This window comes from Panthera uncia, chromosome B4 (assembly GCF_023721935.1).
Source record: "Panthera uncia isolate 11264 chromosome B4, Puncia_PCG_1.0, whole genome shotgun sequence".
Lineage (NCBI taxonomy): Eukaryota > Metazoa > Chordata > Mammalia > Carnivora > Felidae > Panthera > Panthera uncia.
The window spans coordinates 80334478-80402816 of NC_064809.1; the positions used below are offsets into that span (position 1 = coordinate 80334478).

The window sequence follows — 68339 nt, forward strand, 5'->3', positions numbered from 1 at the left end:
ATGGGTGGGTAGGTGACTGAGGTACCCACAATGTACAACTTCATTTCCCAACACCCTCTCCCACCTCATACTGGGAAAACTGAAATACCCCAAATCTTCCTGCCCCCAAGGAAACTCTCTAAATGGGACATTTGAACGTGATGGGAACAAGCAAAGGGGATGCCAATCATCATGCAAACAGGTAGCTGTTTTTCAAGTTTACAACTGAGATGCTGTGCCTTAGGACTCCTCCGTGACCCACCAGTGAAAGGCCCCAACGTCATCCCAGAGGTGGCAGCTGCCAGGGTGGGGACTGGTGGAGGACAGCCAGAGAGGCCCTTCCCCCTGTATTCTAATTTACCAGAGTGTTCAAAAAGGATTGTGGAGTTCTCGTGCCTAAGCCCTTCCCCCTACCTGCCCCCCATCCCTCCATGTAACCCCTCTCCCTCACCCTTCTCCCCTCCAGGACCCTTCTCACCTGGCAGTGGGCTGGCACTGGGCAGGAGGTTGCCCTGAACAGCTGCCACAATGGCAGGGCTCTGGGCTGCGGCGGATCCGAGCCCCGGCCCGAGAGGCAAGGAAGATGGCATGGTGGTGGTCGCCGGCAGGTTAGGATGTAGAGGGTTCGCCATGGACACAGGCAGGTTAGGTGGGGGAAGAGTGCCCGGGGCAAACGGGAGATGGTGGTGATGCCCATGCAGGTTAGGAGGAGGGGGCAGGTTAATACTGATGGAGTCAGCTAGACTACCAAATGGGATGATGGATGGAGCGGGAGGAGGAGGAGGAGGCGGCATGCCAAAAGGCAAACCCAAAGGAGCATTACCCGCCACGCCTGGGTGCCCGCTGCCTGGCACTGCCCCTGGCATCATTGAGGGAGGAGTTTGTTGGTTGGGGAACGGTGAGGGGCCTGGAAACACAGAGGAGAGACCAAGGAGGTTAGAGGCATAAAACCTCCCTTACTAACTCACTGTCCCAGCAAGGATAACCTAGCCACTCCTCAGCACCACTTTTCCTGATACGAGAATAAGTGATACATCCCTGGAATAAAATTCCAAAGCTCTGGGTCTGGGGCAGGATTGCTGTTGTCTCAAGGATATAACAGAGGTGAGAGAGAACCCATCTGCAGAAATTTCCAGTCCTGTCACAGATCCCTTTTGAGGGAGCCCTCTAGTCAGCAAGGGTTCCAGAACCCAGAACTTACCATGGGGTCCAGGGGGGGGTACCCCTGGCGGAACCGCCCCAGGCTGGGGGGCTCCAGCTGGCTGCTGCTGCTGCGGCCCTGCCGTTGACCCTGCGGGCCCAATCTGTTCAGAGGGGCCCATGCTTCCAGGAGGGGCCCCGCTGCCAGCAGGAGCAGGGGCCACAGAGGCCGGAGCCATGGCCAAGCTGTGAACTGCGGGTGGCCCAGCAGTGCCCGCAGGTGGGATAGGCTGGGAGCCTGGGGGCAGGGCTGGTGGTGGCTGCTGCTGCTGTTGGTGCATTTGTTGGAAGTGCTGCTGCCGGGCCCTCATCTCTGCGTACTTCAGCTGCTCCATGTGGAAGGCTTGTCTGTCGGCCAGGAGCTGCTGCCTCTGATACTCCAGCTGCCAGTGCCAATTGAGTACCGTTACCCACGTTCACAAGATCACAAAGGCAAACACCTTGCCCCCTGCTTTGTCTTCTGACAAATCCAGCCTCTCATTCTGGCAGTTCCCCACATCACATGTAAATCTTGTGCTTGGGCTTGCCCTGCCCTCCCCTGTCCTCCCCTTAAGAATTCCCATGACCATGTCTTCTGGCTGCCCACATGGCTTCTCACTGCAGTGGAGTTAATCTAGTGGGGACCCTTACTCATTTCAGCTTTGAAGCTTTGAATCTGACACTATGTTCATTTGGAAAACGCTTCCAGTTCCTCTTGTCAACTTGCGTTTTCTTCCCCCAAAATTGGCTAAAACACTCACCATTTTTAGGAAGCCATCCCAGATCAACTCATTAGCCTCTGCTTTGCCTTTATTTTGTTATATCTCAGGATTTATATATGTGATTTAGAATCTTTTAATTTGAATTTGTCAGATACTTTAAGCATTCACTTTTTGATGCCTCTGTATTGAATACTGGATATCTCCAATTAAACTGCAGGTTCTCTGAGGTTAGGATCCCTGTTTTCTATTTCTTTTTATATGGTCTCAAAAACAAAATGGTTTGGGGTGCCTGACTGGCACAGTTGGTTAAGCATCCGACTCTTGATCTCAGCTCAGGTCATGATCTCACATTTGTGAGTTCAAACCCCACATCAGGCTCTGCGCTGATGGTGCAGAGCCTGCTTGGGATTCTGTCTCTGCTTCTCTCTGCCCTTCCCCTGCCTGTATGCGCACGCTCTCTCTCTCTCAAAATAAATAAAATTTTTTAAAAAATGGTTTAATACATTGTCTATCCCATCCCCCTTCCAAGTTTACCTCCTGGATCTGAAGCCCCCTCCCCCTCATCATCCCTTAAACCTGCTCACTCACTCAACGATATTCACACTCTACAATGGGTAAAACACTGGTCGAGGACCTGGAAATGAGGCGATCAAAAAAATAACTAGGTGGTTAAGTGTCCAACTCTTGATTTTGGCTCAGGTCATGAGCTCTGCAATGGGGTTAGAGCTGGGCATGGAGCCTGCTTAAAATTCTCTCTCCCTTTCCCTCTGTCCCTTCCCTGCTTGTGTCTTGCTCTCTCTTTCTTGCTCCCAATAAATAAATAACTAAATTTAAAAAACAAAAAAACCAGGGGGTGCCTGGGCTGGGTGGCTCAGTTGGCTGGGTGTCCCCCTCTTAATTTCAGCTCAGGTCATGATCCCAGTGCCCAGGGAACAAGCCCTGAGTCAGGCTCCATGCTTAAGCCTGCTTAAGACTCTCTCTCTCTCTCTCTCTCTCTCTCTCTCCATCTGCCCCTCTCCCTTGTTCATGCTCTCTAAAATTAAAAAAATTAAAAAAAACAAAAACAAAAAACAAAAACAACTAGGATCTCTGCCCCATGATGCTAACATTCTATGAGACCTCAGGCTCCAAGCTTCACCTGTGGGTCACTTGTCCTTAACTGCCTGGAGTTAACTCCTCCTGCTCCTCTGCTGTGAAGCCCTGTTACTCTCAGGCTTTCTGCACTGTTGCTCACCCCCATCCTAAACCAAGGTATAGCTCAGAGGCAAGGTGTGGCCCTGGGTTCCACTGGCCAGCAGGGGATGCTACTCACTGCCTCTCGCTCCCGGTCCATGATCGTCTCCAACTCTTCAAAGTGCCGGAGTTTGATCTCCAACTTTTTCATCTGGGTCTCCACCAGCAGGGCCACCAGCGATTTGATCTTCCTCTCCTCCACGGCGGCCAGGTGCTAGGGAAGGCGGGGAGGGCAGCACATGAGTGGGAGGGCCCCGCAGGAGACATGCCAGGGAGAGGGTGGCAAGGTGGAGGCTGGCAAGTTTTAAGAAAGAACTTGCTGTGGTCACAACCCACAGAGTAGCAAAGCATTCATATTCTTAAAAGAATATGAAAGAAAAAAAAAAGAGAGTGAGTGGCAAAGGATAAGACAAAATCAAATAATTAGAGGGTAAAAACAGGCCTAATGCTAAAAAGCTTCAAGAAGCTTAGAAAAGAGATGACCAACTCTCCCTCTCAGGATCAAAATGAGAAGAAAACAGACCAGGATCATGGAAGTGAGGAGCACACAAAGATTTCCTCCAGATGAAGGGAGATCAGAGAAGGGGGCAGCTCCGTCCCTGGGGGTCTTCTGGGTCTCTGGCCCTCACCTTGGCCTTCACAGCGGCAGCAGCCAGGGCAGCAGCAGCAGCGGTGGAGAGATTGCCCTCGCCGATGTCCCGCTCCACTTTCGTCTTCCTCTCCCCCTCTGACTCCACCACTTCCTTCAGCACCTCCTCCTGCCCCTCCTTTGGTTCCTTCTCCTTGTCGGGGTCGACTGCGTCAGAAAAAAGGTGGGGTCAGCCCTACAGCCCCACTTTTCCTTCCTGGACCCCCAACCACCATGCTGGGAAGCTCACCTATTGGGTCCCCATCGCTCTTCTCTGACTCCTTCTCGCTGTCACCTTGTTTCCCTTTCTCTTCATCCTTCTTGGGAACCTCGCTGGTTTTCTCTTTCGCTTCTTCCTCGACAGCCCCAACTCCTTCCCGGGGCTCCTGAAGTCCCAGTGAAAGAAAAGTAGACAATATCAGGGTAGCTGCTACTCACACAAAGGGCCCAGACTGGTAAATGAATTTTTACCCCGCACTTTGGAGGTACCTGGACTCCAGACAACAGCCCCACCTAAGCCCAGCACCCCCTTCCCCACCGTGCCACCCCAGCACCTCCACCCTCCCAGCCCAGCTCATTGACACTATACCTTGGGCTCCTTCTTCTCCTCTGTGGCCTGGCCCTCCGCCCGTGCCTCATCAGTCCCGCTCTCCTCTAGGCCCATGGGAAGAGGAAACGGGAAATGTCTGATACAGAGACCGTCTCTGGGACACTTTTCCAAAAGCCCCCTCTCCTACCCAAAATCTTAGTGACAGGACTGGCAGGGAGCCACAGTCCCTAAGATGGAGTCCTGGGGAAAATAAAAACCCTGCCAATTGTCCCCATTCAACAACTCGAAGCAGGGACGGCACAAGGATATGAGGTGGCTCTGGGTCTTCGTGACAGGGGAGAACTCTGGGAACTTTCCAGGTCTTACCGATCCGCTCAGGCTCATCAGAGGTGGTTCCGGCGATACCACTGCTTTCCAGACCGAAGGCTGGGTCCGCCTTGCCTGTCACTTTGGCGGCTTCCTCCACTTTCCGAACGTGGGCCTCCACCAAGGCTGTGGGTACTTCTTCCTTCATTTTGGAGAACTCTTCTGCAAGATCCAGAGAGGACAAGGCTGGGACGGGGGCAGGCAGGCAGTTCTAACTGTCCCTATGAAAGCGGCCTCACAAACCCATCTCTTCATCTAGACCAGCACGGAGCTAGACAGGTGCCTGAGCTGACGCCAGCAGCAGACAACGCCAGCAAGGCAGCCAAACTGGAGGGGCTTTCAAGGTCTGAGTAACCAGCCCTTCAAACCAAAGAGGCCAGGACCCCTCCACATTACCTAGGGCCGACTTCGCAGCAGCAGAGGCGACTCGAGGATCGACGACAGAGGCCAGGAAGGCAACAGTGCTCATAACAGGGTTGCCTGACTGACTGAAGGGGATAGGCTGGTAGGCCAGGGGGCCCAGGGAGGCCTCTGAGTCCTCCAGGTACGGGTCTTCAATGGGAAGACGAAGAAAATGCAAGATGCACTCATCCTGCGTGCGGCTTCCCACGTGTTCTGACACTTTGTTCCAGTCATCTTTGTACATTTCCAGTGCCTGGTGGTAGTGGTGGAGACACAACTTCCTTACTTAGCCACTTTCCTTGAAGGTCAACTCCCCCCATCCTACTAAGGGTAGCGGGCTTCAAAGATCTCTGTGTTGTGGTGTTTGTGGAGTCTGCTGGGTCCCAGGGGAATCTCCAAGTAGCACTAAGAAAGGATATGGAGTTAATGAAATGGCCCAAATGCCTGGCCTGGAGCTGTTCCCTGGGGCAGGTGCAGCAGGCAGCGGGGAGGAGACACACTGGGGACAAGATCACGCTCTCTGCACTCACAGGTGCAGCTGGCACCCTGGCCACTTCTGTTTTCATAGAACTCTCCTTTCCTTGCCCAAATTACCTCTAAGAGTAGCAGGGTCTCCTGTTCCGTCCACTCTCGAGTGGCACTGGCTGCAGCTTTACTCTGCAGGAGAAACACGCAGGTCAGAGAGAGGAGGCCATGACTTCCAGAGAGTGAAGGTGCTCCACCCCTGAAGTCGGCCCACACCCCCGTACCTTGGAGGGGACGTTCTTCTTTGTGTACATGTCTGTGCGCAGCCCAAAGTTCTGCATGTCTGTTGGTTTCTCTTTGCCTTTGTCAGGGAAGTTGAGCATTTGCTGGGAAGCAGAGGTCTGCTATTTGTGGAGGGGAAAGAAAGAGGTGAGTACAAGTGACCGCAGGAGCTAGGGGCAGACAGAGAGAGAAAACAGACAGAAGGAGTTTCCTTCCCAAAGCCAGGGACACCCCTGAGTGGGACTTCCTCCCTCACTGCTGTAGCTCCTCTGCTCTCATGTCTCTTCTTCCCCGAGCAGGGGCCCCCCAATAAAGGGGCAAATAAGAAGCCCAGCGGGGTCTACACCCCACCTACCAGCTCTGGCTTGCCCTTAGCCGTCTCTGGCACCAGGTCATCCAGCTCTTTGCCCTTTCGCCCAGCCTTGGTATCAGCATCAACCTGGCGGCCCTGGGAGACAGAGCTTGGCGTCATGGAAGCTGGGCAGGAAATGACCAGGCCAAGGCCCTGGAGGCCTCAAGACCAAATGCTGGGCAGCCCGCAAGCTCTGGGGGCACTCATGCCACTGTTCCATGTTCCCTTAATGATTAATTAGATCTGTAGTTGGCATGATACCCATTTGTATTCACAAATATCTTTACAGGTTCCCTTAGGAGCTGGACAATTTAGGTTCTAATCCTAGATTTGGTACTCTGTGATCTTGGGCAAGCCACATATTCTGTCTTTTCTTAATTTTTGTAATGTATGAAATGGAAGTGGAAAAAAATGGAAGTGATCATAATTATGAGGCAAAAACGGAAAAAAAAATGTTGGAAACATGACAAAGTTAAAAAATTTCATGCAACTTCATTTTCAGCCATCTTTCTCTATCTCTTCCGTGCCCTACCCTGGCCTGTCTGCTCCTCGAGAACAAGGAGCATCTCTTCTCCCTCAGCAAGTCCTCACAGTCTTAGGTACAGAGGCTGAGAGAGGGTGTTAAACACACGGGCTGATTCCTGTGGCCCTTTGCATCCCATGGAAAAGGAAGAAGCCTCAAAACACTCCTGAACCATTACCCTAAAAAACCAGAAAAAGAAAAGTCCAAAGAAGCCCAGTTTTTCCCAACCCGACCCTGCCCCACAGCCCCTCACCCTACCTGCGGTGTCTTGGGCTGCAGAGGCACCAGCCCTGACGGCGTGTCTGCCAAGACATGGAAGTGAGAGGTGGGCGGAGGCCCCATCGGGGTTGGTCGACTCTCAGCATCCACCTGGTAGTTAATAAGACCCCACTGCTCTAGGAAGGCATGGACCCTGGGAGGAGAGAGGTGGAGACAGGGTCACATGGGACAGCCAGAAAGGGGCAGAAGTGGGGCATAACACTCCCTCTCCTCAGCCCTCTTCTCTGCTCATTCTGCTCCCTGGGAGATCCCATCTCCTCCCACACCCTAAATGCCAGTGACCCCCAGGTCTACCTACATATCCAGCGGGGACCTCTCTCCATATCCACTCACCTACTAGACCTCTTCTCCTGGATAGCCAGTATAATCGAAGCAGGATCCTTCAACTACAGACGTACTCCTTCTCCTTTTTCCCACATGCCAGAGAATGCCACTGCCATTCCCTCAAGTCACACGTGCCCTGAATATGAACTCTGCCTTTCTCTAGAGGTGTTTTTTTTTTTTTCCTTCTTATTCCCCTACGCTCCTTGCTGGCAGCCCCCCTTCTGCCAAGAGACATCTGTGGGCAGACATCCTTATGTACCCCCTTCCCCTCAGCTGCAGACCCACCTCATGATGGCACAGACGTCACCCGCCAGGTTCCTGCGGCAGGCAGTGGAGGTAAGATACTCTTGGGGGTTCAGCCGGTAAGTGTCAATCATGAAGTTTCGATAAGCCAGGTAGCTTCGGAGAGAGACAGAAAGATGAACAAGAGGAAGAAAAAATAAGTCCATTGAGGACTGAAGGGTAGGAAAAGTGATAAAAGGGCTGACGATCCCTCCTGTGCGACAAAGAGGAAAGAGCAGATCATTTGCCTCGGTAAACACTGAGGGTTTACTAGATGCGAGGGCTTCAAACACTGCTACATTTTCCTTGATGGGGGGTTTTTAGCGAAATGAATTATCTCCTTGGCTGTAGTTAGGGGAGTTTTATCCAGCCTTTGAACAAGTAATAAAAACAGAAGAAAGGTGTCTTTATTTCCAAAAAGACAGGTGTTAAGGGGAGGTCTATCCATGCCTCCAACTAGTCAACATGATGTGGTATAAAGAATGTATGTTTTTGGGGCGCCTGGGTGGCGCAGTCGGTTAAGCGTCCGACTTCAGCCAGGTCACGATCTCGCGGTCCGTGAGTTTGAGCCCCGCGTCAGGCTCTGGGCTGATGGCTCGGAGCCTGGAGCCTGTTTCCGATTCTGTGTCTCCCTCTCTCTCTGCCCCTCCCCCATTCATGCTCTGTCTCTCTCTGTCCCAAAAATAAATAAAAAACGTTGAAAAAAAAAATTAAAAAAAAAAAAAAAAAAAGAATGTATGTTTTTGTTTTTTAATTAAGCTCTACACTCAATTGAACTCACAATCCAGGGATCAAGAGTCACAGGCTCTATCTGGCTGTTGATAGAGCCTGTGACTCTTGATCTCGGGGTCATGAGCTCAAGCCCCACATTGGGTGTAGAGCTCACTAAAAAAAAAAAAAAAAGAAAAAAGAAAAGAAAAAAAAGAATATATGTTTTGAAGGTGGAAAGATCTAAGTTCAAATCCCAGTTCTACCTGGCCTTGGGCAAGTTACTTAAGGTTTTTGAACCTCAGTCTCCTAATCTGTAAAGTGGAGTATCTGCTTAAGAATAGAAACGTCTACAGACATCTAGTACAGTGCCTGGCACATTTCAAGAGTTCAGTAAATGGTAGCTATTATGTGGTGTGCCATAAAGTTTGAGAACATGAGCCAGTATAAAGGATTCAGATCCTGGTTTTTCTACTTACTGGCTGTGTGATCTTAATCAAGTGACTTAACCTCTTTGTACCTCAGTTTCCTAATCAGTTAACTGGAGAGGATAATAGGACCTACCTCTAAAGGTAATGTGAAGATTAGTCAATGCATGTAAGACACATAGGATAGTGTGTGGGAGATAAACCTTCAATAGATACAGGCAATTATCACTATTTACTATCTTACATCAAGACCGCAAAGTGTAGAACAGTTCTAAATCCAACCCTGCCTACAGACCATGTTGAACTCATGTGACTGGGTCACCACCGCCTTTTCCTTTGGAGAAAGCAAGGCTTCGTCCTATACTGCTTTCCCCGGGAAGAGGAGAGAACCACACCAGGCTACAGGGAAAGAAACACAGTGGGAAGGCAAGATGGCCCCAAAGAGGGGAAGCTAAGGAACATCTGAGAAGCAGGCTCGTTCAGTTCTTAGGGGAATCAAAGCTTTCTCACCCTTCTCATCGTGGTATTTCTCCTGGAGCACCTCTAACCATAGAAGATTGTCAAGACTCATCCAAAGCCAAACAGGTTTAGCCTGAGGCAACACCTTGAAGAAGATAGAGACTTCCAAGCCCCAAGCCTGCACTTTACATAACACTTCTCTCCAGAGAGCCCTCTCCATCCCTTAATTCAAAGGCTTGGAACTTCAGAGCTCTTCCTCTTGTTTTTCTGTTAAAACCTACTCTCCGAGACCAGCCTGGTAATAGTCACTTACATTTTAGTCAAAGCTATTATTTATGCTAGGAGTATTTGCATTTTATTATTTATTTATTTATTTTTTAAATTTTATTGAAATGTTTTATTTATTTTTGAGAGAGAGAGAGACAGAGTGTGAGCTGGGCAGGGGCAGAGAGAGAGGGAGGCAGAATCCACAAAGCAGACTCCAGGCTCTGAGCTGTCAGCACAGAGCCCGATGTGGGGCCTGAACCCGTGAACCACGAGATCATGACCTGAGCCGAAGTCAGACGCCCAACCGACTGAGCCACCCAGGCGCCCCAGTATTTGCATTTTAGACATCTTAGTAACTATGGATTGGAAGGCTCTGTATTCTGTTGAAAGAAATGGAGGCATCAGAGCAGGTACCCATTTTGTACAGAAAACCATGCTTAATACTGCCCCCAGGCAAATCCCAGAGAGCATGCTACTGAGGCCCCAGTGCTGGGCTAGGGCTTCCTGTGGGCGGAGATCGTGTCTTTGTAAAAGTAGCATAGTGCCTGGCTCATAGAAGAAGCTCAAGAAATATTTGCCAAACTGGATGGTGCTAGATCAGGAAAGGTGATCAGGGACAGGAGGGAGAAAGAGAATCATGAGCTGAGATGCCCTTACATTTCTGGAGTCTTGGACTTGTTCTTGCCGTTAAAGAACTCAGGGAGAGCCCTCCGCTCAATGGCATGAACACTGTAAGAGAAAACGGAATCGATTAAGAAGACACTGGTGGAGATGAGAGCCCAAAAGAGAGGTAAAAGCTAGAAGGGAGGGAGGGAGAACACAGTTCTTTGTTCCTTGAGGAGAACTTCCCACAGGGCTGTAAGACTCAAAGACACCAGGAGCTCCCCTAAAACTGAAATATACCCCAGTCTGTCTGGCTAATGAAGAAATAACTTATTTGGAGACAGGAAGAGAAGGCAAGGAAATGGGGAGGCATGAGAAGATGGAGAAAAAATACCTATTATAGTCAAACCAGGCAGCATAGCTGGGGATAATGATGTGGTGGGTCTGTTCAGTCACATTGTCCTCATGCAGGTCCGGGTTCTTCGTCTGCTCTCCCTTGTTCCCTGTACTGTTTTCATCCTCATCCTACAAGTATAGAGGCTGCTAGCCACACAGCATTCCCATTTTGCCCCTGGCGACCCTCTGCTTCTCCCACACCCCAGGAACGTGGGCACTAAGGATGGGTATGCGAATGAAGAATATAGGCCCAGAACTTGGAAAGGGTCAGAGTTTTGAGTTTTGAACAATAGCTAGAACTAGTCTAAGGTGGGAAAACTTGGGGCGATGGAAAGTTCTGAGTATCAGGAACTTTATAAGCACAAATCAGAATCCCATAGAGAGGTAGAGAAGGCTTCTCTAAACTGGCTGCACCTTGCCCGTGGTCTCCATGCTTTCATCCTCCTGTTCATCTGAAAGAGAGAGGCAGTAAAATAGAAGGTTGGAGTCTCCTGTGGGGCAGGAGAATCCTACTTTCTGAAGCCGCGGCAGGCTACGGGAAGGTGACAGCTGCGCCCCCTCTCCTTCTTACCCAGGTCAGTCATGGTGCCTCCTTTGACTGGGGCTGACTCGGAATCCTTCTTAGTGTTTACTGCCAGGAAAGAGAGTCATTTTACCAGACAGGTTCTGCCCAAATCAAGCCTTTACCTCTCCACCTTTAACAAGTCTTAGAGATCTCGCTTTCTCCAAATACTTCTGTCCATCTAATCCCAAAAAGCAGTAACTGCCTCCAGGCACAGTCATTGTAGGGCTTGAATCTCACCCGCCACTTTCCCTCCTTCCCCCACCCAAAATTCACTTAACTGTTTACCTATAAGGAAGCATCTTTTACTCTATGGACGTGCATAAATCATTTCTGTCTTTGACAGGTCTCCTTATCTCCATCTATGTGTCTGTAAATTCTTTAATGGACAGAGTCTGACCAAATCACTCTGTAGAGGAATGGTATGATCTTCAACATTTTTTAAAGCAGAGGACTTGCTTTAACTGAATCCATACCCGATAGCTCAGGAAAAAACATGAATACAGAAGAGAGCTGCTGTGATTGATGAGGGGGTGGAAGCCAGAACTCCTCTCTCTCAGTACCCCCACTCCCACCCCCACCCCTGAAATACACTCCTGGATATTATTTGAGCTTGTCTATGGAATACAGGTCATATTCCACATTTACAACTGTACAACTCTTTAGCACCACAGAGCAATGATCTCCAAGGTGGGGTTCTCACATAGGATACAAAACATGGTCCACTGGAATACAGGCAAAGAATAGTAGAACTTCTCTTTACATTTGTTTTTTAATCTTATCTTTTACATTTTCCCATTTTTAGGTAATGTTTGCATGTATTTAATAGTGTTTCTAAAGTAATGGAATAACAGTAGATATGTACAATTTATACTTGAATACTTTACTGGTGGGGGTACATGATCAAAAACAGTTTGGAGACAACTACTGTCAGGCGTAAAGCACAGTCCACAACTCAGATATGGATATGATGTCAGAGGACTGTCCGTGGTGATGAAAATAATTTTAATAACCAGCTAAACTGAAGGGAGAGTTCCTTAAGACCTGGAGCTGGGCCTGGGAAATCAGCCCTCTCCAAAGGTGGGTCCCAGGGGTTTGTTGTGGTCCATACCTGTTTTAGGCAATGTCACCTCCTCTACATTGGGGACTGGTGAAGGCTCATCCATGTCCTTTGTTAGGTCTTCTTGCTCCTCCTCTCTGTGGCCACGCTTTGACTTGGTGTAAGGTGTTGAGGGACTGGGAAGGGAAGGGAGTGAAAGAGAATCCAGTCATCTTTGGACAAAGAGTCCCTGGAAGTTGAGGTTCAAGGGGAGCAAAGCAAGAGAGAATCCCAAAGATGGAACTGAGCATACCCAGAAACCCATCACTATAGAGTACTGGGAAGTACAAAGGCTTTGCACTTGAAGATTTAGCTCTCTTTGAGTCTACTAGTGGCTGCAACCAGAATAACAACCAGGCAGCTAAAGAAGACCTCATTGTCCCTCTCAGGACATGGACAGGAATATGGCCTACCCAGGTCAGGGCCAGGTGGTTATGGGAAGCAATCTGTCCTCCCTTCCTTCAACATGGTGTGGAGAGAATGGTGAAGGTGGGGGCAGGGTAGGGGCTGCCATACCCTTTCTTAGCATTTTTCTTCTTAGCTTCTGGGGTTGGTGAAGGAGAGGGAGAGCGCTTCCTCTTCTTATAGTTCCCCCCTTTCTTGTCCCGTCGGTCTGAATCTGGGCTGTTCACCTGCAGGTTGCAGAATTGGAGCAAATGTCAGCCAACAAGCCCCACCGAAGACTTATTCCAAGATTAAGGGATCAAGGAAAAAAGAAGAGGAATTTTAACCTCATCTGTCAGTGTCTTGGCTGAAATCTTCTTTCGGCGGGAGACAGGGCTTTTGTCATCATTCACCTCGTAGTCTTCCTCATTCATCCATTCATTGAAAGTGTCTGTGTCCAGAATCCACTTCGCATGAACCTGAAGTACAAAGGCAGACTGTGCTGGAAAGAAGCCTGAAAGCCACAGCTCTGTCTGGGGACCCCGAACAGAAAAGCTGAAAGGTACAGGAGCCTGTGCTTCATCTCCAAATGGTGGTCTGGTCCTGGTATGAACCACTTTTTTTTTTTTTTTTTTTTTTTAAGAATTTATTTTTGGGGCGCCTGGGTAGCTCAGTCGGTTAAGCATCCGACTTCGGCTCAGGTCATGACCCTGTGGTCCGTGGGTTCGCGCCCCGCGTCGGGCTCTGTGCTGACAGCTCAGAGCCTAGAGCCTGTTTCGGATTCTGTGTCTCCCTCTTTCTCTGACCCTCCCTTGTTCATGCTCTTTCTCTGTCTCAAAAATAAATAAATGTTAAAAAAATTTTTTTTTTTAATTAAAAAAAAAAAAAAAATTTATTTTTAAGTAGTCTCTACACCTAACATGGGGCTTGAACTTAGAATCCTGAGATCAAGAGTCACACAGTCTACCAACTGAGCCAGCCAAGCACTCCCTGGGATACTTTTTGGGGTACTTTAGGGGACAAGAAATGCTCACCTTCCTAGGTTTCTCAGGAGTTGGAGCATCTTCCACAGATGCTTCAATTTCACTGGCTGGGATCCAAGTGTCGTAACTGCCATAGGAAATTGGTGAAGTCAGATCAATGGGATGGAGTTGTGGAAAAGTAAAGTGCAAATCTTTTACCTTTCTCATTTGCAAAAAAAGTATTGGATTGTTAGGTTATTTTTTGGTATGATTATTTTTCCAATTGATATTGGGATTCTTTTCATTATAAAATAATAAAAACAATTTCAGAAATAAAAAAAGAAAGAAAAGAGTCCCTTCAACACAACTGTTCAGTATATATTTTTCCCAGTGAATTTTTTCTGTACCATTTTGTTTTTACGTAACTGCAATGTCACTAGTGTTATTTTACAATCCTACTTTTTAGCATTTAATATTTATCTACAAATTATCCATGTTATTTCTATCAGTTCAATGGCTGCATAATAGTCCACTGAGTAGATAAACAAATTGCTGAAACATTTTCCCATTGTTAGACATTTAGATTGTTTCTAACATTTACTTATCATAAATTATACTGGAAGAGCCATTTCACACATAAAGCCCCAATCTTTTTAGCCTAAGCCTCATTTAATAAGTCCAAACCTCTCCCAAGACAAAATTCTCATAATAGATAGAAGAACAAATTAACAGACCTAAAAATAACCCCAAAAGAGAGCCTGCTTGCTTTGCTAGATGTTCTAGGGCTTCTCAGTCTGGCTCTCATACTTAAACCTGCCCTAAGACCCTGTCCTCACCTGTCAGGATAGTAGCCCCAGTGCAGAAGAACCTGCTTATCCCTCTTCATGACTGGTCGTACCCATTCCTCTGGGGGTAAAAACAGAACAAGGAGAGATGTAAGCTAAAGGGGTATACAGAAAATAACAGTACACAATTTGTGTTGCAGCCAGGGACCTGGAAATAGGGATATAAGGCAGTAGGAGGGCTCAGAGTTGAAAGGAAAGAGGAGGTGCCAAGGCACTGTGCGGGGGCTGAGCAGTGTCCCCACTGCTAGTCTAAGCCATTCACTGCAGTGGCCAAGAAAACCCAGGTCTCACCTTCTTCCAGGTTCCCTGGGACGGGATACACAACATGGGAGGCATTGCTCTTATCCTCAGTGACTGTTCCCTGCATGGCACAAGGAAAAGTAGGTAAATATGGTGCCCTCCGAATTACTCATGGGTATAAATAAACCAAAATAAGATTTAACCACAGACCTGCCTTCCTAATCATATTCTGCTCAAAATGGTATTAAAGTTGGCTTGCCTTTTTTAAGCACACAACAGCTGAGAGGCAGAGGGAAATGGCTGGGATTGTGCTAATAACAAAGAAAAGCAAAGAACTAAACGTTCCTGCGGATAATCCTCTGAACAGATAATCTACACATGGGAAATGTAAAGTTGACTATATGTCCCCAGCAGTGATATCTGCTTGTTATTATAGAGTTCCAGAGTAAAGGTTTCATTCCTCTGAAATCAGGCAATCTCTGGCTTTCCGTACCCCCAGGCCAATGCAGCCGCTAGGAACAGTGATCTAAACCTGTCAAGACTGGGAGGTGGGAGAAGCAGAGAAAAAGCAGCTCAAGGCTTTAAGCCTAGTCTTTTCCCAAGTAGGCAGAGGCACCTCTGCAGTAGAAGGGCTGCTTATTGTATTGAAACGATCAGGAAGACAGTCATGGAGTTTCCAAAGCTCTCCTGACCCACCCACTCACCTGGTGTCTCTTGATAATGTCCTTTAATTTCCCTAGCAGTTTGGGTTCGATTTCTGGGCACAGAAAAATGTTAGGTCGAGATAGGCAGTTATTCTGTGGGGAGAAGAAAGAGATAGGATGGGATCATGGGAAAGGCACGATTTGGATTTTCACTGAGGGAAAGGAGATGGACAAGGGAGGTTCTTGACTATTACCTGCACCAAGGATTTCTCAATGGTCATGAACATTTCCACATTGCGGTCCATGCGTGATGGATTCTGGAAATCGTAACGCCGCCTTGAAAAGAGGCAATAACTTATAGTGAGTGTTATAGATCAGGTCTGAGGATGAGGTTAGGGTATATAACTTCTCAGTATGGGAAATCAGAAAGCAGTTTTGCTCACAATAGTTGCCAAAATGGCCTGGGATCTGGGGTTCACTAAGCTCGACTCCATGAATCATTTGTACTTAGTCCAAAAGGACAAAGAAAAGCTTGAGATGCCAACCTAAGAATCCCCTTTCCTCTACAACACACACATTGATGCACACACACATACACACATACATACTCACTTGCTCTTAGACTATTTTGGCTCTGATTCTCAGCCATTTTTCTGACCTAGCAAGTCACACCTACTGACCTAGCAAAGTAAGAGACTTGCAAGAAGGTCTACCTACGTTCTCCCATCCCAGAAAGACCCCAGGAAATCATAAAGGGGGAGTCCCTCTAAATGTAAGAAGCACAGAGAAGAAGGCATCTCACCATCCCTGGTCACTCTTAAATTTGTAGGCAGCTGCAAGTATGTGGCACAGGGAGCCTCCTGCTTTGAAATCTAGGAAACATTTGATCTACAAAATTGAAATAGGAAAAAAGTATGTGAGAGTTACATCCTAGATTCTCTTATTAACAATCCTTTCACAAAATCCCATGCAAAACTAATCTCTCTCTCCAAGCTGGACTTCTAACCCTTATGCCACCGTATCTTGTGGCCTGGAAGAAGGGGGAGAAAGAAACCAGTATTCACAAAGCCCCACCTTGTGCCACGTACTTACTGGTTACCTCATCACCCATTACAGAACCCCTACAAGGTAGAGATATTAATCCCATCTAGAGATGAAGGGCTAGATACTCAAAATGTTTAAATGACTTGCCCAAGATCACAGAGCACCAAGTGGCAGAGCCAGGATTTGAACACAAGCCTGTGCAAATCCAAATCTCATCCAAATCCCTTTTAACCATGCCATAAGAGGGGGCACCTGGGTGGCTCAGTCGGTTAAGCGTCCGACATCAGCTCAGGTCAGGATCTCACAGTTTGTGAGTTTCAGCCCTGACGTCGGGCTCTGTGCTGACAGCTCGGAGCCTGGAGCCTGCTTCGGATTCTGTGTCTCCCTCTCTCTGTCTCTCTGCCCCTCCTCAGCTTGCGCTCTCTCTCTCAAAAATAAATCAACATTAACCATGCCACGAGAGTTTCACGTATGAGCTCAGACACGCTGAGATAACCTACTGTACAAAGTATTTGTTTTTTAAGATTTTATTTTTAGGGGTGCCTGTGTGGCTCAGTCGGTGAAGTGTCCGACTCCTGATCTCAGCTCAGGTCTTGATCTCAGGGTCATGAGTTCAACCCCTGTGTTGGGCTCCATGCTAGGCGTGGAGCCTACATACATACATACATAAATATCAAGACTTTATTTTTAAGTAATCTCTACACCCAACGTGGGGCTTAAAGTTACAACCCCCACACGCTCCAACGACTGAGCCACCCAGGCGTGCCTTGTTGCACAAAGTATCACTAAGACAAAGAGAGCGGTAAACTGGGGACTAGGGCAAGCCAGTAATGCCCTGACCAGGGATAGGGATGATAGGAAATTACTCAAATCTCAAAAAGTATAAAACTTACAAAACCCCCACAACTCTCTCTCCAGTTTGGAGGATTCCCCATGCATTTGCACTCACCGGCAGTTTAGTGAGTGGTGCATTGCTGACATGTTTGCCAAAAACTTCTTCCTGAAACTGTAGCAGCTGTACAACCAGGCTAGACAAGGACTTGTTGGTGGGTGGTTCAGCTTGTATATACTAAGGAGACAGAGGGAAAGGTAAGAAAAGGAGACTCCAGATGAATTGTCCATTATCTCCCTTATTTCTTCCCAGGGAGCTCTAGAAACATCTGGGGTAGAAAAAATAGGCTCTTCTTCCTCCACATGTCTACTTTCTATAAAGAAAATGGCAGAAGGGAAGCCCTCTAAGCCCCTCACCAGAAGTTGACATTCTGCTGCCCCCAGCCCAACCTGCCAGCATTGTTGGCCACGGAGACTTCCTATTCTTTCTCAGCTACACCCTGAAATTGGAGTTGAAAGACCCTGATTTCTAGTTAACAACACTGAAGGTGGTAAAATTCTGAAGGTTCCTTAAGTTCAGGCAATGGAAGCAACACCTTTGAGGCTCTAAGCGAGACAACAGTGTACTTCTTGGGGTAACTCTGTGGAAGGCCAAGACTCCCCCATAGAACACAGCTTAATACGAAAGGTGCAAGGAAGTGAGGCAAGGCAAACAGACTGAGAGCTGAGTTTGTGCATTCTGCTTCTACTAGGAACTGGGCACAAAAGTCTTTGTAGGCTCTCCTAGATGGCAAGGACCAGCTACTAAGACCCAGCCTGGTGAGAAAGAGCAAGAAAACATCTATCCTTTCGGGGGAAACTGTATCTGAGACAAGCAACCCTGGGCCTTCTTACACATTTCCATATTATGCTACCTAGTATCCTAGCCTTCTGTTCTAATTTAAATCTGAGCCAACAGGCTAACTTTCTCTTTACCTTCTGACCCCTGTTTCCTCAACCCTAATCACAGAGAAAAGTGCTCTTCTCAGTGGGAGATGTAAAGAGAGCCTTGAAGGAAAAGGTAACTGACAAAGAGCTAAGAACTTGAAAGCTGAATTTGAAAGCTCACAGGCTGTCAATCCCCCCAGGGCCAGAGACTAAGCCCCTAGACTGATCTCCCTTCCAAAAAGGTCAAAGGAAGAGGCTGGGGAACCAGAGCCTCATGCTGGGGTACAGGAAAAGCCACAGATCCAGCAGCTGTTTGTCAGGATTCTGACACTCAGAGAGACCTCTGAGACAGGGCCATAAGCAGGATCAGAGGGGCGTTCTCCTAAACAACCATCACACTTCTGACAGGCTGCAAAGCTGGGCAGGAAGAACTGAGGAGCTGAAGGAAAACCAGAAACAGAACCTCTAACTGGGAATAGTGAAAAGGAAGAGGCAGACTATCTCCACAGAAAAACCCTATGTATAGATGTTCCTTTAAACGAGGCCTAAAGACAAAGACACCACCAGGAAGAGGTTTGACAGAAAAGTCAGGTAAGGCTTTTTGAACCCTTTGTTCACTACCTTATTATCTCCAGTTCCGAGCCGGGGGGCCAGAGATATAAAGCTGTTCTAGCCTCTGAACCCCAAACCAAAGGCAGTGCAAGGCCAGGTGGCCCGGTGACTTCATTGTGAAGCTGAGGAATGGTTTAAGAGGTCGCTGCCCAGGAACTGCTATACCCTGCCTCCCAAGAGGTTTCCTTGCCCCTTGGATGAAAGTGGGGGACAAGCGGTAGAGACAGGTGGGCGGGGGGTGCTTCTTAGGGCTGATGAGCCGCCAAGGGCCTGCTCTGTGGCTGTTTACCGTCCTGCTTTCATCATCTCTCCGAACATACACAAAGCACTAGGGAGGCCTCAGCTTACCGGTACCTGGCTCCGTGGGGAGCTCTGGCGGGCACCGTGGCGGGCACGCTGGGGCGTGTGTGTGTGTAGGAGGGCGGGGGGGGGGGGGGACATCAGACACCCCATCCACCCTCGGCTGCCTCTCCCGGAAAAGCCGGGAAGGCTCTGGCCCAGGAGAGGGTGGGCGGCTGGCACCGGGACCCGCCGGGGCAGTGGAGAAAAACAAGGGGCAGAGGGCGCAGCAGGGAGGGCGGGGGCTGGAATCCCAGGCTGCAGGGCCGGGGGGGGGGGAGGGGGGGCGGCAAAAGAGGCTGGGGGGAGGGGCGCGGGGCGCCGGCGGGCGCGCTGGGGCTGCTCCGGAGGCCGCAGGGGAGGGGCCGCGGGCCGCCCGAGGGTGGGCAGGATCCGGGGGGAGCTGCGGGGCCTCGGTCCCTTTGTCCCGCCCCCGGCCCCCGCGCGGCCCTGCCCGCGTACCTTCTTGTAGTTCTTGCCGAGCCAGAGCCGCACGTTGTCGAACTGGGTCACGGTGTCCGCGGCCTCGTAGTACTTCACGTTGGGCCCGCCGTCCTTCTTCCGCACCGCCATCTTCTCGGGCTCGGGCCCCGCCGCCGCCGCCCGCCCCGCTCAGCTCAGCTCCCGCCTCCTCCGCCTCCTCCTCCGCCCGCCTCCCGCCGCCTCCCGCCGCCGCGGCCGCCGCCTCCCGCCGCCTGGGCCGGCCCCGGCCGGCGCAGCGCCCCCTGCCGGCCGGTCGGGCACGGCGACGGCCAAGCGCCGGGCGCGGGACCCACTCTGGCGGTCTCCCCGGCGGCGGCGGCGGCGGTGGTGGCGGCGGAGGCGACGGGAGCGTTGGGGAGGCAGCCGCTTCCTGGAGGGGGCGCCCACTCCCCTGAGATCGTTCTGTGCCCGACGCGAAGCCTTTCCTCCCCCTTTGCCTCTCAGCCCAGGGAATGGGGAACCTTTCTATTCCTACCCCAAGGGGACGCCCCCAGCTCACAGCACATTCCCAACCCCTCATGGAGTCCTTAATTCCAAGGAACCCCAGACCCCTTTCCCCAAGAACTTCCTCTCTTTCATCCATCCCCAGAAGTTCCCCTTTTCAACTCTTCCTGAGTCTCCCTCAGCACCCCTCTCACTCCTTAACCCGAGGAGTCCTCTAGCCGCTACCCTGGGTCCCAGTCCCTTCCCTCCAACTGCTTCCTTCACAGGCCTCGCCATCGTTTTCTAAATAGCATACGCTCTTTAAGACCCCTCTTCCCTCCCTGAGTCACCCGGTCCACCCGACTGTTCTTTGAGTGGCATAGAAGCGAGGTAAGGGGCGAAGGGCGGGGGTCCCAGGATACACATCCTGTATGTGGTCGGAGTCGGCTTCCCATTGCCACACTCCCTCCCTGGTCGCAGTGCAGACCCCTTCTGTAAGCGCGCGGCAAAACATAGTTTTGGAAGTCACGGTGGCCGAGTGGTTAAGGCGTTGGACTCGAAATCCAATGGGGTTTCCCCGCACAGGTTCGAATCCTGTTCGTGACGGCCGCTTTTTTTCCCTCTCCCTCTCCTTCAGGATACGTAAAAGGAACTCCCCTCGCACGTGTCTTTCCAGCATTTACCTTTCTGTGTCAGAAATAGCTGAGAGGTCTCACCCCTGGATTGGGACGGATGGAGGTGATCATGGGAAGCTTAATTTGCACAACTGTATCGGCTGCTAGGATACTGGACACCTTCGCAGTTCTGTAACTTCAGGTTTGTTAGAGCTTTGACACACGTTTCATTCTTGGGGAAGGGAATAGCAAAGGATTTGGCTGAAGAAGGGTTAGGTTTTTGGAAATCTGAATGCCTCCTGTGCTGTAATAGTTAAAATTAGAATTTCCAGGAAGAGAGGGCATCTCTGGATTTCATGACCAGAAGTCTGATTATCACTGAGACCCAGGAAAAAGCATACTCTCATTTGGATTTCTTTGAGGAGGCGCATCTCAGAAATCACTGGGCTAGGAGGGAGTAGCCTGTCAAACATAACAGCTTATGTTATGAAACATAATGGCTGGAGCTGGAGTGTGGGGAGATAACACTTTTTACTGAATGCTCATTATGTGCTAAGTACTGTTCTAAATTTTCTGTGTATTAACCGGGTTAGGGAATTAATTCCTTCTCTGACCTCTAACCCTCCTGTACTCACCTTACTGGGTTCTTCCTCCCCCCCACCCCCACCCCCACCAATTTCTGATCATAGGAAATATCTGGGATACTTGTTGAGGATGTTCTTTTTGTATTTCATTTCTTGCACAGCAGCATCTTCTCCAAGATGAATCTCCCCAAGTGCAGGGAGTTCAGTAGTAATTCATAGAGCTTTCCCCACACTTACACTTTGCAGTTTCCTGCCTTCATACCCTTTTTCATGCTCTTCTCTCCGAGATCACCCTCACCACTGTACCCTTCCCTCCTTCATACCCCATCATTTATCCCTTCCCATCCTGCACATCCTTTCATCTTTCCTCCTTGAAGCTCTTGATTCCTCCAGCTGGAACCCATCATTCTACCACCACCATCCACCTGGTTGCATGCAAGGAATCTCCTTTGACACACTTCTGTAAGAATTCAAAGTTATATTTATTCTGCTTCCTAAATATGTCTTAAGTCTGTCCATTTTTTTCAGGGTGAGGGCAGGCTAGACCCACTACTTGCTGGGGCCTTCATGAGGAAAGTAGGGTTATGAGGACCACATGAGTTAATATATGGAAAGCTGCACTAAAGCATCCAGTCGTAGCCAGAGACCTTAAACCCTTTCATGGCTGCTTTTTGGGTTTCCTGACCTGGTCCCTTTTCACTAACCATTCTTTCACATTCACTACATTCTATCCACTGGCATTCCTGGTATAGTATTTGTCTGTGTTCATTCTGTTCTCCGCCTGAAATAATCTTTCTCATCTTCACCTTCTACTCAACCTCTACTTCAATGTCAGTTGTCCTGAGAAGTCTTCTCTAGTTACTTGTCACCTACAATACCCCAATCTTCCCCAGTAGGACATAAATTCCTGGCACATATAAGCCACTCAATTAAAAAAAAAAAATCTTTGTTGAGTAAATGGATGTGTGGGTGTGTGTGTGTGGGTGTGTGTGTCTATGTCTATGTGTCTGTGTGTCTGTGTTTAATGTCTATTTTGAGAGAGAGAGAGAGAGAGAGGGAGAGCGTGAGTGGGGAAGGGGCAGAGAGGGAGAACCCCAAGTAGGCTCCACATTGTCAGCACAGAGCCCAATGCAGGGCTAGGTCCTACCAACCATAAGATCATGACCTGAGCTGAGTGAGCCAAGATCAAGAGCTGGATACTCAACTGACTGAGCTACCCAGGTGCCCCTCGATGTGTTTTTACAGTAGTTACGTATACATGTTTTAATCTTCATTCAGATTGGACTGTAAGCTTCTTGAGAGTTTGGACTGTGTATTTTGTTTTTTTTTGTATTTCCTTTACTAGGTTTTTATACACAGATGTGAGCAAATATGTAGTGAATGAGTTAATAAACTAACAGGCTCAGTACTCAAGCTTCCTACCAAATGCCATTTTGCGCATGCTCTCAGATTTAAATGTCTGGAGAGTCAAGACCAAAATTGACCAGCAGAGGGCAACCAACAACTATATTGTGAAGGGAAGAAGGCACCATGGCTTACAAAATGGAGGATCTGGACGGAAAAGCTAGCAGAGGTTGTTTGGTGTTTGGAGATCATACCTTTCGCTCTCAAATATTTTCCCTGTAACTGTCATAGGTGAGAGGCCAAGGTTTCAAACCTTCATGTACAATAGATAAATTTCTACCATCCCCACCGCCCACCTGAACTCCTCTCAATTCCTTCACTTTACCCCTTTTATCCCAACAAATCCCCTATCCTTATACCTTTCCTTGACTTATATGATCAGGTCCCCCCAGGCATTCTGTAGTTTCTGGCTTGGTATTTGACTTTGCTCATTTGCCCTAAAGTTACCTTCTCCACGTAGGCTTGTAAAGCCCACCCATTTCAAAGTCCTAAGGAAACTTACATAAACATCCTTCCATAACACATTCAAATTGCACAGGATCAATCCATTAAATCAGAACAAAACTACACCTTTATTTGACAGTTCCAAATCATCACGTTGTTTTCTACTTCCTTCTATTTTTTCTTTAGATTATTTTATTTTATTTAAAAATTAAAAAATTTAACATTTATTCATTTTTGAGAGACAGAGAGCGAGCGGGGGAGGAGCAGAGAGAGAGGGAGACACAGAATCTGAAGCAGGTTCCAGGCTATGAGCTGGCAGCACAGAGCTCAATGCGGGGCTCAAACTCACTGACCACGAGATCATGACCTGAGCCGAAGTCCAACGCCTAACCGACTGAGCCACCCAGGTGCCCCTTATTTAAAATTTTTTAATGGGGCACCTGGGTGGCTCAATTGGTTAAGCATTGGACTTCAACTTAGGTCATGATTTCACGATTCTTGAGTTCAAGACCCGAGTCTAGCTTTGCGCTGATAGCTCAGAGTGTGGAGCCTGCTTCAAATTCTGTGTCTCCCTCTCTCTCTGCCCCTCCCCCACTCACACTCTGTCTCTCCCTCTCTCTCAAAAATAAACACAAAAAAGTGTTTTATTTTTTTTATTTTTATTTAAAAAAAAATTTTTTTTTAACGTTTATTTATTTTTGAGACGAGAGAGACAGAGCATGAATGGGGGAGGGTCAGAGAGAGGGAGACACAGAATCCGAAACAGGCTCTGGGCTGTCAGCACAGAGCCCGACGCGGGGCTCGAACTCACAGACCGCGAGATCATGACCTGAGCCGAAGTCGGCCGCCCAACTGACTGAGCCACCCAGGCGCCCCAAAAGTGTTTTAAATAAAATAAAAATTTTATAATGCTTATTTATCCTTTGAGAGAGACTCAGAGTGTGTGGGGGGGGGGGGGGAGGGGCAGACAGGGAGACAAAGAATCCTAAGCAGTCTCCAGGCTCTGAGCTGTCAGCACAGAGCCCGATGCAGGGCCCGAACCCATGAATGGTGAGATCATGACCTGAGCTGAAGTCAGATGCTTAACCAACTAAGCCACCCATCTCTACACCTCCACCCATCTCTACACCTATCATGGGGCTTGAACTCACAACCCCAAGATCAAGAGTTGCATACTCCACCAACTGAGCCAGCCAGGCATCTCTACTTCTGTTTTTTGAATAAAATGTATACTCTCTGCCTCTAGCTTCTTACTACCTTAATACACTGTTGTGAAAACCTTTGCTAACTTTGAAAACTTCAATTTCTTTTTTTTTTTTTTTAATGTTTATTTTTGAGAAAGACAGAGAGAGTGTGAAAGGAGGAGGGGCAGAGAGAGAGGGAGACACAGAGTCTGAAGCAGGCTCCAGGCTCTGGGCTGTCAGTGCAGAGCCCAACGCTGGGCTCGAACTCATAAACTGAGATCATGACCTGAGCTAAAGTTGGATTCTTTTTTTTTTAATTTTTAAAAAATATTTATTTTTGAGAGAGACAGCATGAGCAGGGGAGGGGTAGAGAGAGAGACACACACAGAATCCGAAGCAGGCAGGCTCCAGGCGCTGAGCTGTCAGCACAGAGCCTGACATGGAGCCTGAACCCACAGACTGTGAGATCATGATCTGAGCTGAAGTTGGATGCTCAACCAACTGAGCCACCCAGGTGCCCCTGAAACCTTCAGTTTCTTAATGTTTATTTTTGAGAGAGTGAGGGGGGGGGGCAGGGGAGAGAGGGGGACAGAGAATCTGTCGCTGACAGCAGCGAGCCAGATGTGGGGCTTGAATTCACGAACCAAGAGATCATGACCTGAGCTGAATTCGGATGCTCAACCGACTGAGCCACCCAGGAGCCCTGAAATCATTTTTCTTTCTTTCTTTTCTTTCTTTCTTTCTCTTTCTTTCTTTCTTTTTCTTTCTTTTCTTTCTTTCTTTCTCTCTCTCTCTTTCTTTCTTCTTTCTTTCCTTTCCTTCCTTTCCTTCCTTTCTTTCTTTTTTTCTCTCTCCCTCCCTCTCTTTTTCTTTCTTTTTTCCTTCCTTTCTTTTTTTTAAACTTTTAAAAATGTTTATTTTTGAGAGAGAGACAGAGTGCGAACAGGGGAGGAGCAGAGAGAGACACAATCTGAAACAGGCTTCAAGCTCTGAGCTGTCAGCACAGAGCTCGATACGGGGCTCAAACTCACGAACCATATTATGACCTGAGCCAAAGTCATATCTTTTTTTTTTTTTTTAAATGTTTTAATGTTTATTTATTTTTGACAGAGAGAGAGAGACGAGCGTGAGCGGGGGAGGGGCAGAGAGAGAGAGAGGGAGACACAGAATTGGAAGCAGGCTCCAGGGTCTGAGATGTCAGCACAGAGCCTGATGCGGGCCTCGAACTCACAGACGGAGAGATCATGACCTGAGCAGAAGTCGGATGCTCAACCAACTGAGCCACCCAGGCGCCCCAGAGCCAAAGTCATATCTTAACTGACTGAGCCAACCCAGGTGCCCCCGAAACTATTGATTTCTTATTGGACTTCAGAGACACTCACTGTACTCTCTTTTCTTAGAACATTGTTTCTCCATCTCATTTGTTTTCTCCCTCCTTCTGTGGAATTCTGCCAAAAGCTCCATTCTTTTTCCTACTCCAAGACAAAAATCCCAAGCCAAACTGTGGTCCTGTACCTTCAGCTACCTATGACTGCATAGTTGACCTAATGTCACCCAAAACACAAACTGCTCCTTTCCCAAGATGACATTCTCGACTTTTCCCATTTCTGTTAATACTATTCTCTCAATTCCATCTAGTTTCCAATCTTAAGAATCTGACATTTTCTTTTCTCCTATGCCCATGATTCATCAATCATTTCTTCCATCACATCATCTGTTACAGTGGCCTTCCAGATGCCCCAGTTTCACTACTATAAGAGTCACATTGATTTTGCCCTGAGGGTTCTCAGTGTTTCCATTGGTCAATTGCCAGAATTGAGAAGGAACTTGAAATGATACTGAAAGAACTGTGGGTATTTAGCATGAAGAAGCCTTAGGAAGGACATGACAGCCAACTTTTCATCTAATTGGAAGGTTGTCACACAGAAACAGAATAACAGAAGATACTATTGGGTTTCAATAGGCTGAAGCATCAGGAAGGTAGATTTTGACTCAATATCTAGTAATAGAAGGTGTCTACCATGGGACTCAGATGATGGTCGACTTTCTTAGAGACAATCAAGCAGAGGAGATATAGAATCTTGTTCATGATTTTGGTTTCATGATGGTAGTTGATCTGGATGATCTACAGTGTTCCAGGCAAATCAAAGACTCTGAGCCTCAGAGCTATTTGGAAATCTAAGGGCTCCTGAAGGGGTTGTTTTAATGTCACTCTTGGTTGTATTTTGATCTGGAGGCTAACCAGACAACTCTTAAGCTTTCTTTTGCTCCATCTCATCTTGCCCTTCTTATTCTGCTCATTGGGGAACCTGAAACGAAAACTTAGTATTTGTGGGGGAAAAAAAAGTATTTGTAGAAGGGGAAGGATTAATATCGGCCCACATGTATAGAATGGAAGTGTTACACATTGAATTTTAAAATTACTGTTTTTACAAAGAAAATGGTAGGGAAGAGTTTTATTGGAAAAATTAAGATATTAGGTTTTATAAATCAGCAGTGTTGCTCAAGAGAGTAAATACTTTTTTCTGCAGTAACCACATTTAAATATCGTGAGATACATTTTTTTTTTTTTTATGTTTATTTAGGGGCACCTGGATGGTTTAGTCGGTTAAGCTTCCAAATTTGGCTCAGGACATAATCTCATAGTTCATGGGTTGGAGCCCTTGTGTTGGGCTCTCTGCTGTCAGCATGGAGCCTGCCTCAGATCCTCTGTCCCCCTCTCTGCCCCTCCCTTGCTCTTCCTCAAAAATAAAATAAACATTGGGGCGCCTGGGTGGCTCAGTCGGTTAAGCGTCCGACTTCGGCTCAGGTCACGATCTCGCGGTCCGTGAGTTCGAGCCCCGCGTCGGGCTGTGTGCTGACCGCTCAGAGCCTGGAGCCTGCTTCCGATTCTGTGTCTCCCTCTCTCTCTGCCCCTCCCCCGTTCATGCTGTGTCTCTCTCTGTCTCAAAAATAAATAAACGTTAAAAAAAAAATTAAAAATAAAATAAAATAAACATTAAAAAAAATACTTTAGGGGAACCTGGGTGACTGTCGGTTAAGCATCCAACTTCTCAGGTCATGATCTCACGGTCCTTGAGTTCCAGCCCCGCATCGGGCTCTGTGCTGACAGCTCAGAGCCTGGAGCCTGTTTCAGATTGTGTCTCTCTCTCTCTGCCCCTCCCCCACTCGTGCTCTCTCTGTCAAAAATAAACATTAAAAAAAAGGTATTTTAAAACAAAAAGAGAAACATGCTTCTGTGATCAACACACCCTGCCTAAATTCAACCATTTTTAAAAAATCCTTAATTCTTCCCAGCGAGATACCCCCAATTTAATCAGGCTGAGCATCTCCATTGACAACTTAATACCTTCTCTCATGAAGTTCTTTCTCTTATAACTGAGTAGCTAATGCCTTCCCCTACTAAACTTTTCAGCGACAAATTAGGAGACCTTATCCAAAATTGCTTTTATGTGACTATGCAGTGCCATCGTTGCACAAAACAGTTCTGGAACTCCTTCACAGCTAGTTTATGAGCCACATTTAAATGATTCATTACTTGTCAACTGTACTCAAGACGCACACACACTATAATCCTATTATCATACAAAAAAATCATTCTAAATCTTTTTTTAAGCTACAGCAGTAGCCAACTTTATCATGCATCTATTTCCAGAATTTATTCCAGATTACTTCTGGAATCCACCCACCCCCGGTCCATTCTTAGCCTTCATCCTGTCCTTTTGGTGTTGGCATTTCATTCCTAGAATTTCTTGACCACCTTTGGGTAGATAACTCCCAAATCCACATGCTTTTAAGCCCCAGATCCACATTTCCATTTACTGGCTAAATACCTTTATGTGATAGTATTTACAACCCAACGTTCCCCACCTGAGCTCATTACTTCACCGTTGAAACCTGCTCATCCTCTCCTCCTGCCTATTCAGGTTAATAATGACCCTATCTTTCATTCTCACAGGAGAAATCTCAGTCTTTTATCTGTGACTCATCTTTGGTTACGTGACCCTGGTTACGTGCACTGGTTAGGAACTCAAGCTCTGAAATGACTTTCTTGGTTCAAATCCCAGTTCTAATCATTAGTTATGCGAATTTTGTTGGCTATTTCCCACATAGAAAATGGAGATGGCAATAGGCACCTTTTGATAAAAACCGTTGGGATGATGAGATGTTTGATACTTACAATAGTGCCCAAATCACGATAAATGTCCAACCTTCTTTCCTCACTGCCAGTATCTGATCTTGTTCAGAACTCCGTTCCAGTGATTCTTCTTTTAAAGGATTTTTTTTAAAGGTCACTTTTTAAAATGTTTGAGAAAGAGTAAGCAGGGGAGAGGCAGAGAGAGAACTTTTTTTTTTTTTAATGTTTATATTTGAGAGAGAGGAGGGAGGGGAAGAGAGAGAGAATCCCAAGCAGGCTCTATGTTGGGTCCAACGCTGGGCTTGAACTCATGAACCATGAGATCATGACCTGAGCCGAAATCAAGATTCAGACACTTAACTGACTGAGCCACCCAGGCGCCCCTAGAGAATCTTAAGCAGGCTCCATGCCCAGGACAGAGCTGGACACAGCACTTGATCTCATGACCATGAGATCATGACCTGGGCCAAAAGTCAAGAGTTAGACACTCAACCGATTCAGCTACCTAGGCATCCCCATCCCTAAGTGATTCTTCTGAGAAGCATCTCACCGTTGGTAGTAGGTAGTTGAACCCTTTCCTCCTCATCATTCCATTGTACTTAGTCCTTATTAGCAATATATTATTTTACATTTCCTTTGTTCAAGTGTCTGTCACCTACTAAACTGCAAATTCCTTTAAGGACTTTTTTTCTCAATTATTTGTGCATCTCAAATACATGTCACGTGTGGCACATGACAGGTATGCCCTAAGTGTTGGCTGAGTGAATCTAGTGAGTTACTAAGGCCTGTCAACTTTATTCCCTGTCTCGTGTCCTCTTTCCTGCTCTTTCAAGCTCTCATCCTATTGCATGATTTACTGCAAAGCTTATTTGGTATTGTCACCAATTTTTCACTGTCTTTCCATTGCCACCAGAATCATGAGTTGGAGGTTACTCCTCGTCAAAAACTTACCTGAAAAATTAAAGACCAAATTCCCTGCCATGTATTCAAAGCCCCCCAAGAATTGGCCCCAAACTATTTCTAGTCTTATCTTCCACCATTTCCTTCAACAAACTCTATGCTCCAGATTGCACTGGTGTCTTCCTTCTTTAATATATCCTTCACCATAACTTGTTTTTATTCACACTACGGTCTCAACCTAAAAGCAGAGGTTGCAAACTGGTGGACCCTGTTTTTTATGGCCCACAAAAAAAATTTTTTTACATTAAGCCAACGTTGAAAACTTGTGGCATTGGGGCGCCTGGGTGGCGCAGTCGGTTAAGCGTCCGACTTCAGCCAGGTCACGATCTCGCGGTCCGTGAGTTCGAGCCCTGCGTCAGGCTCTGGGCTGATGGCTCAGAGCCTGGAGCCTGTTTCCGATTCTGTGTCTCCCTCTCTCTCTGCCCCTCCCCCGTTCATGCTCTGTCTCTCTCTGTCCCAAAAATAAATAAAAAAAAAAAAACGTTGAAAAAAAAAAAGAAAACTTGTGGCATTTAGAATAAACATTAGGATGTCCAATGGTTCTTGAGAAGCAATAAGATTTGACAATATGGGGCCCCTGTTGCTGTATGGCAGCAACCCACCTGAACTACACTGCCAGCTGCCCCCTCCTCAGGGCACCTGAGCAGCTTTTAAAAAAACCTCTCAACCATATAAGTATACCATGAAGAGATCAGACTAATGGTGGGACAATTGGGCCTATCACCTGATGTTACACAACATAGAACAGCTCTCCTGTGATGTCTTCTATCCTCAGAACTACTTAACTTGAATCTCTCAGGCTCTGGATCAAATTCTGTTTAGCAAAAATAGGGTAGAGGAAGTTAAAGGGCACCGCGCAGAAGCAATCAATCAAATCCAAAAAGACCACTCTCCAGGACAACTGGCCCAATCTCTTCAACAAATCAGTGTTACAAAAAAGATTGTTGCAGGAGTGCAAGAGATAGTTAATACATGGTTCCTGGATTGGATCCAGGGCTGGACAAAAATTAGCTCTAAAAGTACTTTCTTAAACCAGTTAGGGAAGTGTGAATATAGATTGTTAATTTTAAGCATGTTATGTTGGCAATGTAGGAAAATGTTCCAATTCTTCAAATTAACACACTGAAGTAAAGAATCAAAACCAACCCTCTATATTTCCCCACCCATTCTCCTGACTTTAAAAGTCTACAATGGGCTGGCAAACTTTCTATAGGGCCAAGTAGCAAATGTTTTAGGTTTTGTGGGTCATAGTGTTGTGGCAACTACTCAGTTCTGCTGTTATAATCTCAAAGCAGCCACAGACAATACATAAACAAATGGGCATGGCTGGGTTCCAGTAAAACATTTTTACAGAATCAGGCAGCGGGATGCAATCTTCAGTTTGCCAACCTCTGATCTAGAATAAATACCACTTCTCCTAAACAAGTATTTCCTGGTACCCATCAGAATCGGTGCCTTTATCTTCCCTCTGCTCACATATTGCTTATAGCTCTACTTACCACATTTATTATTCCTATATACTTATCTCCATTATGGAATACATTCTTTGAAAGTAGGTGCCATTGTGCTACATGACACCCATCCCCACCTGAGTTCCTTGCAGAATATTCAATGAATATTGTTTCCAAAAACCAAAATACCCTAAAAGATTGATTTGGCACCATTTGTGACATTCACAAGAATGAGCAACAGGTTCTGAAAGTAATTTTGAATAAGCTTCAGGGGAAAAAAAAAAGCACTCCTGGTATCACTAGACACTATATATATATATATATATATATATATATATATATATATAGTGTACGTATGTATGTGTTCACCAGTGTTTTAGAATCAGACCTTGTGCACATGAAAGTGTAGCAGATTCAGAGCACAGGAATGTCCTTATGCCCTTTTGTTTTTTAACCACACACCAGAGTATCGAGGGTATTCATGGATTTACAGGAAGTGCATCATAAATGCTCAACAAATTGCAAATATACTACTGGGGGAAAAAGATTTTCTTTTTCTCATGGCAGGGAGAAGGTGGCAGCAGATGCCTGTGAAAGGGTTTATCAAGATTTGACAACCACACCAGGTTCCATCATTCCAGGTTCCTTTCCTCACATTTACTTCCCTGGCTAGGAGACACTGGGTAGTGGAGGCATCCCTGACTGCGATGGAATCCCAGATTCCAAAGCAAAGGTGCTTGTGGGACAATGGAGAAAGGTACATGCATCTCTTCTGTTGAAATTGTCCTAAACCCCAGGAACACTTAGGGAAGACATGGAATTTGGGCAAAGGCAAACCCTGGGAAAAAAAAAAAACACAGTTCAGGTCACTGGAGAGAACATGTTGGCTTCTACAGAACAGGAGGGAAAGTGGGAGGAGAGCACACAGAGCAAAGTGAGGTGCACACTCCCAGACAGACATCCTCCTAAAACAGAGGTTAGTTCTATGACAAACGTAGGTTATAAAGCAAGAAATAAGGGGAATCAAGGTGAGAGAAAGGGCAAAGCAGAGGAGAAAGCATCACAAGAAGGGGAGTGATGTTGAATTAAGAATTGAGAGTTGAGTAAAAGGTTTATTATTAGTGCAGTCAACACCATGGAACAGCACATATAACACAACCAGCAACCCGCAGAGACACTAGTGCAAAGGGGAGGGAAGCCTTAACTGAGCTTCCTGGCTCTGTCTGAAGGTGATGACAGGAGAGTATGGGCCTCAATAAGGCAGGCAGGGTCAGAGGGGAGTGGAAGAAATGTAGTAACCAGACTAAGTATAGCAGCGTTTTCAAATTCCTGAGCACAATGTCCTGGAGCTGGAACACAGGACTGTTCCCTACTCCCTTCAAGCTGTATCCCTCCACCCCATTCCCAGTGGAGCCATGACCCAACTCCCCAGACCTATAGCAGGCAAGCTGGCCCGGAATAAAACTCCAAAGAGAGAAGAAACTGTTATATGGCCATATGTCTTCAACCCCACTCCCACTGGTATATTAGAATAATCACACCCTCTATCCCTCCCCTTCTCTAGCTCTACTAGCCACCCTAGCTAGGGATCAAGGAATGCCTGGGTAGCCTAAAATGGAGCTGAAGTTCTCAGAGGGCATGGGTAAGACAATGCACAGCCTGTACTCAGAGACACAGAGATATCATGTCTCTCCCATCTTGCCTGGTGAAGCTTAGAATCCAACTATGTATCTCCAAGGAAACTGGGGGTTGGGGGGATGGCAAGGTCTTCAAAATTAATACAGAGTTTTACAAGGAGACCCCTGGAAGGACTGGAGCAAAGTTCAGAGGGCACAGGCATTGATGTTGGACTGTCACATCCATCACTGGAATAACAAAAGAAGCGTCTCATCTCAGATGGGGTTATGGAGGGTTGGGGCAGACATAAGTTCAGCCAAGGACTCCCTTGGGCCCTTCTTATATTAAAGCCAAAGATTGTGCTGAAAAGGAAAAATATAAAACAGATCCCATCCCTGTCCCATCCCACCCTATCCAGAACCCCCACAATAGGAATATCAAAAGAAAGTTTTAAGCTTTAATTTTTTTTTCTTTTTCCTTTCTTAAAAAAAAAAAAAAAAAAAAAAAAAAAAGTAAATAAATTAGATTGCCAACAATGTGGCTGGACTGGAAAAGTAGGGTAGCCATAACCAGGCCATTCTAAAAAAAAAAGGTGGGGGGGGGAGGGAGAGAAGGAAATACAAACAATGGCCAAAGGAAATTATCAAAATAACTAGTTACAATCACAGGGCTGGAGAGGGGTCTATGGAACTATTACGGCCCATGCCAGAGGCAGTGCCTACCTGATTTCAGCAAAAGCCAGAGAGCTGCTTCTTGCTGAACACATCCACCTCAACAGACTAATCCCCTACTCCCAACCCTGTCATTCCCTAATTATGAGAAAATGTAGGAAAGAAGAGCTCATCTGGAAATTTTCGGCATCCTAACCTGCACACCTGCAGAACCAGCAGGAGCCTGCACCTGTAAGGTGGGCTGGACAGAGTATTGCTTGGCACAGAGGTCCAGTCTCTCCCTAAGGGCCAGTTACTGGCCTCATTATTTATTTCTAGGGTTTTGATTCCACCCTTACCATTTCTTCAGGATGTCTGCTCCCCAGAGCTGCCCTCTAAGTGCTGTTTAGTGTCAACAGGCCTGCCTGCTCTGATTCCCTGGTTTTGGAGGAGGGGGAACGATTAGATATTCCTCACTCCACCCTGATCCTCTAGAGAAAATTCTTTGTGCTTTCTAAAAATATCTAGAACCAGGGACCCTAGGCAGGAAAACAGATATAGAGGTGAGGACTTTTCCAAACTGACTGAAAATTTACAGACATCTTAGGGGAAGAAATTACGTAAAAGGAAGGAATCTGTGTTTCCCACCTGAAAGGCTGAGCAAAGTGCCCCGGGGCCCTTCAGTGCCAGAAGAGCAGGGAAACATGTGGCCCGTGTGTAAGCCACAGTACTATGGGTAGTAGGGAGGACTCAGGGACCAGCTGCTGGAGCGATGGGCTTTCTGACTGCCATCTCTTCCTGCTAGCCCGTCGAGATCTCCTATATCTCTTCCACACCATGCGCAAATATCATGACAAGCCCCGGCTCCTGCACCATGTCGTCACCCATATGCTGGTTCTCACAGGCCATCACGACAACAGCCTGCTTGCCAGGGATGCGCTTGGCCACGTAGTTCTCATAGTAGCGCCGGTTCATCTGTCTTGTCTCTAGTGTGGCCAGACCCTGGGGCCAGCTACGCTCGTGGGCATTTTCGATCAGCTCGTTGACGATAGAGGCAGGACAGCCACTCTCCACCAGGGAGCGCTTGATTACAGCCTGGAGTACAGCATCTGGGGTCGAGATCATCCCTCCCCAGCGGGTCACTCTTGCTGGCTGCAGGGAGTTCACCCACCTGTGTGGAGGGGGTTGAAGGTGGTCATTCCAGCTCATCCCCCTTTTCTTCATTGGCTTTTTCTCCTAATAGGAATGACCACCCACTTGGTGCTCAGCTTAACCCTAATCTCCCATCTTCCTTTTTCCATCACTAGTTCAGAAACTCTAAATCCTTCCCTAGTTGGTCCCGTGTGAGTCACCACATGTCACTCACCAGATGAAACTCAAAAGTGCAGAGTTTCTGTCATTTTTCTTAAAAATCTCAATACTAAACACACACAGTGCCTAGCACGTACTAAGTGCTCAACAAATGTTTACCGAATGAAGTGATTATTCCTCTATACTGTGTCCCATGCAGCACTGTTTACTCTCTATATATTGATTCACACTTAAGAGTTTAGTCTATGAATTGCATGGGACTCCAGCACTGAAAGGGATCTAGACTTTGCTTGTTTATGCTGCATTTTAGATCCTTCCCCTGGATTTGCACTGACTGTCTTCTCTGGATTGTAAGCTACCTGACAACAGGGACAATGTCTATTTCTTTTTGGCCCTCCTAACACTCCACAGCCTTTAATACAGGGCTCTGTACATGTGGGTACTCACCTAAGTCTCAATGAACTGAATACTTGGGTAAGCTTTCCCTTCCATCCACCCAATAGAATAGGAGATCCTATAGTGGGGCTGGAAGTTATCCTCTTCTCCTTGGTCCCTATCCTTCATCCCAACATCTGAAAAGCGGTGGCCCCAGCCCAGCCCTTTTATTACCCGCCCTTCTGCCATCCCTTGCGCTTCCTCCTTTCAGGGCTAGGTGCCAGGATGTGGAGCAAGTGACTCCATGTCCTGAGTGACACTCACTCTAGGATCTCGTTGTATTCAATTGTTTCCTCCAGGTTCTGAAGGTTGGGGTTGACACTGCGAATTGCACGCATGTATGCCTTTAGCAGCTGGATATCTCGCTTCTGTTGGAGGGAAGGAGAACCAGGGATGATGGTTAGGGCAGACAAGAGATGAAAGACAGAAGTTAGTCTGAGAATGAGGGCAACTGAGAGATCTGAGGAAAAACCAGACCTATACACTTCAGGAAGACAGGGATATGACTATCTCATTCACAGCTGTATCCGTAGTGCTTAGCCGAGTACCTTCTTAGAGAAGGCATTTGATGAATGTTAGGTGAATGAATGACATTGATGGGATGAAAGAAAGGGAGACGAGCTCCAATCTGATTCCCTACCAAGCCAGAGGCAGAGTATCCACTCACCCAGGCACATAAGCACAGGCACCGAGCTGCAGGCTCACACTGGTGCTTCTCACCCATGGCTCTCTGCACATACACACAGACACACGCATGCAGTTACACATAGTCACACATCTGTTATATACACATGTCTGCATATTAAGGACAGGTTCTCCCCTATGTTCTCTGGGCCTTACCTGCTCCGCCAGCTGGTGTTTGTGCTCCGCTGAGGTCTTCTCCAGCTCTGCGATGCGTGTCTGTTGCTGCTGTACCACTGAGCGCAGGTGCTTAATGCAGTTGTGGTTTGGCAGCTCATCTTTGGGCATCTCCAGGCTGCCACCCAGGGTGGGAAACAAACAGAACAGAAACGCTCAATGGGACATGTGGGCAAAGGCACAAAACTGCTGAGTGGGCTTTCTTCTACCCCAGATTTCTAACATTCAGGCCTCCCCTCTTATTTATTCCTTTCACTTCCTTCTCCACAGCTCCCCCCACATCCTTTTGCTATCTACTTTCTCTGGGCCTCTTTCCCTTTCTAAGACAGTGTTTTATCTACCACATGGCTCTCCTTTCCTTCTCACTCATTCCTTCTGAGAAGCCCTAGATTCACAGACCTGGCTATCAGCATGTAATCAACTATTTCACACCCCAAAGAAAGAAAGGAACAGGGCAAGAGGAAATATGAGAAGGCTAGAAATTAGAGCAGTCAATCTGACAAAGAGAAAGTAGTACTGGGCTGAAAAGGAAGAATAAAGGAAATCAATCCTTAGTGTTAGCACACAGATTGGGAACTGCTGCCTCATTTCTTTTATTAAAGCAAGAGCAAAAAGATCATAGTTGAAAAAGCAGCACGAAGTGACATCTTGGGGTAGAGAGCCAGGGAGGCCAAGGACACTCCTTGTGTATGTGCACAGGAAACTGCCTTAGCTGGTTAGCAAGGGATCTGGGAAAAAGGGGTGGGGGGAGAGGGGGAGTTATAAATGGGAAGGTCCTTATCTGTATGGGGCAGGGGAAGGGAAGTAATCTCACCCGCAGCCCTGTTCACAGGTCACAGGCCGTTTGGGGTTGTGCTCACAGTCGCTGAGGTGAGACATGAGGTTGTCAAGCCGGACAACAGCACTACAGCCAAATACAGCGTTGTCGCAGGCAATCTGCAGCTTTGACAACATGTTCCGCATGATCCGAGGTACTGGGCGCAGGTGGGCGACCGTCACAACGCTACGGTCCACCGGACATGTCTGCTGCTGAGAAAACCACTGGGTGATGCAGGCATTGCAGAAAGCATGCTCACAATGAGGTGCCTAGAAGGGAGAGCAGGGCAAAAGGGGCACAAGAGAATTAGCAGGAGCTAAGAGCCTGAATATGATAACTCCGCAAAGCTACTCAAGCCTCTGAGCAGCTTCCAGGGCCAGAGGTCCCTGGGGGTCACAGGGAAGGACAGATGCACTATGGGCAAGACACTGTGTAGGGACAGGCTTCAGATAGGTTTCCTGTGCTCAAGATTCCAAACGAATTGTGACATAAGACAAACAAGTAAAAAGTTATGTAACGATAAGAGGTATAAATAATATTCCAGGACAATAGGAGAGATGACACAAGGCAGTTGATTATTAATTGCCAACTGGATTGCATACACAATAACTGCCAAAGAAATCCAAAGGAGGGTGAGATCTTTCTAGGCTAGGTCAATCAGGGCACGTATTTATTATGGAGGACATAATTTGACATGGGTCTTGAAGGATGAGTAGAGAGGACACAGGGAAGAGATTTACTGGCAAAAATGCAATATAAGAAAGCAAAACAAAACAAGCACCTTGAACTCCTGGTGAGAAGTTAAGAGTCCTCTCTGTGTGGGCCCAGGTTCCTATTTTATGAGGGCTGACCTGAGGCATTGCCTTGAATCCCAATGGTGAGGCCTATCCTCCCAAACAGAGCCATTTTCTCATAGAGTCACATTCTTTTCAATTTCATAAAGATCGTATTTCAGCTTATTTCTTTGATAAATCAGATAACCTCTAAAGTTTAATCCCTCAAAGTGAGAGGATTCCCTGGCCTCTGGCATGGGACAAACACAGTAGGCATTTAGTAGTTGTTGATGAACGAATGGTGTGCTATTTCCCAAACACTCTGCTAGGTGCTTACAATACAAGACAGGTTCTGCCTCCAAGGTGCACACAGGCACCAAAGACCAAAACAAAGAAAGGCTTCGTAACAGAAGGAGTCATTCACAATGTCACTAATGCAACTGTCAATAGATTTTTATTTTTCACTCAAAGATATATTTCTTTCCAAAATCTTTACAGATCCTATCTCCAAAAAACAATCCTAAATTTGTCCACTTTTCCCCATCTGTCCTGCCACTAACCCAGTTCAAACTATCATCTCTCACCTATATTATTAAATATGTCTTCTAACTGGTCTCCCTACTTCTACCTCACCCCTTTATAATTCATTCTACATTCGTCAGCCACAGTGATCACTTAAAAATGCAAACTAGATCATATCACTCCTGCTTAAAAGTTTACAATGGCTTCCCTTTGTACTTAAAATAAGTCCAAACTCCTACTCAGGACCTATACAATTCTGCTTGATCTGGCCCTGTGCCTCTGACCTCTCTTCACCACACACCATGCTCCCAGTGCTGTGTTCAGGCCAGTCTGACCTCCTTTCTGTTTTTGTCTATACCCAGCTCACTCCTGCCTCAGCATCTCCGGTTTTGCAGCTTCTCTTTGCCCGAAATGCTCTTCCTCTAAATCCTAGCATGAACATCCCCTTGTCATTCAGATTTCAGCCCGACTGTCACCTCTTTCGTGACCATTCTATCCAATCTTGCCACCCCTGCAGAAATATACAGAATGCGCTATGTTCCACGTAAGAAAGTTGGGCAAATGAAGTAATAATAAAAAGAGTTAACTGTGAGGAGATTATATGGGCTGGGACAAGGATGGAGTAAGAGTTCTCATGGTATGCCTCTTTCTACTCTTTTGGTTTCTGAACCATATGAACTTATCACCTATTCAAAAATTAAATAAATACGATGTAGGGATATCAGCATTCCTAGCAGATGCCTTCTACCCTTGGATATGTGTCTGGTAACCTGGCATCCTGAGGTCTTCCTGGCCTACTCCCAAAAGGTGGAGGTGGGGGGGCAACTCCTGACTTACAGTTATGAACCAACACTGACTTCTCCACACGTGACTCACCTCAAATGATAGTGCCAGAAAACAGACAAGGCCCTGCCAGGGGAAGGGAAGGAACTGACACACCCCATGACCTCTCGACACCACCAATAGCTTGCTCCACACCCAGCCAATAGTTCTACTGGCAGTAGGCTGCAAAGGCCCAGACAGGGTATAGGTCCAGGGCTAGCTGCCATTGGAATGCAGTCGGATTTTCAGTCAGCTCAGGCACCTTTCAGTCAGCTCAGTGCTCCTTTGACTGGTTGAACACTGGAATAAGAATATACTCAAAGGATCAAGAGGAGCCCCCAGGAGCTGTATAGCAATGAGTTGGGGAAGGGCCGTGAGACCTCACTGACTCGTGTCCTGGTTTGGAAAATGGGATTATGTCTAGCCAGCCAGGACTGCCAGAGGATTCATTGGTATTTACAGAGGGCAGGCAATAAGGACCATGCAGGATGATGTCCCATGAATGCTACTGTTAAGACTTCATCTCACTTATTATACTTGCCTGTTAATCACGAGTTTCTCCTCATTAGTTTTTAACAATTAAAAAATAAAAAAAATTGTTTTTTCCATGGGGCACCTGCATGGCTCAGTCAGTTAAGCGTCTGACTTCAGCTCAGGTCATGATCTCAGGGTTCGTGAGTTCCAGTCCTGCATCAGGATCTGTGCTGATAGCTCGGTGCCTGGAGTCTGCTTGGGATTCTGTGTCTCCTCTCTACTCTCTCCCTGCTCACACTTTGTGTGTGTGTGTGTGTCTCTCAAAAATGAATAAACATTAAAAAAAAAAAAAAATTAAGGGGCACCTGGGTGGCTCAGTCCGTTAAGTGACTCACTGAGGCTCAGGTCATGATCTCGCAGTTCGTGAATTTGAGCACCGCGTCGAACTCTGTGCTGACAGCTGGGAGCCTAAAGTCTCCTTTTATCTCTGCCCCTTCCCCGCTTGCACTTTCTCTCTCTCTCAAAAATAAATAAACATTTCAAGAATTTTTTAAAGTTGTTTTTTAATTGGTTTTTCCAGCAAGTCCCAAGAAGGAAATAGGACAGTACATACAGTTCCCTACTCCCTCTTTGTCAGAGAGTAGGGCAGGATGAAAAGGCTTGCAGGCAGACTCGCTGATTAACTGAAACACTACATCATCAAAATACAGAGAAAACTTAGGAGAGTCCAGAAGTTCAAACATGATAGGAACATGGAACCTAGTCAGAGCCCCTACAAAGGGAAGTTCCTGAGCTACTGTCAGAAGACAGAAAACAGGTGACCATTTTATAGCAGAATAAATCTCAGAGTGACCTCAGAAGAAAATCTGAAGCGCTGGACTTCTGTGGCATCCACCTCTAGACAGACTCTGAAAGGCCCTATTCCTTTTGTAGCTGCCACTGCTCCTCTGCACCAAACCTCTATTCTGTATGTGTGTGTTGCCAAGGGGGTGGGGGAGGGGGAATTGGGGGAGAGAGGCCAGAACACAGTGACTTCCCACTGGTCCCATTACTTATGAACATTTTCATTAGCTCTACTATCATCTAGTGCCCCACCAAACCTGCCACCAGACCGACTCACCTGGACTGGCTCCTCCAAGACACCACTGCAAATAGGACAGATAAGGTCTTCGTCAACATCCCCCTGGAAACGGGTTACATCATACCCCATGTCTCATCACTGAAACCCAGGTCCTGGAAGGAGCAAGAGGAAAAAGAGGCCAATTCAGAAGAAGCCTACAAATATGTGCCAACCTGGAACTCATGGCCAAGATCCATTCATTTGTCCAACAATTATTCATTGAAAGCCTACTATGTGCCAGTCATTTGGGAGAAAGAAATCTGACTCAAGAAACTTAATTCTAATGGTAGAAGATATTACATAACCATACACTTAAAATATGAAGTGACCGGGGTGCCTGGGTGGCTCAGTCAATTAAGTGTCCAACTCTTGGTTTCGGCTCAAGTCATGATATCACGGTCTGTGAGTTTGAGCCCCATGTTGAGCTCTGTGCTGACAGTGTGGAGCCTGCTTAGGATTCTCTCTCTCCCTCTCTCAAAATAAACAAACTTTAAAAATTAAAAAAAAAAAAAAAAAAAAAAAAGAAGTGATAAATGTTTGACAGGGCATTATGAGGGCAAGAGATGTGGATACCTAACCCAGGCTAAAAGGAGAGGGTAGTTTTGAGTTTTACAGGAGTAGGTGTCACCAACAGGACAAACAAGAGTAGCTAGGTATTGGGGATGGGGGCAGGGTGGGGCATTAGCATTAGGGCTTTAGGCACATGAAACAGCACATTCAAAAGCCCAGAAGTAAGAGGGCATATGATTGGTTCAGGGAACTCTACATGGTTCAGAAAAAGGTTGACCTGAAGGATCCAAAGGAGGGAGTGACTAGATACAAGGCTAGAGTGGCAAGCAAGGGCCTTGCCATGAGAAGTCTTATGTAAGGAGTTTGGGCTTCACGAGTTTCGAGCGCCACATCAGGCTTGCTGCTGTCAGCATGGAACCTGCTTCAGATCCTCTGTCCCCCTCTCTTTTTGCCCCTCCTCCGCTCATTCTCTCCCTCACTCTCTCTCAAAAAAAACCAAAAAAAAAACAAAAAAACTTTAAAAAGTTTAGCCAAAAACTTTACTGTAAAACAATCTACACAGTATTCAAATAACAAACACTTACTGAGTGCCATCTATATACCAATAAGCCTAATGAAACCTAGTCCCCCTGAGATAAGTGACGAGGAAGAGAAAAGCACAAGGTACTAGAGGAACACAGAAGAGAGAATTCTAAACCAGACTTGGGATGGTCAGAAAGACTTCTGACAAATGGTTCTCAAAGTATGTTTAGAACAAGTGTTCTCAATCACAGCACTGTAGTCATCTGAGCTAGAAAGTTCCTTGTTGTAGCGGTCTGGCCTGCACTGAAGAGTGTTTAGCAGCATCCCTGGCCTCTACCCACCAAAAGTTAGTAGTAGTCCTCCAGTTGTGACACTGAACATGTCTTTACACTTTGACATATATCCTCTGAGGGACAAAATCACCCCTGGTTCAGAACCACTGGTTTAAAGAATGATGAGTTAGCATTGTGGAGCAGGGGATGGGACTTTTTTTTTTTTTTTTTTTAATTTACATACAAATTAGTTAGCATATAGTACAACAATGATTTCAGGAGTAGATTCCTTAGTGCTCCTTACCCATTTAGCCCATCCCTCTCCCACAACCCTATGGGGCTTCTAAGGTAGATAAAATAGCATGAAGAAGCAAGAAGTCAGCTGAGAGTTTAGGCAGAGATGGGCTGGAAGATGAGTAAAGAGAGGTGGGCAGCAGCCAAGCACTGAAGGCCCTGGGACACTACACTATACTTGAAATTAACCTGAAAGCTATGGAAGTACCTGAAGGATTTCTTTTGTTGACATACATTTATATATTTTTATTCTGACAACTTCAGACTTTCAGAAAAGTTGCACAAATAGTAAAAAGACCCCATTTACCCTTCATCTAGATTCCCTGAATGTTAACACCCTACCATATTTTTTATAATCGCTCTATATAAATGTGAATAGATAAAAATTTTCTGAGCTACTGGAGAATAAATTATAAACTTGTTGCCTTTACCCCTAAATAACTTTACTGTGTATTTCCTAAAAATAAGAACATTCTCTTACATAATGATAGTAAAATTATAGAAATCAGGATACTAACATTGACATAATACTATTATTTACTAACCCCTTTCCAATTTTGCCACTTGTCCCAATAATCTCCTTTAGCAAAACAATATTCAAGACTGTGTTTCACTGAATTGTGAAGCTTCTTTAAACTCTCTTAATCTGAAAAAGTTACTAACACTTTTGGGTCTTTCATTACCTTGGTATTTTAAGAATACAGGCCAGTTAAATGAGAAGGTCTCTCAGTGTGGGTTTGTCTGATGTTTCCTCATGATTAAATTCAGGTTTCATTTTGGACAAAAATGCCATGGAAGTAATACTGTGTTCTTAATACATCACATAGAAGCATATGTTGATTTGTATCATTCCAGGTGACACTAACTCTAATCCTTTGATTAAGAAATTGACATGATCAGGGATTCCTGGGTGGCTCAGTCAATTAAGTGTCTGACTCTTCGTTTTGGCTCAGATCATGATCTCATGGTTCCTGGGTTTGAGCCCTCTATTGGGCTCTATGCTGACAGTGCAGAGGCTGCTTCAGATTCTCCTCTCTCTCTCTCCCTCTGTCCCTCCCCCACTTGTGCTCTATCTCTCCGTCTCAAAATCAATAAATAAACTTAAAAAAAAAAAAGAAATTGACATGATCGGTTTTCTGTTTGTCAGATAATTCTGGCAGCAGTGTAGAAAAAGTAGGCGGTAGGGAAGATAAGAGTAAGAGAAAGACCTTTTTAGGAGGTTACTGTAAAAATTCAGAAAAATATAAAGGCTCAACTGGGTGGCTCAGTTGGTTAAGCATTTGACTTAGGCTCAAGTCATGATCCCATAGCTTGTGGGTTCGAGTTCCGTGTCGGGCTCAGAGCTGACAGCTGGGAGCTTGGAGCCCACTTCGGATTCTCTGTCTCACTCTCTCTCTGACCCTTCCCCACTTGTGTTCTCCTTCTCTCTCAAAAATAGGTAAATAAACATTTAAAAAAATAGTATAAAGGCTCAAATAAAGGCAATTAAGAGAAAGAATCTATATTCTTTCTTCTTTTAAAAGAAGAATGTATATGACTCCTTTGTTTCTGCCTTAGATAGTTAATGGTGAATTCTTACTTACCAAAATAAGAATTTAAATAAAAAGATCAGAATTAGGGAATAAAAACAATGATCCTAGTGTTGGACATGTAGAGTTTGAGATTCCAAGTAGAAATCTTGAAGATGGTAGCTGACACCAGGGGTTTTGAGAGGCCACACAGGGAAAGTACACAGAATAAAAACAGAATATGAGGAAGGGTCTGAAGAATATAGAACCCTGGAGGGCACTGATTCTTTGCTTTATTTCTTACCTTCCTTTTTTCACAAGTAATACATGACTACATTCTCCATTTATTTATTTATTTATTTATTTATTTATTTATAAAAAAAATTTTTTTTTTTGTTTTAATGTTTAATTTTTGAGACAGAGAGAGAGAAACAGAGCACGAGCAGGGGAGGGGCAGAAAGAAAGAGACACAGAATCCAAAACAGGCTTAGCACAAAGCCCGACACGGGGCTTAAATTCACAAACCGTAAGACCATGACCTGAGCCAAAGTCAGACGCTCAACTAACTGAGCCACCCAGGAGCCCCAGTTTTTTTTATTTTATTTTTTTAAAAACTTTTGTTTATTTTTGAGAGAGACACAGAGTGCCAAGTGAGGAAGGGGTAGAGAGAGAGGGAGACACAGAATCTGGAGCAGGCTCCAGGCTCTGAGCTGTCAGCACAGAGCCCGATGTGGAACTTGAACTCATGAACTGCAAACTCATAACCTGAGCTGAAGTTGGACGATCAACCGACTGAGCCACCGAGGCGCCCCTATTTTTTTTTGTTTGTTTGTTTATTTTATTTTTGAGAGAGAGAGAGTGTGAGCAAGGGAGGGGCAGAGAGAGAGGGAGGGAGGAAGACACAGAATCCAAAATAGGCTCCAGGCTCCAAGCTGTCAGGACGAGCCTGATGCAGGTCTCGAACTCACGAACCAGATCATATCCCGAGCCAGAGTCAGCTGACAGCTCAGAGCCTGGAGCCTGCTTCCGTTCTGTGTCTCCCTCTCTCTCTCTGCTCTTCCCCTACTTGCATTCTGTCTCTTTCTAAACAAACATTAAAAAAAAATTTTTTTTTAAATTCCAATCTACTAGTCCAAACATTGGTTACAATGCATTTTGCCATTCCCCTCAGGACTTACATTTGTCTGGTTGCCATTTTTTACCCCTGAAACAAATCATGTTGCAATTAACACTTTGGTAACATGATTTTTTTTGAGCACAAGATCAAATCTCTCTCCTAAAACAGATTCCCAGAGGAAAAACTGCTGGGTTGAATGACAGGACTATGATTTATTTTCCTAGATAATATACTCCCTATCATCTGGAAAGGCCTTTTCAGTTTATACTACCACCAATAGTGCATAAGAATACTTTAATAATGACATTTAAAAGGAAAGGGAAAAAAAAGAAGCCTACAAAAAAAATTTTTTTTTAAAGTCTGAGACTGACCAGAGATAAGAGAAAATTCTGGCAAGAAGAGGCTCATAAAAGTCAAGGGAGTTGGAGGAAGGGGAATTTTGTTTAATGTGTACAGAGTTTCAGTTTTGCAAGATAAAAAAAGTTCTGGAGATGTTTCATAACAATGTGAGCATACTTAACATTCCTGAACCGTATACTCAAAAACAGTTAAGATGGCAAATTTTACGTTATGTGTTTTTTACCACAATAAAAAAAAAAAGTCAAGGAAGTGGAGTGCTTAGAGGAGGAAAGGAAGTGTCAAAAGCTGCAGTCAAGACTGATAACAATAGAAAAATCAGTATTTTCTCAAAGCTGTTCCCCAGGACATGGTGGCCCCTGTTACTCTGGAGGCACCCTTTGAACCATCACAGCCCCTAGTGACCGAGGGCTTTAGCCCCAGTGTCTGCAGCACTTTGGAAAGCTTCAGGGGAAAGTTCCTTTGCAAGACCCTCAAGAACCCAGTGATAACTGTAGGCTGGCTGTGCACGTCCGGCCGCCCTAACCTACAGCCTCTACTGCTTCCATCGGGGTTAGAGCCACCATCCTCAGCTCATTATGTGCACCCAGACTGCTGTGCAGGGCTTCATGGTTGTAGCCATCTTTGCTTGGTCTGGCTCCATCCGCTATGAAGTCTTGATCCTGAGCTCAAGACCTGGCCTTGATCTCCACAGAGATCAGGGCACCTGGGTGGCTCAGTCAGTTAAGCGTCCAACTTCAGCTCACGTCATGATCTTGCGGTTCCCAAGGTGTGAGCCCCATGTTGGGCTCTGCGCGGACAGCTCAGAGCCTGGAGCCTGCTGCAGATTCTGTATCTCCCCCTCTCTCTGCCTGTCCTCTACTCATGCTCTGTCTCTCTCTCAAAAATAAATTTAAAAAATTAAAAAAAAAAAATCCATAGAGATCATTCCCAGCTCCATCCCAGCCCCAGGAAGCAACCACTGATCCTGTCACCTGACTTATTCCCTCATCTCCCCTGATAAGCCCCTGTGTCAACAGGGGAGAAGTGGCCAACTGTGTAACCTAAAGATATTTTTTCAGGAATCTCAGATTTGGTTCAGTTTGGGTGTTACATACTTCTATTTGTGCCCCACTTTCTCCACTTCCTACTTAATAAACTGATCCACTTGTAAAAAAAGAAAGAAAGAAAGAAGGAAAGAAAGAAGGAAAGAAAGAAAGAAAGAAGGAAGGAAGGAAAGAAAGAAAGAAAGAAAGAAAGAAAGAAAGAAAAAGAAAAAGAGAAAGAAAGAAAGAAAGAAAGAAAGAAAGAAAGAAAGAAATGTGAGGATGTGAGGTGAGACCGGACACCAGGGCAGATAGCAGCTGCATGCAGCTGGGAGGCACTGTGAAGAGCCAATGTAGTGCAGCATGAAGTGGGAGCCAGACTGCAGTGGTTCTGAGTGAACAAGAAGGGAGGCAGAGGGGCAGGGGCTGCAGAGAACTCTGTCAAAAGCTTGATTTCAAAAGAACTACCTGGAGGATAACAGGAGGTGGAGGAAGTGGGTTGTGTGGAGGTGTTTTTCCTTCCAGTGAGAAAGGCCCATGGATGTTGATGTACCAAGAGGAAAGTGCTAGCGAAGAAGGGGAAGTAAGACAGGAGAGAATCTGGTCACTGAGGCAGGGGTAGGCAGGAGATCCAGAAACATGTTAAACAGGAAGAGGGACACGTCTGAAGCAGGAAGGAAGAATGGCACAAAAAGCAGTCCAGATCAGTTCTCAAAAATCGTGCCAGCAAACTTTACGTGTACTTATAAATAACCCATACATTAAAAGACCAGAAAGAATCACTAAAACGTTACCAGTGGTTTTACTTGGGTGTGAGGCTAAGGATGTTTTTCTTCCACTTTTAGCACCAAATACTTTAGGAGGCATTCATTTTTTTTAGTCGCAATTCAATTTTAAATAGTCTCCTATATTATAAAAAATATATATACTTTTTAAATTTAGAAATTACTCGAGACTAAAAAATACAGGAATGCTTTTACTTTTGAAGTACAGAAATAAAAGACAGATTTTGAGCATACCCAGAAGTTTCTCCCATGGACCTGGTTAAGAGTCTTATGTTTGCTGAATTAGAATGGACTATAAGAGACCATCTGGTTTAACATCCAGGGCTGGAATCCTCTCCACAGCACCAAACAGTCAATCACCCTGTGCTTAGACACTCCTGGGAAAGGTCAAGATAGGGTGCAGCAAGAGCACAGATGAGAAACATCCAGCCCAGACTCATTTTTGTCACAGCATTCTAGAATACCTGTCCCTCTAGAACAGGGTACCCACAGCTCCGCATGCAGATTGACCAACATGGGCTACAGAAGGGCTATTACCACCTTTCTTCTCTACTTCAATTAACGCAACCTATGACTGGTTAGTCTGTCCTGAATAATAGCTACTGCCACTCTGCTAAGTCCAGACACACACACACAGAGTTGGGAGGAGGAGGAGGGGCAAGAGAAAAAGTCAAGAAGAGGAGGTACCTAAGGTAGCCTCTACAGGATAGGCAAAAATAAAATATCTGTAATTCATCTGTTCAACTGCTGACTTCACAATATCTAATTTAATATTTAATTAAATAAATTATAATTTGGTTTCTCTACAATAGCTATAACATTTATCAGAGGGGGGAGAAAAAGCATTGCTGCCTTTAAAATGCACCAGGTATGGGGGTCTCTGGGTGGCTCAGTCGTTGAGCATCCAGCTCTTGATTTTGGCTCAGGTCATGATCCCAGGATGAGCCCCGAATCGGGCTCCATGCTGAGCACAGGATCTGCTTAAGATTCTCTCTTCTGCCCCCGCTCTGTCTCTCTCTGCTTGTCCCTCAACCCCACTTGCTTGATCACTGTCTCTAAAAAAAATTTAAAAGGGGCACCTGGGTGGCTCAGTCGGTTAAGTGTCTGACTTCGACTCAGGTCATGATCTCACAGCTCATGAGTTCGAGCCCTGCATTGGACTCTGTGCAGACGGCTCAGAGCCTGGAGCTTGCTTCAGATTCTGTGTCTCCCTCTCTCTCTAGGCCCCTTCCCCACTTGCACTCTGTCTCTCTCTCTCTCAAAAATAAACATTAAAAAAACTTTTTAAATAATAAAAAATAAAAAAATAAAAAGCACCAGGTATGAAACAACTGCCAAGATACACCGTTAAGAGAAAAAAAAACAGGGGCGCCTGGGTGGCTCAGTCAGTTGGGCGGCCGACTTCGGCTCAGGTCATGATCTCGCGGTCTGTGAGTTCGAGCCCCGCGTCGGGCTCTGTGCTGACAGCTCAGAGCCTGGAGCCTGTTTCGGATTCTGTGTCTCCCTCTCTCTGTGACCCTCCCCCGTTCATGCTCTGTCTCTCTCTGTCTCAAAAATAAATAAACGTTAAAAAAAAAAAATTATAATAAAAAAAGAGAGAGAAAAAAACCAGAATAGTATATGCAAAGTATGCCATCAAGAACACAAGAAACAGGGGCGCCTGGGTGGCTCGGTGGGTTAAGCGTCCAACCTCGGCTCAGGTCATGATCTCGCGGTTTGTGAGTTCGAGCCCTGTGTCAGGCTCTGTAATGACAGCTCAGAGCCTGGAGCCTGCTTCAGATTCTGTGTCTCCTCCTCTCTCTGCCCCTCCCATGCTTATGCTCTATCTCTCGATAATAAATAAACATTAAAAAAAAAATTGTTTTCTTAAAAAGAGCACAAAAAAACAACATGTATGTGTCATATGCTATGTATGTATGCATGGAACTCTCCAGAAGGATAAACAAGAAATTGCAAACAGTGCTTGCTGCTGAGGAGGGATAACTAAGGAACACGAATAGGAGGAATATACTTTAATTTCCTTAATTATCCCTTTGTACCTTTGAAAAAGATTTTCTTGGGGTACCTGGCTGGCTCTGTTGAAAGAGCGTGTCACTCTTGATCTCGGGGTCATGAGTTTGAGCCCTGTGTTGGGTGTAGAAATTACTTACTTACTTACTTACATACATACATACATAAATAAACCTTAAAAAATAAAAGATTTTCGGGGCGCCTGGGTGGCTCAGTTGGTTAGGCGGCCGACTTCGTCTTAGGTCATGATCTCATGGTCTGTGAGTTCGAGCCCCGCGTTGGGCTCTGTGCTGACAGCTCAGAGCCTGGAGCCTGTTTCAGATTCTGTGTCTCCCTCTCTCTGACCCTCCCCCGTTCATGCTCTGTCACTCTCTGTCTCAAAAATAAATAAACGTTAAAAAAAAAAAAAATTAAAAAAATAAAAGATTTTCTCTCCGTGTGAATCCAATATTCAAATAAAGAAATAAATCTCTAATTAAACTAAATTGTGAAAGAAAAGTGTTAAGGTTAAAACAAATATGTCCAAAACATTCACTAAATTAGTCATATACTATACATGTCTTAATAACATAACATACACACATAACATGTCTATACTATAATAAGGTCTGGAAAAAAGGTACTCTCGCAAGAAAAAGTTGATCAAATTGAATCACAACAAAAGAAGCAGTAAGTGGGGGTGATGGGTAAAACAGGTGAAGGAGATTAAGAGGTACAAACTTCCAATTATAAAACAAGTCATGGGGATAGAAGGATAGCCCAGGGAATATAGTCAACAATATTGTAATAATGTTGCATGGGGACTGCACTTATGGTGGTAAGCAATGAGTGTACAGAACTGTCAAATCACTGTTATATATCTGAAAATAATATAACATTATATGTCAACTATACTTCACTAATAAAAATGTTTTAAAGAGAACAACAACAAAAACACAGTAAATATCCCCAAAAAGTATATACCCTTTATCTAGCAATCCTACTTCTAGGAACTTAGCCTAAGGAAATAATTAGAAGGGTGCAAAAACAATGTACTAGGTTGTTTCAGTGTTGTTCATAACAGCAAAAAAATCAAGAACACCACAAATATCCAGAATTCCTTACATCTATAAAATGCAATACCAGGAGGGGTGCCTGGGTGGCTCAGTCAGTTAAGCGACAGACTTTGGCTCAGGTCATGATCTCACAGTTTGTGGGTTCAAGCCCCATGTCGGGCTCACGCTGACAGCTCAGAGCCTGGAGCCTGCTTCCAATTCTCTATCTCCCCCCTCTCTGCCCCTCCCCTGCTTGCACTCAGTCTCTCTCTCGAAAATAAACAAACATTAAAAAGAAAGAGATTTTAAAAAATGCAATACCAGGAGACATTAATATGACTTAGATATATTTGTTTCTTATTAATAATTTATTTAAATTACTTAAATATACTTTGTATATATCTTGTCTTATATCTTATTATATATTTATATGACAAAATGACATATTTATGCTTATTATATATGATATAGTACCGTTTTTGTTAAAAAGTATATTATGTGTGTATGCATTTATACTGGAGAGCTTCTAGGATACAGAGAAGCTGTCTCTAAGTGTACTACTTTTAGTACTTTTTTTAAAAGTTTATTTATTTTTGTAACGTTTTATTTATTTTTGAGAGAGAGAGAGCACACATGAGCAGGGGAGGGGCAGAGAGAGACAGACACAGAATCTGAACAGGCTCCAGGCTCTGAGCTGTCAGCACAGAGCCCGACGCGGGGCTCGAACTTGTGAACCGCGAGATCATGACCTGAGCTGAAGTCGAATGCTTAACCAATTGAGCCACCCAGGCACCCCAGAAAAGTTTATTTATTTTGAGAGAGAGAGAGAGTGCACCCACGCGACAGAGGGACAGAGAGAGAGAGACAGAATCCCAAGCAGCTCTGCACTGCCAGCGCAGAGCCTAAGGCGGGGTTCAAACCCACAAACCAAGAGATCACAACTCCAGCCAAAACCAAGAGTGGGACACTCAACTGAGCTATCCAGGCGCCCCAGTATTTTTTTTTTTTTTTAAGAATTTTATTTTTAAGGGGGCACCTGGGTGGCTCAATCGGTTGAGCATCCAACCTCGGCTCAGGTCATGATCTCACTGTTCGTGAGTTCAAGCCCCAAGTCAGGCTTTGTGCTGACCATGTAGAGCTTACTTCGGATTCTGTGTCTTCCTCTCTATCTGCTCCTCCCCCCACTCATGTGGGCTCTCTAAGAAATAAGTAAACATTAACAAAAATTCTATTAAAAAAAAAATTCTGTTAAATAAATGTTTATTTTTGAGAGAGAGAGCAGGCCAGTGGGCGGGGGCCAGAGGATCCAAAGTAGTAGGCTGGGGCTTGAACTCACAAACTGTGAGATCATTATTTGAGCCGAAGTTGGAAGCTTGACTGAGCCACCCAGTCTCCCCACTAGGCATTATTCTAAGCATTTCTTGAATATTAACTCATCCAATTCCTACAACTCTATGAGTTACTCTATGAGGTCGGGACCGTCATTATCCACATTTTATAGATGAGTAACAGATGCACAAAGGTTAAAAAGCTTGTCCAAAATCATACAGCTAACAAGTGGTGGAGCCAGATTCAAATCCAGGCAGACTGCCTCCAGAGCCAAGCTTTTAACCACTGCTAAGCTGCCTCCCAATTTGAAAAATCCAAGTTGCAAAATGTATGTTTTATGAATAGTATGGTCCCTTTTTTTTTTAATTTGAGAGAGAGAGCATGGGAGAGAGGGGCAGAAGGAGAGAGAGACAGAATCTCAAGCAGGCTCCACGCTTAGTGAGAAGCCCAACATGGGGCTAGATCCTATAACCCTGCGATCATGACCTGAGCTGAAATCAACAGTCAGATGCTCAATGACTGAGCCACCCAGGTGTCCTGGTCCCATTTATATAAAAAACAATTTAAAAAATAAAATTAGGGAGACCTGGCTCAGAAAGGACTTAAAAATCTTTAAAAAATAAAACTTAATTATGTGTATTGTACACATTTTTAAAAATTTTTTGTGTTTATTTTTTTTTGAGAGAGAGAGAGACAGAGAGAGACAGAGCATTAGAGGCAGAGGGGCAGAGAGAGGAGACAGAATCTGAAGCAGGCTCCAGGCTCTGAGCTGTCAGCACAGAGCCCGACATGGGGCTCGAAGTCACAGAGTGCAAGATCATGACCTGAGCTGACGTCAGAGGCTTAACTGACTGAGCCACCCAAGTGCCCCTGTACATATTTTTTAAACACTTATTTTAAGTTTATTTATGTGAGAGACAGTACGTGCACGTGAGTGCTTGAGCAAGGGAGAGGCAGAGAGAGAGAGAGAATCCCAAGCAGGTTCCTCATTATCAGTGCAGAGCTTGAAGTGGGGCTCGAATTCACAAACCATGAGATCATGACCTGAGCTAAAATCAAAGGTTGGCTGCTTAACCAACTGAGCCACCCAGGCTCCTTTAACGTTTATTTTTGAGAGAAGCAGGCTCTGAACTGACAGTAGAGAACCTTATTCAGAAGCTGGAACTCAAGAACCACAAGATCATGACCTGAGCCAAAGTCAGACACTTAACTGACTAAGCTACCTAAGCGCCCCTATTGTATACATTAAAAAATTTAAATACTAAGAGGAGTGCTTGGGTGGTCGGGTCAGTTGAGCCTCTGACTCTTGATTTTGGCTTAGGTCATGATTTCAGTTTGTGAGTTCGAGCCCCATGTCTGGCTCTGCACTGACGGCGTGGAGCCTGCTTGGGATTTTCTCTCTGGGCTCCTCGTCCACTCATGCTCTCTCTCTCACTTCCTCTTTCTCAAAATAAATAAAAAGTTTTAAAAAAATCTAGATGCTAAGATTTTACTTTTGTTTTTATTTTATTTTTTTAGTTATTTTGTAAGAGAGTGCATATGCATAAGGGGGAGGGGCAGGGGGAAGAGAGAGAGAATCTCAAGTAGGCTCTGGGCCCAGTGTGGAGCCCAGTGTGGGCTCTTGGGGCTCATTCTCACAGCTGTGAGATCATGACCTGAGCCGAAATCAGGAATCAGACAAAATCAGGAGTCAGACGCTTAACTGACTGAGCCACCTAGGCGCCCCTGCACTTTCTCTCTTGCACTTTCTCTTTTCTTTCTTTCCTTTCTTTCTCTTTTTCTTTTTTCCTTCCTTTTTCTTTCTTTCTTTCTTTCTTTCTTTCTTTCTTTCTTTCTTAATTTCTTAATTTCTTTCTTCCTTCCTTCCTTCCTCCCTCCTTCCCTCCCTTTCTTTCTCTTTCTTTCTTTCTTAATTTTATTTAAATCCAAGTTAGTTAACATATAGTGTAATGGCTTCAGGAGAATTTAGTGATTCATCACTTACACACAGCACCCAGTGCTCACACTAACAAGCGCCCTCCTTAATGCCCATTCCCCCACCCAACACCCCTCCAGCAACCCTCAGTTTGTTCTCTGAATTTAAGGGTCTCTTATGGTTTGCCTCCCTGTTTTTATCTTATTCTTCCTTCCTTTCCTCTTTTTTCATCTGTTTTGTTTCTTAAAGTCCACATGAGTGAAATCATACGATATTTATCTTTCTCTGACTGACTTATTTCGCTTAGTATTATATATTCTAGCTCCATCCACGCTGTTGCCAATGGCAAGATTTCATTGTTTTTTTCCTTTTTTTATATTTTTTTTAATGTTTACTTATTTTTTAGAGAGAGAGAGAGAGAGAGGAAGCAGTGGAGGAACAGAGAGAGAGGGAGACACAGAATCCAAAGCAGGCTCTAGGCTCTGAGCTGTCAGCACAGAGCCCAATGCAGGGCTCGAACCCACAAACTGGGAGATCATGACCAGAGCCAAAGTTGGAGGCTTAACCAACTGAGCCACCTAGGCACCCCTTTAAGTTTATTTATTTATTTTGAGAGAGAAAGAAAACAGAAGCAGGGGAGGGGCAGAGAGAGAAGGGGAGAGAGAGAGAATCCCAAGCGGGCTCCACACCATCAGAGAAGTGCCCAAAGTGGGGCTCAATCCCATGACTATGAGATCATGACCTGAGCCAAAGTTGGACATTTAACTGACTGAGCCACCCAGGCATCCCAAGATTTCATCTCTTTTTGATCGCCGATTAATATTCCATTGTATATATATACCACATCTTTATCCATTCATCAGGTGATGGACATTTGGGCTTTTTCCATAATTTGGCTATTGTTGATAGTGCTGCTATAAACATTGAGGTGCATGTACCCATTCGAATCAGCATTTTGTATCCTCTGAATAAATACCTAGTTGTGCTTTCGTTTTATCTTTTTTTTTTTTTTTAACTCTTCTTAACGTTTATTTATTTCTGAGAGAGAGAGAGAGTGTGAGCAGGAAATGGACAGAGAGAAGGGGAGACAAAGAATCTGAAGCGGGCTCCAGGCTCTGAACTGTCAGCACAGAGTCTGACATGGGGCTCGAACCCATGAACCGTGAGATCATGACCAGAGCTGAAGTCACTTAAACCAACTAAGCCACCCAGGCACCCCTGCACTTTCATTTTAAATCAATGCTAACAACATTGTCTCAAGGAGGAATACAAATTCTGCAACTTATCTTAATGGGGGTCTCAGGAGATCTCCCATCCCAAAATAAACAGAACAGAACTTGCCTCTGTTAGCAAAGGATGGCCAGAGCGCATGGGAAGCCATGAGTCAGGGTTAGGAGCTACAAGTTTACCACCAAAAAGTCAGGGTTTACAAAGCTCTAGGGAGATGCTGGCCACTGTTCTTTCTAAATCAAAAGTCCCTCTATGTGCTCAGAGATTCCCCTGTTTTACCCACTCTTACACAATTGCATTCTTTCAGGGGTGCAACCTCAAGAATTAAGGGGAAATTTATATTTCTCATCTGAGCAGGGTATTCCCTATTTGTCATCTGTAGGAAACAAACGTCATATACAACCTTGGAAGCCAGCTCCTTGCCCTGCCCTCAAGCAGATAATCAAGCTGATGGGCTAGGCTCCTTGATTATTCTTTCTACTCTCTGGGACTCTGAACATGGCTATGAGGCTGTCATAGGGGCAGACTATCATTCCAAGGGGAATGCCCCACAAGAACTCAACTGCTCACTGCCCTGGAGGCAGAAACCTTAATAAAACTGAAACCACAGGGACCTCAAGAGTCACAGCCAGTGATCATAGCCACCGGAAGCACAGTTTCCTGGATATTTCCCTTGAGTTGTAGAACAAAAAAAGGCCTTGGAAGGTTTCACTCAACTGGGGAGCGGAACTAAAGTAGCACTGAGGTGTCTGTCCCTTCAGGCTTATAGGAGTTTGGCCAACCTCCCTAATTTGAACATCCTAAAGACTGCATTCCCAGCCTTCTTTTCTGTAGGCCAGAACTCAATGTTATGTTACTTTATCTCCTTACTGTTACACTGGGGTCTCTCTATATAGTTCTGGTCAGTATTATAAAAATGCAAGAGCTTTCTCCTATCCCTTTCTATACCCTTTTAACCTGCTGTTGCAGTTGTTTCCTCTGGTCTACCTCTGGAAAGAGCTAGGAATTCAAAACAGATTGTTCCTAAAGGAACCTGAACATTTAGCCTCCTTTATTCAGGGTTTCTTGAACCCATGAACAGATGTGCAAATCATGCACACTGTCTCTTTCTGTCAGACGCATGTGAGCACCCACACACACAAAGATAAATATCAGAGAAGCCACTCTAACTATAATTCATATTTTAGAGTAAAAAGGACATGCTGTTACCAATCCTTGGCAAAAGCATAAAGGTAAAGGCCAGGTATACGTATCGTAGACTCACTTCTATCAATTCTCCCTTCTCCTTGCCCTGACTACAACAGATGTGCAGAGGCTGAGGATTCTCTAGCCCCAATTACTACAAACCACCAGACACATAGCTAGAGGGCCCCATAACCTGCTCCAGTGTAAAGAAACAGGTAATGTCTAGGAATTTCAATCTAGTGAATAAAATTAACTGGTGAAGGGTCTCACATTTCATTACAAATCTTCCTGTCTCTCGGTGAATGGAAAAAAAGGAAACTGAGTTGGGAATACAGAAACCTGAGACCCAGCTCTAGCTCCACAACGGACCAAATGTGTGACCTTGGGCAAATTACTTAACCTCTCTGGGCCTCAGTTTCCATACTCCACAAGAATTGAAGCATCTTGGACTACATAAATTCTAAGGTGCTCTACAAATTACATGATTCTGAGTTTCAGCATATAAAACAAAAATATCTAAATTAGGAGGTAGGGGGGTCTGGGTGGCTCAGTCAGTTGAGCAACCAACTTTGGCTCGGGTCATGATCTCATGCTTCGTGGGTTTGAGCCCTGAGTCAGGCTCTGTGCTGACAGCTGAGAGCCTGGAGCCTGTGTTTCCTATGTAGGATTCTGTGTCTCTCTCTCTCTGCTGCTCCCCCACTCCTGCTCTGTCTCTCTCTCTCTCTCTCTTGCTCTCAAAAATACACATTTAAAAAAAGAAAAAAATATTGAAAAAAATAAATTAGGGGTAATTACATTATACAAGGTGCCTTATGACTAACTGACCTTCCTCTTTTTAGGCAACTCTCTTGACTTTTTTTTTTTTTAAGTTTATTTGAGAGAGAGAGAGTATGTGACTAGGGGAGGAGCAGAAAGAGAGAGAGAGAGAGAGAGAGAGAGAGAGAATATCCCAAGCAGGCTCCACACTGTCAGCGCAGAGCCCAATGTGGGGCTCGAACTCATGAACGATGAGATCATGACCTGAGCCGAAATCGGAGTCAGACTGCTAAAAGCAACTGAGCCACCCAGGTGCACCCAGCCCCTTTTTTAAAAAATTTCTAATGTTTATTTATTTCTCAGAGGGAGAAAGAGAGAGAAAGAGACAGAGCACAAGTGGGGGAGGGGCAGAAAGACACAGAATGCGAAGCCGCTCCAAGCTCTGAGCGGTTAGCACAAAGCTGGAAACAGGGCTCAAACTCGTGAACCGCTCAAACTCATGAACCGAGAGATCATGACCTGAGCCGAAGACGGTTAAGGATACTTAACAGAATGAGTCACCCAAGTGCCCCGCCTTTTTTTTTTTTTTTAATGTTTGTTTATTTTTGAGAAAGAGAGAGAAAGCGCATACATGGGAGGAGCACAAAGAGGGGGAGACAGAGGATATGAAGTGGACTCCACGCTGACAGCAAAGAGCCAAATACAGGACTTGAACCCACCAACCGTGACATCATGACCTAAGCCAAAGTCATACATTTAACCGACTGAGCCCACCCAGACACCTCAACTTTCTCGACTTTTTAAGTGAAAGGAAGTGGTATTTTTTTCTTTAAGCAGCAGAGTCCTTAGACTGAAGTCACTCCTCCTCTTAGAGAAATTACTTCTGAGGAACTAAATTTCCTCACTTGTGAGATGAGGGGATGGGCTACATTGTCCCAAAGGTTCTGTTTAATTCTAGAATGCTGTGATCCATACTAGATTTACCACAGTGAGGGTAGGTGGGTTGGTTGGTTGATTTATTTATTTTTTTAGTAAGCTCTATGCCCAACAGGGGGCTTGAACTCATGATCCCACAATCAAGAGTCCCCTGAGATCAAGAGTCACATGGTCTACTGACTGAGTGAGCCATGCACCCCACCACAAAGGATTTCAAAATTAAAATTCCTTTAGCATATTTTAATTGGTTCAATTTACAAAAGAATCCAGAGGGCACACAATTCAAGAATGTACTTAACACTTGAAGGGAAGCCTACTAGGCCTCAAAGGGCAGCAAAGACCTCCCACTTAGTCACCAGCACCAAGCACTCTGTGTGGTTGCCCCAAATCTCATCTTCATTCTCTATACACAGCCCCCTTGCCAAAAGAGGCATGTAAAAGATACAGAAAACACAATCCTTGTCCTCAAACTAAGGTGTAGGCTTGAGTCCAATGAGTGAGTATATGCAAGATATAAAACACATTAAAAAAACATAAAATTTACTAAGCAGTTTTCCAAGTAAAGGTTACTGTAAGATATAAATAGGCACAGAACAGACTGATGTGGATTAATCACAGAAAGCTTTATGCAGAAGAATTTCAAGAATCAGGTTTTCAAAAGCAGAAGGAACTCAGATAGGATGAGAAGAGACCTGAATTCTGAAATGGGATTCTGAATCAAGGCTCTTTACCTTCCAAGTGTTGGGGGGTAGGCTCCCTGTTCACAAGGCTCCAACCCCCTGATGCCTCCACTCAGTGCCACTCAGGAGACGCTCCCAGTAACCCATCTTGTTGGCTATTCTCCGACTGAGTCTTCCTTCCTAGTGACAAGCTCCATCGCCAAGGGGATGGATGTGATGTCACAATCAGGAGCACTCTATTAATAGGAACAAGGAAGAAAAAGGTGAGTCAGGGGAACTACCTCCACTTGGCAGTGAGACTAGACAGATTGGATCTGGCAGTTGGTTGAGGAGGAGGAGGAGACAATTCCATTAAGGCCTACAGGTTTCAGAGCTGAGGACACAGCACTAACTTCTAAGGATGGAGGTTACTGGCTAAGAAATCACACACACACACAGTCCAAGAGATTCAAACAGAGCTGAGAGAGGCAGAGAAAGGGACAAGAATAAATATGAAGAAGAAGCACTGTTTGAGACAGAAAGATTCTCTTACTCGGTGTACACAACCACAAATAATGTCAATGATTCCAGATCTGTGGCTATACAACGCACAGATCAATGATACCTTATATGCACAGTATGATGCTTAAATGTTTCCCAAATGCTTTCACATAAATTACTGAATTCATGTAAAAAGAATTCTAATCCCACCCTCCAACTGGAAAATACTATTTCATAAGAAGATACTCAAGAATGTTCATACAAGTGTGATTCTACTTCCCAAGTCAGAAAATATTCCTGAGGGTATCAGGCTTTATTAAAAAGGTGGGGGGGGGGGGCCACAGGGGGGCGCTTGGGTGGCTCAGTGGGTTAAGTGTCCAACGGCTCAGGTTATGATCTCGAGGTTCATGGGTTTGAGCCCCATATCAGGCTCTGTGCTGACAGCTCAGAGCCTGGAGCCTGCTTTGGATTCTGTGTCTCCCTCTCTCTCTGCCCCTCCCTTGCCCACACTCTGTCTCTCTCTCTCTCTCAAAAATAAATAAACACTAAAAATTTTTTTTTCTTTTTTTAATGAAGAGACAGTGAAACAGGAAATTATTCCAGACTGGGCAACTGGGAATACTAGAGGTAGCAGTATGAATAGGCAGACTAGACTCTCATTACTAAAAGAATGGAACCAAGAGGGACAAGGCTTCAGATGAAGGGTGCTGAGAGATCTACTCAATACTACACAGGAGCATAGCAACTATTCCAACTCCTCTTGTCAACATCACATGGCTATCAATAGATTAAGGGCTGCATAACAAAGGAATAGGATGATGATAATTTTTATACATAAAACTGAGATTATTTCATCTTCTGAGCCTGGCACACACACTGATTAGTTCACTATACTCATCAGCCACAACACGTTTTAGCGTGGCATTTTTAAACTAACAGAGCGATAAATGTGCAATGCCAGACCCACTTTCTATTTGAGGGGTTGGGGGTGGGAGTTGTTTCTCCCTCATCCATAACACAAAGGAGAATATAATGCTGCTTCCATTTTGACAACACCCTATCTCCCAACAGCCTGACATATGCACCTGTACTCCACGAAATGCTTCCACGAACGACTGCTGTTGGCTATACTCAGTCTTCTACTGACAAGCTCCAGACTCAGAAAGCAAACTGTTACCCACTCTTGGGAAAAAAACAATCTTACTCTGATGCTCCCTTAGCCAGAACAAAACAGGATTTTTCAACTGAGAGGAGGACCAGGAGTCAGGAGACGGGTTGTGGTCCCAGCTCTGCCAACTGTATGACTTTAAACAAGCCAAGTATCCTTTCTATAGTTTTTAATGTCTTCACCCGACAAGTAGGGAAGATACCTGCCTTATCTACCTAATATGTTGTACTAGAACAATCAGAGACATAATAAATGTGAAAACATACTGAATACAGCTATGTCTCAGGTAAGGTTTTGTAGTAATAAAATGCAAAATAAATTTAAGAGTACTGAAGGCAGGTGAGGGAATGCTTGAAAGAAGCTTGGTTCCTTTTTAATTACTAGGAACCAGGCCCAGCCACAGAGTCGGCTGGACACACAGGGTAGTACCACTATCATATCACTCAGATTCCCTAATACTAGTCTACCCCATTCCTATCTGGAGGGAAACTATCAGCCAGCAACACTATCAGTTTCTTGTCCTATTGTCAGACTCTAAAACCACCTGTATAGGAAGTGATTAGACTGTCACTATCACAGCCCATCCCCCATGAACAGTGGCTCCTTAATAGCCACACTTGTTGTTAGGTGGAATGAAGTCAGTTTGTGAATGGGGAAGATGTCAGTCCCTCAAGCAAAACACTCTCACCTCTCTTAGTTTTCTGCTCCTTCTCCAGCCCCCTCCTTCCCACTCCCCAATTTCACAGAGTTCTGGGTTGGGGAAGGCTTTCCGGTGAGTGAAGTCTGCATAAAGGGCCTGGCTGCAAACCCAAGGAAGGGATGTAAGGAATGTGAGATTCCTTCACGGAGGGGGGGAGGGGGAGGGGGGGGGAAGGAATGGAGAAGGAAGACAAGGCTGCCAAAGACAAGGCACGGGAGAGGAGCCAAGCTATGGCGCTTCGAGGGCGGGGGTTCAGGTTCCGCCACCCCTGCCCAGGCTGGCCCCCAGAATATTCCCTTCCTCCCCTCTCAACCCGTCAACACTGCCCATTTAAATACCACGTTGCAACCCCAGGTCCCTTCTTTCCTGTCCTCCAGCCAGCCCAGACCCCCTCCCGCACTTAAGGCTACCCTACTCCAATGGACCTCCCCCGCAACCCACCCTCCAGCGCCCCTTTCTCACCTCCCGACTCCTCCCTATCCCTGTTCCCTTGCTCCATTTTTCATCTTTACTCCTAACCCTTCTCCTGACCTCCAATATCTCGAACCCGTGCCCCAATCCCGGTGGGACATCGCCCCCTCCCCTCCCACACCCTCTTTTAGGTGGGAGCCGGCGCAGGCGCAGTACGCACCGCCCTGGAAGCGGTCTGGACTCTCCGTACCCCGGCCCGGCTGAAGCTGAGGCCGCAGCGGCCACGGAATAGCTCGGGTGCCGGGTCCCAGCCTTTCCTGGGAGGGGAAGGGGAAGGGGAAGGAGAGGAAAGGTTCCAACCACTCGTCGCCTTGTGAGACGGATCCCTTGCCCCACCTACCACTGCTACGCAACCCGGCGGAATCTCGTCACCAAACTCCGCCTCTCTGTTTAACTCGGACCTGGACTAGACGCCAAGAGCGACCAACGAGGAGGGAGGAAGGTTAGCCGGGCCTCCTCTCTACACCGGAAATCTTTATGATCCCAACGAGGACTATATAGCCATCTGGGAGGGAGAACTCTATGTTCTTCCCAGCATGAGTGTTGTGGGCGGAGCCGGAGGCTAGCTCCCGGGAGGCAGAGGCTACGCTTTGGAGAGGTGTACGTGTCCCATCTCCTAAAGTTGATGCCACGAGGTGCGAGATCGTTGCGAGGAGCCTGGCCTGCAGTGTGACCTGCCATCTCCCGTTACCAGAGTGGTGGTCAGCATCCCGGAGCTTCCCGAACCTATGACTTATAGTCACGGGAGTGGATACGGCGACCACGGGGTGGAGAATTGGAGTGTCTAACCGCAAAGCTTTAATCTAGCGTGCCCAACGGGTTCCCTACCTCTCGTCGCCGCACTCCTGTTGTGTCTACGTTGGCTCTCCGGACACTCATAGAGTTCCCTGAAGCACCTAAGGGCAGGGAAGGGAGATAAAATGTCCCTCTTCCTAGGTTGTGCCTTGATTTCCTTGGGATACGACACCGTAGTTGAGGGGTGTGGGCAGGAGAGAACCTGGGATCCGAGGAAAATCAAGGCGGAGCCTAAAGCTCTCTAGAAGGTAAGGGATTAATTAAACCAAAGCATTACAACTACATGACCTCTTAAGCTAATCTGATATTAAACAGTATTTGTTATGGATATTCGCTAAACAAATGGTAGTGCTTTGTACATATGTAATTGGTTTATACACAACATTACAGAACTAGAACCTTTTGTTGATTTTCTAACAAATCCCAAGGGGAACTAAAGGTTTGGGCCTCCTCTGTTAAATCCTCTGGGGTCTGGGAGAGGAGGCGGGCCGGACCCTGGGATCTAGTGAGATAAGTACATTAGGAAGAGGTGTCTTTCAGACTCTGAGAGAGACTAATGCAAATGCTGTTCTCTGTGCCCCGGGTTCCATTCTTTCAAAAAGGGTGTCTGCCTCTGGTGTGAAGGCCACTTTTTCCAAAACCCTGACCGCGCTGGGTCGTGCATTAAAAATGAGGACCCCAGGGGCGCCTGGGTGGCTCAGTCGGTTAAGCGGCCGACTTCGGCTCAGCTCATGATCTCACAGTCTGTGAGTTCGAGCCCCGCGTCGGGCTCTGTGCTGACAGCTCAGAGCCTGGAGCCTGTTTCAGATTCTGTGTCTCCCTCTCTCTGACCCTCCCCCGTTCATGCTCTGTCTCTCTCTGTCTCAAAAATAAATAAACTTTAAAAAAAAAAATTAAAAAAAAATGAGGACCCCAAATCAGGAATAGAGATAAGGATTATAGCAGTGGGAAAAGAAAGTACCTGTGTGCTAAGCACTGCCTTTTATATAACTTACGTTTTCTTGTCTGCAAAATGCAATTACATATTTAAGAATTATCGAGAAAACAAGTGCGGAGCCTGTTTCAGACTTTTGACCACCGTGTTCCAAAACCTCTGGTCCTTTCTCCAGTGTCATGTCTTAAAGAGAAAATTTCAGAGCCTAGGTACATCCTCCCAGTAAAGGAAAGGAAAAGTGGGACTCGAGGCGCCTCCTGGTGGTCAATCTTTCTCCTGGCCAAGCCAACCACCTACCAGGCTCCTTTAATACCTAAAATCCGCCCCTTTTGCGGCGCGTGAATCTTGGATCCCGGTTGGCTGGGCGGGGTCCAGCGGCGGGCGCGGGGCGCGCCGGGACAGTGCTGATTGGTCCGAGGCGGCCAGCCGGAAACTTCCGAGAATGTCCGTACTCCCGCGTTCCACCGCGCTGCATCCGGCGGCAGCGGGGCCTGTGGCTCCCCCTGCGGGCGGCTCTGCTGCGTGCACTGTCCGGCCTGCGGGCTGGGTGGGTGGTGGGTGGTGGGCTGTGGGTGGGGGAGGGGATGGACCGAGTCCTGAGTTGTCCGGATGAGGGTTCGGGAAGGTTTGGCGAGTAAGATTCCATTCCTTGGGTCTGCACCAGTTTCCCTACCCACCCCCCACCCCGTCTCCGTCGGCTCCCCGACTTCTGGGCTTGAGACTGAAAGAGCATCCCGGGACGGGGCCTTCCAGTCCCGAAGCAGCCTATACAGAGACCCTGAAATTCTGATCTTGAAGTTGGAGGCTCCTGGGGAAGTTGGTTTATAACCTTTTAGAAGAATTAGAGGATTTGCGGCTGCCTGACCCCAGCCTAGTGTGGTAGGTAGGCCTTGGGAAATGGAGCATAAGGGCAAAGACTCCAAGCCTTGAGCCATCATTCCCCTTTCCCCCTTCTAGTGTAGTGCGGAGGCTCAGGCAGCATGACGACGGAGACCTTCGTTAAAGATATCAAGCCTGGGCTCAAGAATCTGAACCTCATCTTCATTGTGCTGGAGACAGGTGGCTATTCTGGGATGGTGGGACCCCTGCGCGGGGGTTCTCAGGGTTGGGGAGGGGGCAGGAGGGGAAGAGCACCACCTCCTCTGTTAATTAGCTACCGGGATGTCAGGGTGCACCCCAAAACGCTGCTTACGCGGAATCTCCTACACCCTGGCCTGGAGAGTTGTAGTCGAGTGCAGAGTAGATGGAACTCGCCAGATCCAAGCCTCCAGCGCCACTCAGGCCTCTTTCCACTCAGTGCCCTCTCCATGGTGCTGTCCCTCCACTCCCCCTCACCCACCCATATCTAGATCTCATCCCTCTGACCCTCCCTTCACCTCCACCCCAACATTTGTCTGTTCCTTCCAGGCCGAGTGACCAAGACAAAGGACGGGCACGAGGTTCGGACCTGCAAGGTGGCCGACAAAACTGGCAGCATCAATATCTCTGTGTGGGACGACGTGGGCAACCTGATCCAGCCTGGAGACATTATTCGGCTCACCAAAGGGTAACTCCTGGTTATTCCTGGCTATCCAAGGCTAGTAAGTCAAGGGGGTTAGAGTTAACAGTCCCTATAACTCTTCTGAGTACTCTGAGTCCTACTTTTCGTGCCCCCACAGGTACGCTTCAGTATTCAAAGGTTGTCTGACACTATACACTGGACGTGGGGGTGATCTTCAAAAGATTGGAGAGTAAGTGTTTTGGGGATTGGGATGCAGAAGCACCAGCCAGCATAAGGGTATATAGTCCATGTCTTGTATCTAGACCTTTCTCAGGCCTCCAGAGGCTGGGTCTGAGGCTTCAACTAATTTCTCCCTTTGCAGATTCTGTATGGTTTATTCTGAGGTTCCTAACTTCAGTGAGCCAAACCCAGAGTACAGTGCCCAGCAGGCACCCAATAAGACGGTGAGTCCCATGGCCTTGATATGGGGAAGGAGGGTAGGTCCAGCCAAGAAGCATGGTAGGGAACAAGGTCTGAGTATTTAATTTGTGCCTTCAGGTCCAGAACGACAGCAGCCCTACGGCTCCCCAGCCTACCACCGGACCCCCTGCCGTTTCTCCAGGTAAACCTTTCCCTTCCATCTGCTGGTTCTCTCCCTAGCATGGAAAGATGCATTGCCCTCATCCTTTTTCCCAATTTGTCTTCTTTCCATGTATCCCCTTCCACCTAATTCTCCCAGTTCTTTTGTAAGTCCTTGTGGGGAAAATATTTGAGGACCTGTTTCTGTCACTGATAGGGCTCTGGTACTCTTTTGCCACTACCACTCAAGGACACAAATGAAAACAGTTTATCCAACAAGATTGCACTCCTTTATTCAAGCTTGTTTCTCTCTGCTTCTTCTCTGGCAGGTCCTTGTCCTTTCCCCCTTGTCCTTTTGACTCATTACATGGCTCTAACATGGATGTATATGACTTAACATGCAGTCTACACTGTACAGAGTTAGGGCACCAAGTAGTTCCCTTTGGGGAGTCACCACTCTTCTTGAACCTAAAGACCCTTCTTCTAGCCTGTGGACCTCAGGATTATGATTCTTCCATCTGATATACTGCAAGACCCTGTTTTTTGGTCTCTTGCTTTTGATTAGAATCACCCACCAACACCACCTCCTTCGTCCCCTGGCTTCTCTTTAGGAACTGGGTTTCACTGGTCTTTTTCTCCTTCTGGGTAATCTCCTGGCTGAGCCTACTACTGCCTGGGTGTTCGACTCCTCTTGCCTCTGATCTGTGTCTTAGGTTTCTCCCTGTGACACTAGGCTTCAGGCTGCTTCTACCCTTGCTCAGTCTGTGTCTACATCCCTAGTTACCATGGTTTTCAGAATTGTTTGTGTCAGAACCACTGGGATCATGGTTTTTTTGGAAACACCATGAAATAACATTTAATTCCACCATAAAAATCAGCATCCATATTTTCACTGGAAAATATGACTGTTACATATGTCCAGGTCTCCATAACTATAACTTATAAAAAGTATTTTAAATAAGGTACATTTAAGCCTGTTTGGCCCTAATGCTCATTTGCCAGATGTTTGTTCACTTTGTTATCTGCTAACAGGTGCAAAAGTCTTAATAAAAAGCATGTCTGGCGTAAGAACTTAACATTAACTCCCTATGTACTCCTAACTTTTTCTGTGAATTGAGGAAAAGGCATTATTTTTCCATTCTGGCAACAGATATCTTAGTCTGGTGGAACAGCCTGGGTCCAAGCAGATATGTGGTTTAAGAATCACTAGCCTATGACTTCTACCCCTTTTAGAGTTCATAGTGCCCTCTGTATAAGAGACACAGGCCTCTATCTTCATTTGACAAACATAGATGAGGAATGCCAAGGAATAAAAACACAGCACCTGCCTTTAGGAGCTTGTAGTCTATGAAGGAGATGGTCCTACAGATGACACACTGGTAGGGGCAAGGGTAGTGATGTGCACAGTTGTAGGAGCTCAAGGAAATCATCTCACACAACTGGCTCCAATCAAACATGTGAAATATACACCAAAATGTTACTTATCATTTTGAGGGTGTGCGTAATATTTTTTTTTCCTATTCCTATCTTTATTTTCTTTTTTTTTATTGTTATTTTTATTTTTATTTTTAATTTTTTTTTAACGTTTTATTTATTTTTGAGACAGAGAGAAAGCATGAACGGGGGAGGGGCAGAGAGAGAGGGAGACACAGAATCAGAGGCAGGCTCCAGGCTCTGAGCCATCAGCCCAGAGCCTGACGTGGGGCTCGAACTCACGGACCGCAAGATCGTGACCTGAGCTGAAGTCGGACGCTTAACCGACTGAGCCACCCAGGCGCCCCCCTATCTTTATTTTCCAAAATGAAAATGTATGTATCATCGTGATACCCACTACACTTTCCTTTTTTAAAGCTGCTTCTTACATAACACAGAAGCTTTGGGTCCTTCCCCTTCCCATGCTTCTCCAGTTTTACAAAGACTTTTGACAAAGGGGCATTTTGTCAGAGGTCCTTAAGCCTAGAGCTAAACAGCGAATGCTAGGTCTGACCTCCATGATACAAAGGTGAATGGAAGAGAAGAATATCACACTAGGATTCACGTAGCAACTTCCCAAATGATTGAGTCTTCTCAGGGCTCCATTTGTACAACCCCTGCTCTTTACAACTGGTCCAGCTGGCCTGAATGTGCCGCTGTGCTTGATGAAGACTGTGCTACTCTCTAGGGCACAGAGGGAGGCCTTGGGGATGGACCTCTCTCCTACCTTAGTTTTCTAATTCCTGTGTTTCTTCCCCTTCTCCCACTACTAGCCTCTGAGACCCAGAATGGGAATGGACTGAGTGCCCCACCAGGTCCTGGTGGTGGCCCGCACCCTCCTCACGCACCCTCGCACCCTCCCAGCACCCGAATTACCCGAAGCCAGCCCAACCACACAGCTGCCGGCCCTCCTGGCCCCTCCAGCAACCCTGTCAGTAACGGCAAAGAGACCCGGAGGAGCAGCAAGAGATAGCAAGACATTCTTCCTCCCTTCCCACCACCCACTATAGCCCAAGTGTCTCCTAGAGAACACAGCCTTTTACTAGGCTGCTGGCTTGTGGGGGGTGGGAGTCGATAGGCAGCAGTATTTTATCCACTGAATTTCACTGGAGGGGTGGTGAGCAGTTGGCCTTATCCACCCTAAGCCCATGCTCCCTGCCTTACCCAGCTAGATCTGCCTATCCCTGGGGATTCAAGGCCCTCTTTCCCTTTAGAAACGACAGTCACAGTCTGTTTCTTGTGTGTGTGATGTGGAAATCAAATCAAATCTCTCCTTCCTAATAAATGTTACCACTCTGTACTGGACTCCTTTGCTTTTCATGGGAAAATGAAGAGGTTAGCAGTCAGACATGTGGGAAAGTGGAGTGTCCCTAGGAGATAGAAGGAAGACAAGTTACAGGTAAGGAAGCGTAGGCAAAGCAGGCCTGCCCCTTTAAGGTAGTGTCCCTCCCCTGCCCCCTCCCTGCAGGTGACCCTTGCCCGCTTGCCTGCCTACCCCCCCACAGCTGGAGCCAAGAAGGCTGTGTCCCCCTTCCTCTGGGCGTCCTTCCAGTCTCCTGCTGTCAGGTAACGCCAAAACCTCGGCCCCCTGGACTAATTGCCCTAATCAGACTGTGCTCCCCTGATCTTAAGCCAGGTCAGACATCTGCAGGGAGCCCAGATATTTCTTTCCTCTTCCCACCAGGGCTTCCCCTTTCTTGATCATCTATTTCCAGAGCTCTGGCTCTTACTCTGCTGGGACAAGGAGTTGCTAAGAACGCTTTCTTCCCCATGCACCTGGGGTTGCCACTTATCTGCCTCTTCGCCTCTTTTCCAGCTAAGGGACACCCAAATCCCACTTTCCCGGGGATTGTGGGGATGGAGGTTGGAGATGGAGGAAGCCCAGTACCAGATATAAGGTGTGGAGGGTGGGGGTGAGAGTATATGCAGGGAAAGGTTAAAATGGTACAACTGGCTTAGTGGGGTGAGTTATTTAGAAGAAAAGGCCAGGCTCAGGGTTTCCTTAGCCATGTGGCTTTTCCAGGGGCAGAGGGTGGCCCCTCCCTACTCAGGGGCCCCAGCCAAGACTGACCTTTGACCCCCACCCCAGAGACCAGTGAACCATTAACTCCTCTCTGATGTGAACCTTCCCACACTGGCCCCTCCCCTCCCTGACCCCGCCCCAAGGCAGGTGGGCTGGGAGGGGGGCGGCGTTTGTCCATCCCAGCCCTCTAACTGACGTGGCCTCCATTCCACCAGGGCACCTGGAGGCTGAGCCCCACTCCCCTCCCTGACTCAGGAACCTCTTAGTGTCCACAATAAGGCCTGACCGGGACCTGAGGTGACGACTCTCACGCTGCCAATGAGGGTGAGGCCCTGTGGATTGAAGGGGGACAGAGAGGTGAGGCAGGGTTGAGGGGTGGAGTTTGGAGGACAGGATGAGAAGTCAGCTCTGGATCAGGTGAGGGAAGCATTCTGGGTCAAGGAAGGTGTTCTAGAAACTGGAAAACAGAAGGCCTGAGCTGGACAGCAGAGCAGAAGCCCAGGCCCTTTCTCCTTGTTCTTCCAGGGCACAGTCCTCAGGATGTTCCAAGGGGAATAGAAGCCAGAACCAGAGCCTCTAACCCATTGCCCCCAATAATGGGGCCCCCAATGAGTCATCTGCTGGCTGGCCTGTGTGTGTGGGTGGCCTTGGGCTTGGCAGGGGGCTCAGCCCCCAACCTGGGCCCTGCTGAGCAGGAGCAGAACCATTACTTGGCCCAGCTGTTTGGCCTGTATGGGGAGAACGGGACACTGACAGCCGGGGGCCTAGCGC

At 46.3% G+C, this 68339-nt stretch overlaps 4 protein-coding genes, 1 non-coding gene and 1 pseudogene across 13 annotated transcripts in view; 4 read left to right on the forward strand and 2 right to left on the reverse strand.

Moving 5' to 3' along the window:
- SMARCC2 (SWI/SNF related, matrix associated, actin dependent regulator of chromatin subfamily c member 2) overlaps positions 1 to 19564 on the reverse strand; it is a 23768-nt gene extending 4204 nt beyond the window's left edge. The window contains exons 1-29 of one of the 5 annotated variants that reach the window (XM_049627349.1): positions 19379 to 19563; positions 17157 to 17276; positions 15966 to 16051; positions 15418 to 15499; positions 15224 to 15316; positions 14571 to 14640; positions 14271 to 14340; positions 13507 to 13582; positions 12820 to 12951; positions 12605 to 12720; positions 12101 to 12225; positions 10999 to 11058; positions 10842 to 10879; positions 10426 to 10556; positions 10086 to 10157; positions 7570 to 7683; positions 6940 to 7093; positions 6162 to 6254; positions 5809 to 5928; positions 5654 to 5716; positions 5054 to 5312; positions 4658 to 4819; positions 4331 to 4395; positions 3992 to 4127; positions 3743 to 3909; positions 3193 to 3327; positions 1181 to 1562; positions 803 to 886; positions 458 to 523 (exon numbers count right to left, since the gene is read on the reverse strand). In XM_049627349.1, the coding sequence (XP_049483306.1) occupies positions 458 to 523; positions 803 to 886; positions 1181 to 1562; positions 3193 to 3327; positions 3743 to 3909; positions 3992 to 4127; positions 4331 to 4395; positions 4658 to 4819; positions 5054 to 5312; positions 5654 to 5716; positions 5809 to 5928; positions 6162 to 6254; positions 6940 to 7093; positions 7570 to 7683; positions 10086 to 10157; positions 10426 to 10556; positions 10842 to 10879; positions 10999 to 11058; positions 12101 to 12225; positions 12605 to 12720; positions 12820 to 12951; positions 13507 to 13582; positions 14271 to 14340; positions 14571 to 14640; positions 15224 to 15316; positions 15418 to 15499; positions 15966 to 16051; positions 17157 to 17276; positions 19379 to 19489 (3382 nt within the window). In that variant the 5' untranslated portion in view covers positions 19490 to 19563. Of the gene's footprint in view, positions 1 to 457; positions 887 to 1180; positions 1563 to 3192; positions 3328 to 3742; positions 3910 to 3991; positions 4128 to 4330; positions 4396 to 4657; positions 4820 to 5053; positions 5313 to 5653; positions 5717 to 5808; positions 5929 to 6161; positions 6255 to 6939; positions 7094 to 7569; positions 7684 to 10085; positions 10158 to 10425; positions 10557 to 10841; positions 10880 to 10998; positions 11059 to 12100; positions 12226 to 12604; positions 12721 to 12819; positions 12952 to 13506; positions 13583 to 14270; positions 14341 to 14570; positions 14641 to 15223; positions 15317 to 15417; positions 15500 to 15965; positions 16052 to 17156; positions 17277 to 19378 lie in introns of all 5 variants that reach the window. The other 4 variants (XM_049627346.1, XM_049627350.1, XM_049627348.1 and 1 more) reach the window with 4 other exon arrangements.
- Positions 19565 to 20346: 782 nt separating this feature from the next.
- Positions 20347 to 20428, forward strand: TRNAS-CGA (transfer RNA serine (anticodon CGA)). Its single transcript has one exon. It is a non-coding gene; the product is annotated as a tRNA-Ser (tRNA).
- A 9458-nt stretch (positions 20429 to 29886) lies between these two features.
- On the reverse strand, positions 29887 to 60611 carry RNF41 (ring finger protein 41). The gene is made up of 7 exons (XM_049627375.1): positions 60445 to 60611; positions 57517 to 57701; positions 40001 to 40113; positions 36287 to 36558; positions 35455 to 35590; positions 34879 to 34982; positions 29887 to 34039 (listed from the first exon to the last, which is right to left on the reverse strand). The coding sequence occupies exons 3-7, from the start codon at positions 40088 to 40090 to the stop codon at positions 33688 to 33690; spliced, it is 954 nt and encodes a 317-aa protein (XP_049483332.1). The 5' UTR covers positions 40091 to 40113; positions 57517 to 57701; positions 60445 to 60611; the 3' UTR covers positions 29887 to 33687.
- LOC125920270 (HIG1 domain family member 2A-like) lies at positions 44930 to 45372 on the forward strand (annotated as a pseudogene).
- Positions 60612 to 62459: 1848 nt separating the features above from the next.
- Positions 62460 to 66845, forward strand: NABP2 (nucleic acid binding protein 2). Of its 3 annotated transcripts, none has more exons than XM_049627384.1 (7): positions 62460 to 62560; positions 62971 to 63072; positions 63421 to 63559; positions 63672 to 63743; positions 63876 to 63957; positions 64052 to 64115; positions 66319 to 66845. In XM_049627384.1, the coding sequence occupies exons 2-7, from the start codon at positions 62994 to 62996 to the stop codon at positions 66516 to 66518; spliced, it is 636 nt and encodes a 211-aa protein (XP_049483341.1). In that variant the 5' UTR covers positions 62460 to 62560; positions 62971 to 62993; the 3' UTR covers positions 66519 to 66845. The 3 variants fall into 3 exon arrangements, with proteins under 3 accessions (XP_049483341.1, XP_049483340.1, XP_049483343.1); XM_049627383.1 differs by lacking the exon at positions 62460 to 62560 and adding an exon at positions 62572 to 62892; XM_049627386.1 differs by lacking the exon at positions 62460 to 62560 and adding an exon at positions 62625 to 62647.
- An 881-nt stretch (positions 66846 to 67726) lies between these two features.
- The window catches only part of SLC39A5 (solute carrier family 39 member 5), a 5274-nt gene continuing 4661 nt past the window's right edge, over positions 67727 to 68339 (forward strand). For 2 of the 3 annotated variants that reach the window (XM_049627357.1, XM_049627358.1), the window contains exon 1: positions 67733 to 68339. This exon is cut by the window's right edge and continues 109 nt beyond it. In XM_049627357.1, coding sequence (XP_049483314.1) covers positions 68165 to 68339 — 175 coding nt within the window. In that variant the 5' untranslated portion in view covers positions 67733 to 68164. The other variant, XM_049627359.1, reaches the window with a different exon arrangement.

What these genes read in the sequence shown, in the direction of transcription:
- RNF41 (XM_049627375.1), bottom strand. Translation starts at nt 40,090, where the DNA reads ATGGGGTATGATGTAACCCGTTTCCAGGGGGATGTTGACGAAGACCTT. An exon ending in ACCTGTGAACAGGGCTGCGG is followed by an intron (nt 35,591 to 36,286) that starts GTGAGATTACTT and finishes CCTGGGTGGCAG; the next exon opens with CCTGGAGATGCCCAAAGATG. An exon ending in AACACCAGCTGGCGGAGCAG is followed by an intron (nt 34,983 to 35,454) that starts GTAAGGCCCAGA and finishes TCCCTCCAACAG; the next exon opens with AAGCGAGATATCCAGCTGCT.
- NABP2 (XM_049627384.1), top strand. Translation starts at nt 62,994, where the DNA reads ATGACGACGGAGACCTTCGTTAAAGATATCAAGCCTGGGCTCAAGAAT. An exon ending in GATCTTCAAAAGATTGGAGA is followed by an intron (nt 63,744 to 63,875) that starts GTAAGTGTTTTG and finishes CTCCCTTTGCAG; the next exon opens with ATTCTGTATGGTTTATTCTG. An exon ending in ACCCCCTGCCGTTTCTCCAG is followed by an intron (nt 64,116 to 66,318) that starts GTAAACCTTTCC and finishes TCCCACTACTAG; the next exon opens with CCTCTGAGACCCAGAATGGG.